The sequence below is a fragment of the Epinephelus moara genome, chromosome 1 (genome assembly GCF_006386435.1).
Source record: "Epinephelus moara isolate mb chromosome 1, YSFRI_EMoa_1.0, whole genome shotgun sequence".
Taxonomy (NCBI): Eukaryota; Metazoa; Chordata; class Actinopteri; order Perciformes; family Serranidae; genus Epinephelus; species Epinephelus moara.
In genome coordinates, this window is record NC_065506.1 from 37,039,522 (window position 1) to 37,109,680 (window position 70,159).

A 70,159-nucleotide genomic window follows, 5' to 3' on the forward strand; every position below is an offset into this window, starting at 1 on the left:
CAAGATTAACTTTATTGTCCCACAGCCTGGGAATTTGTCTTGGGCCCTACAACCATTCTGCAGTCACAGAAATACAACATACAACATAGTACATAGACCAATCAACATTATACCCAACGTAGCAATAAGAAACACAAAAAGATAAATAAATAGCATCATACGCTAAAAATACCTCCACAAAAATGCAAATCAGCATATGGTCATAATGCAATGCCAGAAACCTTGGTTAACCACAGCTGTTAAATAAAAGTAGTCCTGTAAAAAGTACAATATTTCACTCTGAAATGAAGCGGGCTGTCATAGTTTAAGGTGGCAAAGTATGAAAATACCTACAAACAGTATTAAAGTAAATGTACTTGGTGACTTGAAGAACAAAACTGGAATAAAAAAGGTCTTAAAATGTGATTTTGCTCCTCACAAGGAAAACTTTGAGTTTGTTTAATATGCTTTAGTGTATTTATTTGTACAATCCCAAAATAGACATTAAATTGTAATAAAGCAGGCGCCACATTAAAGCCCTTATCATGTCAGTTCATATTAGGCTTTAGTGATGCAAACACATTTTAAATTAAATCAGTACAAACCTGTTGACACAGTGAGCCTGGAGCTTCCGGAGCTGATGGAATTTTAAATTGTTTTTTATATGTTAATGGATCAGTAGTATGTAAACATGCAAACACTATGTGTACTCCTAACACTTCAGTACACTGACCTTATAATACTTATGTAACTTTATTTCAGTCAAATGCACTGTGACCCATAACTAAATGTTTTCATCCACCACCCATGTGCTGCAGCAACAGCAGTGCAGTGTGTACAATTTAAGTGTCTAATGCCCTGTGTGTGTCTTGTTGTGTCTGCACTGTGGTCAGGCCAGTTCCACTCAGCGTAAACACAGACGGAGCTGGTGAACCACAGTAGGTGAAAGGCTGTCCTCACGTCAGCCCCACAGGTGCAGTGTTAACCCTGAGGAGCACGCTGCTGTGCCAGCTTTAGAGGGTCACATTTTCAAAATAAGTCCCCTCACAACATCCCCCAGGGTCACAAAAGCTTTTATGGCACCAATGGCTGGTTTCATGGGCTCCTCTTAGACTGTAATAAAAGCAGTAAATATAGAAATAGGCTGAAAAAGGAGGCTTTGAAGAGCTGCGTGGTTCCATAGTGGTTGAGGGAAAGCATGATTTGATTAAGTGAATGCGCCCTGTTCTTGTTTTCCTTGGTTGTGTAACAGAAGAAAACAGGGAATATGTTAAAGGACGCACTGCAAAGCCATGAGTGAGACAAAGAAATTGTTTTCAGACAAGACGGCCACAGAGATGCAGTCACCTCTGCCGCCAGGATGGTTAGTGGTTGCAATGCCGTGTCCCGTCTGACCTGCGTGAGGTGGATATGTGATAATCCAAACCTTAACTGTATGGAGTTAGAGGTCTGAAGGGAGGATTTATAGTGTTGTTTATATGGTCTATTTGAGTCGACCACAGCAGACTGTTGCTTCCTCTGCTTTTTGGATGCACTGTGGAGAGGTGTGTAGGGGGGGAGAGACGTGAGCGATGCAGACAGACGTACACTCACTCATGCAGACAGTAAGACAGGCAGACACTTGCTCACATACACAAACAAGACCCATACTGCGGCTCTCATGCCAGTGTGGTGGCTGGTGTGGTTTAGAAAACTGCAGGGTTTGTTGTAGTCCATAAAGCACGGGTGTCAGAAAACGATGTCCTCTATCACCACAGTGCTATTCATCTATGAATTATTGTATCTGCATGAGGACAGTGAGTTAATTGTAACCTAGTTTCTGCAAGCAACCACTCACTTTACTGGAAGAAACATTGTTTTGACTCACTGTTTGTATCTTTGACATTCTAGCCGCCCCTGTCCATCATATTGCTGTGTAGAGTAAGACACAGAGAGGTAAAGTATAACTGAAGTTGAAGTCAATAAAGCCTGCAGCCATGCTTCAGTGCAATGTTTTCTTTTTTTCCAAGGAAGGCCGTGCCCGCAGCAGTCAAGCTTACATAACTGTTTATCTCTCACATTCAAGTCCAGACTGACCAGCTTGCACATGTTGTGAAGTAACACCCATTTTAAAATGAGTTAGCTACCCTTTGAGGGAATTAACACCGTCTCCAAATGATTTCAGGCGTCGAAGTTAAGTACATTATGAGTCACTGTTAAAATGCTGAGCCACGTGGGGACGTCAGCACACAGATCGCCTGGTTTTTGAGCATAAAAAATCATATGTCATGCAAAATAAACACCACAAAGTGAAAGTTTCTGCCTTGAAAAGTTTGATCCAAGCTAAATAATCACACTGACAAACGGGATGAAATATTTTGGTGTTTGTGCTGCTCCGAACTAAAGTAGGCTGCAGGAAATTCTCAAGACGGATAGCACTGTAACAGGATCTCCCACTCAGTATCTCTCTCCCCCAGTACATTTGAATGCACTGGTGGTCTGAACTATTCAAACTCAATCCACACAACGGCCCATGAAGTAAAGTTACATAACTTAAACTTGAGCAGCAGCCAACAGTGAATACTTTGCAGTTACAATTACATATACATTACTCAGCCTGTGGTTGTGTTTCAGAGCAGATGAATGAATATGTGAAGCCTCTGGTTAAGTGATCACAACAATTAGCTGGAAGGTCATGGCAGATGTGAACCTTTATGTGTGTGACAACACATGCAGCAGGTATGTTGAAATGTATCAGAGGAGAAATGGGTGGAGGAGGACTTGAGAAGTCGTTTGAGGGCATAAAAATGACAATGAAACCTCAATAATAAACTGTAACTTAACAACTCAAACGTGCATTGAAAAAACATGCTTTTAAGACAGATGTTCACTGTCTACCCATGTGTGTGTGTGTGTGTGTGTGTGTGTGCAGATGCTGTAGAAACACTGATGTGTCAATACTCATGCCGTCTGTCTGGAGCTAGAGAAACCCATAAGAGCTGCTTTGTGCTCTGTGAATAATGCAACACATGCTCTCTGTGTCAGACCGCCATTTGTCCGTGTAATATCAACATTTTAGGATTGTTTTATTCCAGAATGACACATCAGCGGGAAAACAGTGACTGTTTAATGGAAAAAGATTTCAGGCAATAGATCTGAAAACATTATGTGGTTTGTTTTCAAAGGCAGGTTAGTTGAATAAAAAAAACAGCACGGTTGGATCTTTTAATACTATAATGAATACATAACTCGGGGAAAGCTGTAACTATCCTTGATTATACACACAACAGTCGCATGCAGAACTACAAAGAGGGAAAAAACGACTTCTCGTATGTAGGCCAAGAGTTTTCTTCCTCAACTTACAGCGCTGACCTACTTCCTTTTCCATCCATACATGTCCATAGTAAGATTACATAACGTGTGCTTTCACGGCAGAGTGAAAAAAAGGCCAGTGTGAAACATATTTCACTCCCTCGGAGGGGTGTGACACACCCATGACTTTTGTGGATGTTTTAATTTAGATTTCATCGCAGTATTTTTCCAGTGAGGAAAAATAAATGCTTTACTGACGCACATGCATGTATTTTTAGTACTTTTCATCATTTTACTGCTTTATTTAACTTTAATATCATGCATGCTTTGTCTTTTGTTGATAGCCTACACATTTAATGTATCCTTTTTCAATTAAGTATTAATACACTGGCCTAATGCTTTATTATAGCATTGCATTAATGCACTAGCTTACATGTGGTGTGTTGGTTAAAAACCTTCTTTACTTATGCAGATGAAAATGAAGTCTTTAGCTTTTTATTACATTAACATATTGTATTACATTGACCACACATATATACATAAAACAGCAGCAATATATAAACATTATGTGTCCCTGCAGTAAAAACACATCAGCTATAGATGAACATTTCAGGCAGGATGCAGGGGACACGTCCCTGTCAATATTTAATACATGTACATTTGTCCCCACCAATAAAAACATGAAAGTAGCAGAGGACTTTTGTTTGGACAAATTACACTGACGCCATAAAGTGGTGCACAAAAGGCACAAATTGGTTCATAAAAACTCACCAGAATGCAGGAAATTAAGTGTTTGATGCTTTAAATTTTATGTCTCCATTGTTGAAACCTACGCCCATGCATTAGGCAGTGTTTGCAGCCAGGCTTACCGCAGCTTCATGGAGAATCTGACAAAATGGTGGAGCTTATTTATTGCAACTGGAGGAAAGCATCTTTTGAAATAAATGTCTTTGCATATGGGATTAAACCACACCTCATAAGACATTAAAAAAGGATTGGTGTGGGAGTGAAATCAGGTTGTCCATCACGTTTCTTTCCACTTTCTCCAAGTGATGGTCTGTTTGTATCCAGTGATGTTATTTTCCTGCTTAGAAATCTGCTGAACTTGACCTTGTTTACACCAATCAGGCTTTTACTACGTTTGTGGAATACTTAAATACATCATGTGCTGCATGTACTTTATCATCTTGGTCCAGTAACACACTGTTGTTATGCAAGTCATGCATTTACTTCAACTGATGATGAGTACTATTGCACAATGTTATCGCTCTGTAAAACCAATGAAGGTGCCTCTGAAGTAGCTTTGTCTGAAGGGTAAACTTCTAGCGAAAGTGTGTCTGCCTTTAGATAAGGGCTGTGTTCTAAACCTGAGGTCACGAGGTTACCTTGTGACTCCACTTATCACTCGCAACAACTGCTGCCTAGGAACAAGATAAGTGAGAACAGTCTGCTCACGGTGCTTAACTTAGCGGCCACCCAGGGCTGCAAGTGCTGAAAAGGGGAACTATATTTATAAACTTCAATTCACAAATGTGGGCTTCACACACGTGAACACTTCACAATATCTTAGGTATATTTTGTAGGGTTTCAACTTTGTTCAACCTTCAGTGGAAGAGCTGATCCTTTTAAAAATAATCAGAAGAGCACAGAGTTGACAGGAGGATCATTTATTGACATAAGTGCAACTATCCTCTGAACATATCCATCAACTCTCTCTGGAGTGTGGGCTGTAACAAAGCAATAAATATGGTAGATATAAAAACATGCCAGCATTTTGATGCCATCAGTTAAACATTTACAAAAAATCGTAGCAGTCAGCTAAATGAGCTGCCAGGTAGAAACTTAAGGCAAGGCGGTGTTCTGCTTGCAGGCTGAGTACATGCTCCTTTTAGCCGATCGTATGACCTGGAACACAGAAAAACACAATCAGAAACTCACACTTGGACACAAAGATTTTTGTGACATGACAGCTGGATGATTTGTGTACCTTTGTTTGTTAGAGAGACTTCTGGATTTTATTCAGGATGTCACCGTAGACAAAGTTGAACAGCTGTTCCTTTGACTTGGTTCCATCTAGCTGCACTGTAATAGCAAACATACAGTTAAATTAATAAGATGTTAAACTTCAAAATATGAAAAAGTGATGATACAAAAGAACCCGTAAAAACACACTTACAGACGTCAACATCTGAAGCCTCCATGATGTTCTTGTGTTTCAAATACATGGGCCAGACGTGGCCGTCAAAGAGGCCGGGGGGGTCTGGCACCGTGTAGTTCCTAGAGCTGCAGAGAGACACACCAATTATAAAAAAGGTAATAAAACAGCAGACTAGACTGTAACAACCGGTTAAGAACAGTGTCTGAACACTGAGGTACGTACCACCTCCTCTTTTTGCATTCTTGGTATGGGATGGAAATAAAGTAGCGTTGGTTGAGCACGTCGATCAAAGGTCTGCAAGGGAAGAGAAATTAATTTCAACGTTTACTGGTCCCCATTTCTTTTACAGTGAGAAACAACCCCAACAGAAACACAATGAACACATGTGCTTACCCGTAGGTGTAAAGCAGAAAGCCCTCCACAATAAGGATGTGAGTCTCCTCCTCCTCCTTGTGTTCAGACTTTGGGACGATCTCAGTATCCAGGGTGTTATTGACGCCATGAGACTTCTCGAACTTCACTGGGTTGTCCAACCATGCATAGATCGTACTCATCATGGCGTCCATGTCCAGGGCAGTGATGACTGGAGAGCAAAGCAAAGAGGGAGGATGGAAGGAAAAGGAGAAGCGTATAGAAAATTGCAGAAAAGCATGTTAGGAAACACATGATCTGGGATAAAGTTTGTCTATATTGCATGCAGGTAACAAATGAAGCAACACCACAGCTGGAGCAAACACACAACACACAAACACATACACGCACTCAAATCCTTTCATTAAAAACCCAGGCTTACCATCGTACTGCTTAAAGCCATCTTCACCAACTTCAATCTGATCTTGGGGCTGAAACATACATTGATAAGATGTACCAAGGTACATTCCACTACACTCTGCTATATGGAAGGCTCTGATAGTGTGTTTTTAGTCACTAGGTCAAACTGTATCTAGCAACACAGGCAGCAAAGTGTTAACACCCCACCAACTTGTGTTACACAGAGCAATCCCTTTGGTTAACTATATCCAAAATTCAATGAGAGATGTGTGTACGTGGCTCACCTTGAAGAAGTCATCCTGGTGAACCACACAACAGTTGGGCAGGTTCTTGATCAGTCGGTTGGTGAGGGTGGTTTTCCCTCCGTTGGTTACGCTGAATGGAACAAAGCAATAAAAAGGGCAATGAATGGAGGACAAGGACACCAACTTGAAAAGTTGTAAAGCTGGCAACCTTAAAGACTGGACAGTCACATTGAATATAGTGTCTAACATGCCCAAATAATACAGCAGTTATACATTATCAGTTTTCAGGTAATGCATTATTAAATATAAGTAATTACCCTTTACATGCCATTCATTTTCACTTCATTTTATAACAAAATTACCAATTAAAAACCGTTAACAGACACTGCTATGATAGTCTCTCAAGCTAACTCAAATTTTACATATTTAGTGGCATTTTAGGCATGTGTTAATTCATTGTGAAAAAAGGGTGGGTCAGCTAACACATTGCAGGTTTACTTGTCTCTATCACATGCCAGTAACCGTTAGCTTTAGCTTTGTTTAGCTACTGTATTATTACACAAACTATAAATGAAAACAGATATATTTGGAAAGTGAACAGCTCTACGACAAAGAAAAAGAAGCGACGTTTTGTCGCGTGTCATTATGACCACCCTCTCCTCCACGTGTACCGGCCTTTCAAGGCCTAGCAGCATCGGTTAGCTAGCTTAGCTTAGCATAGCTTAGCCGCCGTTCATTCATCCGTTGGAACTCACCCGCCGATGCCGATGATGTACTTCATGATGTCGGATGGTCAAAGCTCGTGGTGGGAAAAGTCGCTGAGAAGTCAAAACGTCAGTTAACCGGTGTCAGGATCGCGATGATCAGACGGGAAGAAAGCTTAAAAAGAGAAGGTTGCAACAGGAAACGTCAACTACTCGATTCCTCCATGGCACTTGTGTTGAGTGAGAGAGCAGAGACGATGGTGTCGCTCGGACGCGGTCTTCCACCGACAGAGGACCGAATGTTCGCTGTAGCTGCTACACATACTGAACACAGACGACGTGATTGGCTATTTAAACACCTCGAGCCGCACGAGAAACCTACAGCAACCAATCAGGAGCGGCTGTTACCGCAGCTCCCTCCCGCCTCCTCCCTCCGCCCACCCTTCACCTTCTAACCATAACCCATGATGTAATCTTAATTTTTAATGCAAAAAAATAGAAAAGACGCACAAGTTAAGTTCTATTTTTTTTACCCAAACCTTCATTTTCTATCAGAACAGAAAGTGGGGGTGTGTTTTTTCCCGCGTGCCAGTTTACAATTGCATTATCAATAGTCACTTTATTGTCACTTTACCATTAAGATAAGATACACCTTTATTGAACCCCAGTGGGGGAAATTTGGCTGTTGCAGCAGTGCAAGGACAGAAATACACAGGTAGATAAGTATATCTATATCTAAAATAGATAAGTATACAAACTATACAAAAAGAAATGAGCTGATAAGAGGTAGACCTACATAAACTATTTCACTTATACTAGTAATATACTTTTAATTTACTAAGCTCTTGAATGCACATCTTTTACAAGTAATTAATTGTTTTACAGTGGTATTGATGAATACTTCTTCCACCACCAGTGGCGTAAGGTAGTTACCACACACACACACACACACACACACACCACTGCCAACTGTTTATAAAAATGCCACAGAAATCTAATTTAGGATTCTTTACTACTTTCCCCCTGTTTGTTTCTCTCTTGTCCTTTAAACTGCTGCTTTTATGTTTAAAAGTCATGACTGCTTGCTGGGCTTGCAGATGTACTCAGCTTGAATATGTTATATACTAGCTGTAAGGATGAATACATATATAGTTTTTTTGTTAGTTTTCAATTTTTTTAGTTTATGTAGAATAAGTGTTTAACTTCATAATAGACTGCTACTATTTTACTCAGTAAAGAAGAGAAAAGAAATGGAAAGAATAGAAATGAAAATCATGACAGAGATGGGTTTGCATTTTATAGCAAATGGCATCATATTTAATTTAATGTGAGTTTTCCTAACTCATTTGGTGCCCTATGCAAGCATACCATGCCTCCCTACCCCCCATTTTTATTATTATTAAAAGCCTCCGTATTAGATTTATTACAAATGTGAAAACGGGCTAATAAGAAATCAACACAAATAAACAACTTAGCTAAAAAAAACATTATAAATAACCAATAATAAAGTGCTAATTTCTTCTTCTTCTTCCTCCTTTTTCCTTTCCTCCTCTTCCTCCTTCACCATACCCAACAATACTCTTGCATGTTCTGACTGTGATCATCACTCACTAATAAAAACATTAAGGTGAACTGCGTTGCCACGACGACCACACCCCAAACCTCAGCATGCTCTATATTCTTTTTTTTTTTTTCTAAATGCACTTTTTTTGGGGGGTGGGGTCAGGATGGGGGCTTTTGGTGCCCCACAGCCTCTGGGTGGCCCCCTAGGACACTGCTTATGTCATCTAAAGGAAGATATGCCATCATTTTTAAGACTTACATAATCTCAGCAAGACAAAAGTAGGCCAACTAAATACATCCCTTTAATCAGTAAGTTACCATTTTGAGCCACAGGGCATTAACCAAAGTATTTTCATTATGCAAAACTATACTTTTATTACACCTTTAATACTGTATTTAAGACAGAAATGTTGTTCTTAAATGGCTGAATGGTTTATAAGAAATTATGTAGCCCATTGCTGTAGTTAAATCACCCACCATACATCATTTAAAGCTGTGACAGGGACCACTCCTCAAAGCTACTCTCAATTTTCATACTCAATACTGTGGCAAAAGATCTTAACCTTACGTATTTTGAATATATAGTATTTCTGGTGTTTTAAATTGTGTTGGTTTCACTTTTACTTGAGTTTTACCCAGCACTGCACCTTTGAGAAATGATCTAGGAAAAGACTACAATAGACAAGACCTCCATCCTCTCGATGCAGAATATTGTCTCTCTGTCCACATAGAAGGAACATTCTGTGAAAACATACGAGACAGTGAGACAGAGGAAGTTGCAAAAACCAAAAAGGGAGTATATATGCAGATCATTGTTGGTGGTGTTTCAGTTATGTAATCTATAGGAAGACAGGGCCTCTTTTTACCACTGAGACCTTAACAGCCACATGTTAATTATAGGTCAACTTAGCATTGTGTGCATGGTGCAGATGACCTGTCAGTACATCCCCCCCTTTATTCATTTTCCATTTTAGCCTCATTGCATTCAGCAGTGTTATCAGCTGCTCACCTAACCACAATGCAATGCACACATAACATACAATGATAAGGCTGCCAGTGCTGTCACAGAGAACAGATCATAAGCCCAGTGTCTGAATCAGAGAGACAAAAGACAAAGGATAACATCTCTTGACTCACTCACATTGCTGTGGTGTTTATTTCACCAGCCTGCTGCTGACCTCTCTCTGTTTTGTTTAGAAACTTCCCAACCAACTCCATGACACAGTTTCCTGAGGTTGCACCAAAATATTACTTATGTTGGGGTTTGCACCCTCGAGAACCTCAGCTATGAAGAAGAAGTCGCCAAGTCAAGTGGAATTCAGTTTGTAAGATTTCTATTCATAGTTTGACGTTCATTCTGCCAATTTGGAGGAGATTTTCTTGGATTTATTCAACTTTAGAACAATATAAAAACTTCCATATTCATGGACTGAATCCAGTAAATGTTTCGAGGGGGGCCAAGCTGAGATTAATAATTAATTCAAAATAAAACCGTTAATATCATCTTGGTTCAGAGGCCAGATGGACATTTTCCACCATTTTCCGCCTTCTCATTTGACTTATATGTGATACAGTGACAGTTCTGTCACCTTCTACATGTGACTGAGAGATACTTGGAAATGGAAGTGTGACACCTCAGGCCTGATCATGTTTTCCATGCAATTACTACATTTTGGTGATAAAGCTCTTTTCTGTGAAACCTCGTTTTTGTTCACTCCCATGATGCGATCATTAATTTACCACGCATGCACTGTCGGCTTTACACTTGCAACCATGGGCGGATTATAAGAGAGAGAAAGGGGCAACTGGGCCAGATATGCAAAAGGCCCCACCACCTGTCCTACACAGACACACAGATTTTGGATGTTTTGTGTCTCCTTGGAGTTGTTTTGCCCATTTTTGTAGTTATTTTGTGTCTCTTTGCCCTGTGATAGTGGCAACTTGTTTAGGGTGAACCCTGCCCCTTGCTCAGGGTCAGCACCCCCGTGACCTTGAAGATGATGAGCAGTTACTGAATGAATACCCCTAACACTTTGGGCCCTTGGCTCTGTGCCCAGTAGACCTGTTCAATAACCCATTCATGCTTGCAGGTCTATTACCCTCTATTTCAGCTACAGCATGCAGCGTATCAGATGTGTCCTTTAAGTTTGAACCAAACAGTGTTAGGTAGCACATTTATAGCTTAGCAGTGCCTGATGGTTTGTAATGAACATCTTGAATATCACAAAAGGAAGTTTTAATGTTGTGTTATTCTGCAGCTTCATTACGGAGCAATGCAGTCCTCTGTTGTATCAAGTTAAAAAGGCAACACATTTTTGATGTATCACATGTGCTAGTCAGTGGTGGAAGGAGTACTCCTTTACCTCATGCATTCAGAATGTACGTCAGAAAATCTAAGTTATCAAAGTACATAAACATATCAAAAGTAAAAGGATGAATGCAAAGAAATGGCTTCTGTCAGGTTTATTTTATATTTTATAGTTATAATATTCTGTTAGTTCTCATGGATCACTGTAGAAACAGTGTTTCAGTGCTTTAGCTGTCAACCTAAAGAGTAACTATAGCTATCAGATAAATATAGTGCATTCATTCTTTCTGAAATATAGTGGAATGTAAAAACAGTAATAAGACGAGCTTTATGTTCTAAAACTGACTAGATATTAACATTTATTTCATATATTTGGCAGTGAAATGATCACATCTCATCACAGGCTTTTATTTGGTTCCCGTCTTGTGAGATTTGGTGTCATTTAAACACGTGTATATGTAGCTATAAAATGACGCAGTCTGCTCCTTTCTTTTTCCATGTAACTTTTTTCCCCCGTGATAAGTTGCAGTGACTTCAGTAAGCCTTAAATAAACCTTATTAGTGTTTCCACTCACACAAATATTGTGTCACACACTTTCAGTCATGGGTGTGGAGGTCGGAGGATGAATCTGCTTCCTTTTCCAGTTGTTGTGGCTCCATTGTACAGTCTTATTCATGTGTATAATGACTCAATGTTGCATCGACACTTCACATGACACTCGCTCACTGCTAATGCAGCTGTTCAGTCTGTCTATATGGCCATTTTGTGTAATCTGCTTATCGTAATAGCCCACATGAACTTAAATTGCCCGTACTGAAATTCAGTGACCGTTCAGCTGTGACTGGTTTTATAAGTGGAGCTTTTCTCGCTGTTTTTCCTGACATGAAGACCTGAGATGCTGAATCAGCTGCAGAGCAAATATTACACTGTCCCACATATGAATGTCTCATAAACCTGAGAGATACTGCGGGGTCTGTGAACATACTGCAGTGACTGTACACTCTGTTCTCCTCTGCTTTTTCCCCCCTCAGTGTTTAAACATCACATTTCAGCTCAGATTTTTTGGCAGTCACATTTCCATCATCCTACATTCTTCACATTTAATCTGATTGTCTTTCCATAAAGGCAAAATTTTCTGCATGACTGTAACTTACTCACACTAAACTTGTGAAAATTGAGGACATATACTGTCCAATTTGGCTGTGTTATACAGTTGGTGGATTGTGTCAAATCAAGTTGTTGATTAGGACATAAAACCTCAAGTCACTCTAGGGTGTTGTGATATAACAGAGTGAGTTAGTAGAGTTTAATAGTTACTGCACATTTTGTTCTACTCTCATTGTTGACTTGAAGCATCCAAACATCTGACTGCCATCTGCTGGCTGTGATGAAACCTCAGTTTGAGAAGTTAAGGTCATGTACAGTACGTCCTCTCGGCCAGGTCTCCATTTAGATCCAAGGACAGTTGGACTCATGTGCCTTCATGCTATGTTGCTTATGTCTTTTTTCTGTCCTGAGCTTGAAATCTCATTAGAACATGATTAAAAACTTAGGAAATTCCCTAATAATGTTATCAGAACTTTCAATAACTTTGTAAGGACATTTCACTTTTCAGTAACTTGTATGTATGAACATGCTTGATGGCAATGACATTTAAAGGAATAATGAAAAGAGAAAGAAAAAGAAAAGAATATTGTGTGTGTAAAAAATGTTCAGACTTCATTTCAACCTTGCTTTTATTGTGTGTAGCTTTGCCAACATATTGGCTTGGCATGACAATGATGTATTTTAATGTGTATTTCCATTTACATGTATGAAAAAGTCAGGATTTGAATGGCATAATGATGTTCACAGTATCAAGATATTTTATTTGATATTCTTTAGTTTTGGTTTATGTTCTGTATTTTTCCTTTGTCAGAGTCTGGGTGCTGCTTTCATTCCAATTCAGATTTTAAGATGGAGAGAGCAGCTTTGCACATGGAAAAAACACAGGAATTAAATAATGAAAGTCTCTGAAACCTCTTCCCTCTCTGAGTCACTGCATTAGGAACAGAAGCATTCCCAAAGTCTTTTTTTGTTACATGCATTAACAAAGAGCAGCACGTGAGTGTATGACAATAAAGAACAAGAACGTTTTGAAGTGCAGTAAATAGCATACAAACATACATTTAGGACTAACGTTACAAAGAGGAAAAACATAAGATAAATGAGAGTAGTGAGGGTATTATATAACATACATTTGGAGGCGTAACTGCTTTTCCATTGAAAGTTTTAGCAATTAACAGTTTATTTCCCTAGCTGTACAGTTGGCGGCGGTAATGCGCCTGTATGCTAACTGTGCACCCGCCAACAAGGAAGAAGAAGAAGAAGAAGAAGAAGAAGAAGAAGACAGCAACAGAACTTGGTAGATGCTTTGAACTTTTCTGCGCGAAAGATGAACAAGGATCTACACCTTAAAGTAAGCTAAAACATGAATAAACGACAACTATTATGAACTATTTGCAATCATATTAAATCACATAATTTGTGAGCGCTGTGTTATTTAATTTTACAGCCATGTAGTAGACTAATTACCTCAGAGAAGTAGTCTTACTGTTAGCTAATTGTCTAGCTAGCTTTATCTTGTATGTAGCAAACTAACTAGTGCTAACGTTAATCATAATAACGTCTGTTAACTTTGTGTTAAAGCAGAAATGTTACTCTAAACTGAAGAGTCATTTTTGGAGATCCGGAGAGATAACTTTACCCTTCAGAGGTATCAAAGTGAAATACTTTTTACGGCTAACGTTAAGCATTTAAAGTTAGCACGGCTAACCGAGCTGACAAATGGCCATTTAAAAATTAAATCCGTGCATTAGTTTGTTTGCGCTGACTGTGTTAATGAATACTGTTTAAAATAGTAACTAGCTCATATTGTTCTTTTGCAGACGTTTACATCATCCCAAATTAATATCATCATATGTCAGTGTATTTCTGCGATAACGATATTCTTGACTATATGACAAATTAGTAAAAAAAAAAAAAAAAAAGTATTATTAATTTAAGAACATACACTTGCAACAAAATAATTGATATAGTTTTATATGTCAGCCTAACAGAATGTCTTCTAATATTTAGTAAGAACTAAACAGAAATTATTTCTAATTTCTTTAGTTTGTAAACAACAACAGTAACTCAGAGTGATATTCAGATTCTGTATACAATATTAATAGGTTAAAAAAAACGACCTCAAATTACACATTTAAACAGCTCCCAAATACTAAAAATGTACCCTGGGATCTATATTTATAAATCAACAGGTGGTTTCTTTCTTTTAGTAAAATCCTACATGATTGAGTTGGTTGTTTTTTCCACCTGGACCTTTATGCTCTGCCATTTCTCCTCTAATCATCACGCTGTAACCTGTGACAGGCTGCTATGCTGCTATGTCATGTTAGTTGATCTTGAAGAAGGCCCAAAGGCTGAAACGTCATCAAAATAGAAAAAAAGAAAATGCATATGGAGCCAGAGTGTGCAACACTTGTTTTCTACAATTAAGTCTATTGCCAGTAATCAGCACCCCAGTATAATTCTTGGTGTGCGTTACTTTTATATTTACCTTCACATATATGTAGTTTTTTTCATGTAGGTTTACATCACCAAAGGTTTATGACAAAATCACCTGAGACACCGACTCCTATGTGTGCGCGGTGAGAGAGGAGAGGGGGAGATGCTGTGTTGTTGCCGGGAGAGCTGCTTTGAGCAGTAACTCGCTGAAAGAGTCTGAGAAGTCCGGGGCTGTTCATAAAACACTCAGGACTCTACAGTTTATTCCACACTACTGAAGCTGCTCCTCTTTTTGAAACCACCGCAGAGTCAGTAATACATTCACTTTCAGCCGTGCTGGTTGTTGCCATGGGTAACAGTATGACGTCTATATGCCAACAAGTCTAACTATCATGAGTATCACGATATGAGTTTTTCATATCGTATCAAAAATATACTGGTATTATCGTGAACTAGATGATATGGCACACTCCTAGTTTCCAGTTTAAATTACTTGCATTTTAACTGTGCTGTATTTCACTCCTAAGAAAAGCAGACAACAAGACTCTTATTTGTCATTCCTCATAAGTAGTTAATGGACAGTGAATGCCTCTGAGGCGGTTTTGTTTCTAATGACTTACTTATCTGTTCCAGGTTCATGTGTCTATCCAGAAAGGATGCTCCCTGCCAGCTCTGCAACGATGCAACAATTGCTGCTTTCCTGCCAAATATCATTGTCCGTTTTGTTTACCATCCTTTTTCAAACCCACCAAACCCTCCAGAGCTAGGATTCATCTGACCAAGCATCTGAAGAGAGCCATTACTGTTGGAGGTAAAGTTTTTCTATTTTCTATTTCAGCAAAATGATTCATCGCCTGTTCATTCATAATTAGATATGTTATTCATATTTCAGAGTACACAATCCACAAATGTGCACTGGGGTGCAGAAACCAGCCACATTACCACTGTTTGTACTGCACAGCCACGCTGATAAGGACAAGTGATTTCACTCGTCATCTATCATTCTGCGGCAAGCGGAGAGCTGAAAAATTACCTCAACTAGTACAGACGGCCACGACACAAAGAGTTGAAACTGAAGGAATGATTGCCCCATTGCTGACCCCTGGACGGGATGACATCCCTTCATTTGTCATAGTAAGGCTGTTATCATGTATAATGCACTGTTAACACCTTAAGTGATTTGTGTTGTCTTCTGGTAAAAGTTTCAAAGTAAAATGTTTCAATGCTTCAATTCAGTGGTGTTTAAATGTCAATATAACATATTCAGTGGCTACTAAAATTACATTACTTATGTATCTTATTTGCCTGTAAAACATAATCTTTGAATGTTAGTGTGGATGGACGAAATCTAGGAAAATATCTGTAACCACATTTAGTCAGTATTTGAAGTGTTATCAGTCACAAACTGCATTATCTTTGAAGCCCCCCAGATTTTATTTTGCTGTTAAGAGAATCTGTCTTGTCCTCACAGAAGAGCAATGATGACAGTAGCGATGGAAGCGACGACAGTGAAGACATAGCCATCATCTTGGATTCAGATGACCCAAACAGCCAAGGAGCGAGCAGCAGCAGCAGCAGCCGGTTAGCGACTCCCATCGTCGACTCTTCTAAATGTGACCGAACTGTACAGACAAACATTGAAAAACCACAGGACTGTGATGAGTACTACTTCATGAGCCTTGTGAAACTGTTTAAAAAGTTGTCCCCTCAGAAAAAGTCAGAGGTCAGGATGAAAATTGAGAGGCTCCTCTTTGAAGCTGAGTTTGAGTAGGAAAAGGTTTACACACTCACACTCACACTGTTACTGCTTATTACATGTTTTATTCAAAGAATTGTAAGGAGCAGAGTTTTGGTATCTTTACTTTAATATGCCTTTTTTAGGGGGGGGGTCAAACCATGGAATATTTTTGATGATATCTTTGTACTAGCCCTCTACATCTTAGGGAACATGGTGACTACTCACTCAGTTGAGACAATCCGTTGCCTTCTGGGACCTGTTTCACCAAATTTGCAGCATGCAAGAGGTGATTTGCAACATGACTGAATATTTTATTATTAAAAAAAAAAAAGTATGACCCATACTCAGGAGGACTTGCAAGTTTATCTGCAGTCTGTTGGCACCCATCAGTTCTGAAATGTCTCGCCCATAAGCAGTGCTCACAAATCGCCTCTGTGACAGGGGCCTCTGGTTTATTTGATACATATATAGATTTTATATACATGTTAGAAGTGTCTTTAAAGTAACTATGCAGTACAAGTTCCCAAGAAACAGCAATATATAGACTCACACAAAAGTAATCCCTCGCAAGCATCACTTTTGACCCACCGGCAGTGTATGGTGGTGTCTGTATCTGCAGAGAAGCTGCCCTCTGCCTGTATATTCTTATTTTCTTCTTATTTTGGTTTGTTTGGGAAGTTTCTGGGTGTCAGCGTTTGGGTAGTAGTGTGTAGCTCCCAGACATGGTTTGGAATTCTGTAAAGGAGAAGCAGCCAGGTGACACTGCTGTCTTCATCTCCTCTGCTCTGTGGATGCGAGCTGCACCTCTGTTTGTCTGTTTAATCAAGGGTGAAGTTTAGACGCACACACAGCTGGGATGGCCAAGTGGACAGGATGAAGCATGTGCTTCAGGTGAATTCACACACAATGCAGCACCTTTCTGCAGGGTTGTGCAGAGGTGATGGTGTGTCAATTTGTATTTTAGAATCTGTGAAACAATCAGAAAATGTTTCATTTCTCTGATTCACTGCTTTGTTCTCGTTATGCCTTTCTCTTTCTTCATTCATGATCACTGCTGCTGTCTCAGTCACATTCATACAGTCTATGGTCTCATTGAGCCGAGGAAATTGAATGATGTGTTAACAAACAGTAAGTGACAAATCCTGCATAGTATGCCTTTAAATGTGACAGTGTGAAGGTTGGACTGGACTAAAGGACAACAGTTTACACTGGATGAATATTTAGTCCACTCTGCTGCCAACAGGTGCTTTCTGTGATTTGTTATTTCTTTTTTCTTTTTATGGAGAATTAATCTGTATGAAAACACTTATTATGCTTTAAAGTAGTTATGAACAGAAGAGTTATATATGAAAATGTTTTGTATAAAAGGGAATAGTTAACACATTTTGTTAAGACTTAAGACACTGTAACTGACACTGTAAGACATAAATATGTACTGTATGGTTAATAAAGAATAACCAAAACCTACCTCAGACAGATGCATAGCAGAAGTCCTGAGTATTAATAATACTCGGGCCAGTTTATCCGAATGCACAAAATAAACCAAGCTGCCGTTGTTCATGTTATAATATGAATTGTTCCTGTTATGCAAATAAAGTTCCTGCAAGTCGTGTAAATGTGGGTGTTCAATTTTTGTTAGTAGAGACAGAAACATGAATCTTCTGTACAAAGGTTTTAATGTTCAGGAAAAGCTTTGTTATACAAGTTAGATTTCTAATTATGTAAAAATTGAGTGATGTGAAAATCACCTGAGGTACATGGTTATACAGTAGATTTTTTTGAGAAACAGAATTATCTCAACTCAAGTCTGCAGAGTAATTTCAATAGCTTATAGCATCAACAGTGAGTCAACATTGTAATAACGGCATTACACATGTCCAACAAGAGAATTTCACACAGAACATATTAATAGAAAAATAGGGAATAAAACCACAAGAAAAAAATGGGGCATGTCTGAAGAAGTAGCCTGAATATAACTTTGTGCTGTGTTTTCCTGCTTTCCTCTTGTGTTCTTCATCTTCAGTTTCCATATTAACACATGAAGCAGCTCATGAGGAAACATTTTTGACGGTTATCTAGATTCATTCATCAGCCGACTTGTAGCAGTAGACTCCATGCTTGTGCTGAGGAGGTGGGAAACCAAAGCTGCGCACCCCCGGCTCAGAGGGACCACAGTTTCTTCTTGGTCTGGTGATGGGGTACCGAACACTTCCATCTGCCAGCCAGCCGGCGTCACAGCGGTCCAGGCCTGTGAGTCTCCAGGCGGCATAGAGCTGCCCGACTTTGGCGACCTCGGCTCCGTCCTCCTGACACGCCTGCTGAGCCTCAGTCAGGTTCATCTTGTGAGAGGGTTGAAGATAGTAGACTTTACCTTTAACAAAACATATTTATTGTGATATTTAGAGAACTTTCTGCAGGTTCTGAAACATTTTAGTGTTTCAGACCAACAACATTAGACAACACTGTGTACACTGTCACACCGTCAGGGCCCACTGAGACACTCAAACAGAGCCCTCGTTAATGTTATTGTTAACACCTGTGCTCTCCCTGCTATTGGAAGTCAAACTCTGCTGTGAAAAACCCCTCCTCCAGGACCAGATTTTGAACCTGTGACATTGTTGGTCTCACACTACCTCACCTCTCAGCGAAGAGGAGAAGCAGAAGACATCATAGTGATGAAGCTGCAGGTGCCGCCTGCCGTAGCTCCGGACACCTGGGGCGAGGCCATGCCCCCCACAGGGCACTCTGGGCCGGGTGATGGGGTACTGGACTGTCCCGTCAGCCAGCCAGCCTGCACTGCACCAGTTAAGACCCTCTTTCCAGGACTGGAAGAGCTGTGTGAAGGTGGCCAGCGTGGAGCCCTGCTCCTCACAGGCCTGCTGGGCTGCCAGAAAGCTGAGCTGATAATGACCACGAGGGTGCTGGTAGGGAAACACTACACCTGGGTGGATGAATTAATTAGACAGTGTTACACAAAGGTATGTGGGCTTCAAAGGTTACTCACTGGGACACTTGAACACAGCAGGGACATTGTTAATGCTATAAGTAACACCTGTGCTTTGTCTATGATGAGCCAAAATGTCTGCTGTGAAAAAAGCCTTATTATAATGAAATAAAAGAGCCCCTACTTTTTACAAAATTTTATACTCAAGTACTTCTGCTTCTACTATTACTACACACACTCTCAGTGATAAGAATAATACTTCTAATAATGCAAGACATGAACACATCTCTATGTCAGAGAAGAATGGAATATGTTAGCTGCATGGATGGATTACTGAACAGGCCTAGTGTGCACAGGTCCAGCCCAGGGGCCCAAAGTGTGAGGACCCTCTTGGCCTTCACCTGCAAAATGTCACTTAAATTACCATGTACCAACCAGGAAGAGACACAGGAAGACCACAAAGGATTACCAAGGAAGTTCAAAGAGACACATCAAACAACCACTAAAAGACATAATCAACTAGAAAGAGACACAAAACGACCAAAAAAGATACAAAATTACATAAAAGAGACTCAATAACACACAAAATGACCTTAAAGAGGCACAAAGGAGACATGAAATGACTGCAAATAGAAAACTTGTCTCAAAATTACGGACAAAAAATGACCTTCAAGGGACTCAAAATAACTACAAAGAGGTGCAAAACAACCACAGGGAGACACAAAATGCACTCAAAGTGAAATAACTTCATCCATCCATCCATGAAATGTGAAAAGTTTGGACCCTTGTCTCTGAGAATAGAAGTCATGGTATCAGTGTAGGCGGACATATTGTACCTCGTAACTCCAGATAAACTGAAGAGCTCCTGTCCTCCAGTCCGTCCACCACCTCACAGCGGTAACGGCCTGTGTCATTCAGCTGGAGGTCAGTCATCACAAGTGCAGCATCTCCTGGGAAATCCTGTCTGAGCTGCACACGACCACTGAACAACAGATAACAGACATACTGGCATTTAATAAAAGACAAACAAATTCATACAAACATCAAAAACATTGTATATAATCCGTTACAACCTGAAGGCCCCAAAACTGTGACAGCGAGAGCCCAAAGCCACCAGCACGTCTGTCTCATGTCCCCCAGCAGCAGGCAGCCAGGACCACTTGACCCGCACATCTCTTTGCGAGCTCAACTCAGGCTCATACCAAAACCTGCATGGCATGGTGGCACTGCCCCCTCTGACTGCAGACACTGAGGGCTGAGTAGAGTCCACATGGAGCTCCACGCCACTGAAATGAACTGTAGATAATACACACCTTACATCAGTGACCTGAAGCCAGATAAATACACCTGGGTTATATCGGACATTATTTTATTTATCATGTGCATACGTTCTTTGTTGCCATTTCCACTGAGGAAGTCATGGTAGAAGAAGATGTTCTGTGTTGTAGGGGCAGTCAGGGCCAAACCCGAGAGCCTCAGCAACAGCAGCAGCAGAGTTTGTAGACAACACATCATCATCCTGGCTGTGAGGATGAATCCTGATCCTTAAATGCTCTCTGTGCAATCCCCAAAGCCTGTGGAGAGAAATCTGGTTGGCTCATTAGTGCCTCAAAGCACAGTGGAATAATTACTTTTGTATGACTGCATTATTTTTGCAAGAGTTTTCAATTAACACACAACCCTGTGAATTTGTACCTTTGGGAGTTATGGCAGGACAGGGCCAGTAGAGGGCAGTATGACACCATGTTAATGAGCTCTGTCTATTGAACAGGACTGACAACTATGGTGCGCTTTTAAGACAGTGAAATAAAGGTACAGATTTATCAGGTTATAGATTGTTTTTAGGCTGCAGCCATTTCAGTAACTGGTATATTTTGTATCTTTAGCATATTGTATACGTGCAACACCCGTGACAATGGATAAATATCTTTTTTTAGTTTGTCATGCAAACAATTATGCCTGGCCCATGGGCTTGCAAAACACCATGAAAATCAAACAAGCCGAACTAGAATCCAACGTTGGCCTAGCAAAGCCACAAACGCATCCTAAATAACTAGATCATCATTGTGTAAGACAGCTGGATCACTCACAGAGACATTTACTGTGCAGCACTGAAACATCAAAATATAGGCTATTCGAGCCCAATTAAACATGTATCTTGCCTTCCTTTCTAGGCTTTTGCCACAAAAGTATTCCAGCGTTTGCTAATCTGAGCACCAGAATATTGTCGAGCCATTTCATGACACATGAATCCTCTTAAATCATATTTTGTACAGTATCAAACAACATGGGGCTCATTTTCCACTTCACCAAAATCACACACATCACACACTTTGCTCCAATATGTCGAATTACCCAGCCTCAAGAAAAATATGGCAGTTGTTGATTAAATTTAAGGAACATATCTGACTTTGACGCCAGGTGAGAACAAAGAACTTAAAAAAATCAATTTAAAAATCGTACAGTGAATTCAGATGCTCTTTAGACTAATAAGGTGATTATTATAAAGATTACAGACCTTATTTGACGCCCAGTCATTTTTTAGATACGTATTTTCTTCACTTACCGTTAACACTTCGATATTCTGCCTGCGTAATTTAAAACCCCTCGAAGGGAAATCTTTGATGCTGTTGGAAAGAAATCATCTGTGTGTCCAGGAGCTCTGATGCACTCAGTGGGATCCTTGTCAAAGAACATGAAGCATCAGTAACAGATTTGGTCTCCTCTTTGTCGATAATCAATCAGGTGCAGCTATATGGTCACAGTTAATAACTTTTCACTGAGGAGTAGCAGAGCTGCTGCTGTCAGGCTACCTGCATGCAGCCAGTGAGTGAAGGGAGGACGGAGGTGCCAAGTAGAGAAGTTCCCACTTCAGTTTATCAGTATTGTACATTTATAGTTTAAGTCGACCAATGCAAATTAAAAATAAAAAACTTCTGGTGTAGCTTTGTTTGATTGGATTTTTTTGTATTTTTTTTTTCTTTTAATTTTTCTTTCAATGTTAATTTTAGCAGTTTCCCAGATTGTTTTTTTTGCAAAATTACCAAAAATTCACAGATTTAAAAGGCAAATTATTTAACTGAAATGCTGAATCTCAAACTCAACACCATGTTATTTATTCTACCAACCATTGATTTTTTAAAAACTTTATTTTAGGGTTTTCAATATCAAACAAAGGCTCAGAACATCATTTTAACAATTCAGTCACAAATATCTTCACAGGTAGAAAAACAGAAAACAAGTCATAGGAATTCAACATTACTATTAAAATAAAATACATATACACAATGATAGAAGGTACACTGCTACTCAGTTACCCTAAATTGTCACAGCCCAACATTTGATAGGATTTTGCTTCAGGGACCTTAGTCTGAAAAGATTACGATTGTTAGATATAATTAAGACTTACATCTTAATAGTATAAATATTATTTTATCAAATGATGTTATACATAGAAAAGCTGCTGCCTCTACACTGAAATCACAGCACGTTGTCCACCACTCAGCTCTTATGTTCATAACAGGAGATTCTTACAGCACCCATCACTGCCACCTTTACTGAAAGGTTGGCAGGCCACATTTGGCTGTGAGGCGGGAACAGCATTGGTATTTGTTCATTTATAAAGCTCAGACCTCACATAATCTTGGTACTCGCTCACAGAACAGGCTTCACATTCCCTTCATCAGAAGTGAACTAGGAAGAATGTCATTCTCTTACAGTGCTCCTTATACATGGGATAATCTGCAAAAGACCTTGAACTTAGACACTCTGCCACTCTTATGGCTCTTTGAATGACTTATTTCTGATCTTGGACCAATATCTTGGGAGAAAACTTTGCCTCCCTCCTTAACTCTCAGAAAGCAGATGTTTGTTGCAGAGCATCTGCACTCTATCACTCCATCACTCCATCACTCCAGCTGGTAGATGTGTTTTCCTGTGAGCACTGTGATCTTTTACAATGCTCCGGTAAAACATACATGAAACACACATCCACATACAAAATGCACAGACATACACAGTGAGGACAGACGTGTTAGAGACACTCCATAGTCCACTGTATTCATCTCATAGACATGAAAGCAGTCGCCAGGGGCCAAACATACCAGGACTGTGAGCTTAGCAGGGAGATGAGTATCTAAAAAGGTGCAATTACTCTTGTAAACAGCAGGCCTGGAAGTCCAGCATGGAGAAGACTCACAACATCTCGGTGTGGGTGGGGCGGTTTGTTCTTCATGTAAGAAAGCAGAAGATAACTTACAGCAGGTTCTTCTTCGAAACATTTGAGTTTAATTCTCTTTTATTCAGAGAGCTATAAGTTAAATATACAGATCCTTCCTTTGATGTTAGCTTGTGGCAGCAATATGCTCCTGAAGAAGATCTACTTTGTGGACCAGTGTGTTCATGCAGAAACCAAACACCAGCAGCCACTCCTACAGGGACAGTGCCTGATCAGATAAGACTATTGTGGGATATAGACTGTTATCAGCTCATAGTAAAGCACAACAAAGACATGTTTTCTATCTCTTAACTGGTAAGAAACACACACAAAGATTTCTTTTTTAACATTTAATAAATGATCTCAGTTCAAGACCAACAATGAATAACAATAATAAAAAAGAATGTAAAACAATGCTTATTTTCTACACATCTTTCTTTTCACATTTGTTGTAAAAAGGATTAAATTACAATGAAATTAATTGTAAGAATGACGTGGAAGAAACTGCTAAAATGTGTAAACATCCAATGTCACATGAATCTCTTCGTGCAATAAGCTCTACAGTTTGTAAGTCCGTCATTTAACAGATCAGTGTGCTGCAGTTTAAAGCTACTTATTATCTCTTCCAGGATAGTTTGAGATGTCAAAATATGCTAAATATTGCGCAGGCCCTGCGTCATAATGCTAGTTTGTGCTCCAGTAACAGTTGGGTGTTTGTCATCTGTCGTCTGCAGACTGTTAAAACCACAAAAAATAGCAGGGCTGTTGACCTGTGTGGGATTGCAAAGAAAGGACTGAAAAAGTTGTATACCTGCAATTTAGCTTGAGCACAACTGGAGGAGGCGAAGAGCACTGTTATCAAGTGTCCAGACTTTAATTTGAATTCTTAGACGGAGCAAATATGGACTATAATACGGGCTAAAAGCAAATCTAAACAACTTTTGTTTATATCCGAAGCTATTAAAATTCAAATCATTGATACTTCATAGAAGATTCTTTATGAGCAATGTAAAACAATGTTATTAACATAAACATAAAAAAGTCAGAAAGTGCTACAAGTGTTACAGTCCAAGCAGCCGACAGGATCTTCATCCAGAGGAACATACAGACGTGCAGAACAGATGATTCTGTTCCAGATCCGTTGCTCTGCTGCGGTTTGGGGAGATGGAGCGATCAGATGAGGATGGAGCACTGTTAGATGAGTGAGTGATGAGTTTATTAGTCATCGCAGCCCAGCAGCTCCATGCGTAGAGTGATGCGCTCGTGCCACTCCCAGGGGACGACTCGGACGTATCGGGCGTAGAATGGAGGCTCGAACACATTCTTCTTGTGGGTGTTGTTGTCCACGTTGCCTTGGAAAAGCTGCAAATAAATGTTAAAGTTGTGTTAATTATTTTTTGAGCAGAAGCTGCTGTGTATAAGCACGTTCAAAGGTGATACAGGTAATTGATAAATACATTCGCCACATGTTACTGACCAGTTGCCATCAGGGGCTTCTGACAACCTTACAACCCAGATCCTAACAGCCCCACCCAGATGCTCAGAGCATAAAGACAAAGCCTGGCTAACATGCATTATGTCAAGACACCACGTGAGCCCTGTGCTCAGTAAAAACATCAAAGCTTGTTTTCCAGTTTTATTGGATCATCTGAGTGCAGCCAGACATGTCCGAGTGCTCTCAGAGAAAGAGGCTGTGATGAGGAAAACATGAAGAGAAAGAGAGAACAGGAAGGGAAGCTAGCATTTTAAACTTCTTTTTCAAAAACTTTAGACTTTGTGTGTTGCTTTTTAAAGAGTAAATCAGTAAAGAAGAATTAAATTATTTTAAATTATTGCAGAAGTCCTGAGAGGCAAGTCAGGAAAAAAGGTGATCCATTTTCTGAGTCTGATCTTAATAGTTTCTTTCTCTCCTGTGTTGATGAGGGCGGCAGCAGCTCAATTTTGGGGTGGCAGTAGCTCAAACCATAGGGACTTGAGTTGGGGACTGGAGGGACGCTGGTTCAAGTCCCATCCAGACCAAATATGGAGTGGGGAATGGTAGCTGGAAAGGTGCCAGCGATATAGAATAATTTACATCAGCTTTAGAAAATGGATTTTTTTCTCTCACTTGCCTCACAGGGTTTCTGTATTATTCCACACTCTAAGGGCCTTTATAAAAGCTCTGCATTTAATTGAGACTCATTTACTCAGACATATACAGTATACTGTGTTAGAGAATGTATTCACATAAGTCTGACCTTATCATTGCCAGTGTTCTCCTCCTTCACCATACTCCACGTCTCTCCATCGTTACTGTAAGCAACTTTAAACACGGACACAAACTGCACCACCCCGAAGTCCTTGGCCCCCTGAGTGATGATGCCTGTGAGGCGCTTTGTCTTCTCCAGATCAACCTGGTGAAGAAACAAAGAGTCACACTGTTAAACACAGCTTTCTACAACAGACATATTTACCAATAAAAACATGTTACAGCTGAGGGTGGCCCCTCACCTGGATCCACTCTGAGCGGTTGCTGTGTGCAGGAGACCAGGCGTTTGTCTTTCCCTGCTTATCCAGTCGGGCGAACTGAGGGTGCCACGTGAAGGTATCGATGCCCCACGTGCGGAAAGAGCTGGAGGCTGAAAGCTGCCCATCTGAGATGAGGCGAGACTTCATTCCTAGAGGCTCTGAGCAACCTGCCGTGTTTGAATAAACTGTGAATCGAAAGCAGACAGGAGGACGGAGGGAGGGGAGACCAAAGCGACAGAAAGGGAAGAGGAAAGAAGAGAAGAATACACCCAAAGAAATTAACTTCACCCATCATCCATTTAAAGATCATTAGAAATATTTGAAAGGCTGATTTAAAAGATTTTCACACCCATGAATGACCAAGAGGAAGGAACAGAAAGAGGCGCACAGAGCAGAAGAATGCATGCAATAAAGTGTATAAAGCTAAATACGCAGTGTGTAAACATTCACCGTGTTTCTGTGCAAACGTTTTAGCTGTTATGTTCAAAGAAGACAAAGGAAAAACACCCACAAATTTGTGTTTCTGTCTTTGCATGATTGCTATAAATCGCTGCTTTTATTGCTGCACGTTGAGGTCTAACCACAGAATGCTGTTTATGCTATGCATTTTCTATCTAACCACGGCTGGATGGAGGCCATGTTATGCAGTTGAAATAAACCCGGTAACCACAGCAAGAAGAAATCAACACAGTAAAACAGGAGACAGAAGGAAAGCTAAACAAAAGACTTTCCTCACTTTTCCCCGCTTCAGGAATTTGTACATATTTATAAATTTTTTTCTGCCTGAGTTCACAGAGGCTATGGCTTGCTTGACTTGAACTTACTGTAGGTCATCCATCCTTTTGTATTGACTTTAAATTTGTTTTTCTATCCACCATCATTATCTGCCAAGCTTCTGAGCTTGCTGTGTGCGTTAAAATTTGTGTTTTCTGTGTGTTTACCATTGAGTTCACAGCCCACCAGCTCCATGCGCAGTGTGCAGGCCCTGCGACAGATCACAGGGATGATACGGATGTACTGGGCCACAATGGGAGGGTCAAAGAGATTGGTCTTTGTGCTGTCGTTATCTGTGTTGCCCACGAAAACCTGCAGCACATAGACATGAAAAAAACAGGTGAGTTATGTGAAGGAAAAGACGCTCGCTGCTAGTACATAAATAAGTAATATATATATTTAAAAGTCCAGTGTTTAAGATTTAGGAGGATGCATTGGCAGAAATTGAAAATTATATAATAAGTGTGTTTTCTTTAGTGTATAATCAGCTGGAAATAAGAATCATTGTGTTTTCGTTTCCTCAGAATGAGCACTTTATATCTACACAGGGAGCGGATCCTTGTCAATAGAGATCGGCATGTTGCACTGCCATGTTTCTACAGTAGCCAAGAATGAACAAACCAAACACTGGCTCTAGATAGGGCCATTCATGTTTTTGTGGCAACCACCGTAGCTAGAGGTCCATCCACGACGAGAACATCGAAAAATTCAGGTTTTTTCAGTGTTTTTACCGGTTTAAATCACCAGGTTTGTTTGTTTTGAAGAGAAGGAGACCTCTGCAGATAATTCTGCTCCCAGTTAAAAACCCCTGAACAATGAACATAGAAAGAATTCCAACCAGGAGAAGTTTCAGCTGGTTGTAATCTGCAGTCCTCACCACTAGATGCCACTAAATCCCCCTAAATCTTACACACTGTTCCTTTAAGTTCACTTACCATGTCTCTTCGTTGTCCATCCGCTCTGTAAGTGGTATAAAGGGTTCCATCAAAGCTGCTCGCCACCTTGAAGGCCTTGATGTACTCAGACGTGCCCATGCGACTGGCCCCCTGAGTGATGATTCCCGTCAGACGCATCTTCTTCTGCATGTTAATCTGTTGTTAACCAGTTAACAAGTCATTAGTTGGCTTCACAGTTGTTATTCATCAGCTCTCAGGATTTGAAAGTGTTCACTTCTCTCTTACCTCGATCCAGGGGTTCCTGTCGTGGACGGCTGATGTCCAGGCGTTGACGATGCCTTGGTTGTTGAGTCGAGCCAACTCCGGACCCCAGCGCTGAAGGCCCAGAATGCCGTAGTGCACAGAGGAAGCTGAAATCTGGGAGTCTACGATTGCTCCTCCCTCCATCCCCAGCAGAGAAATGCAACCTGGGACACACAGCCATTCAGATGTTATCAAGGGTGAAAGCACTTTAATGGTGAGTCTCTACAGTTTAAACAACAAAAATTACAGCTATTTTTTTGTTGACCATCCACTGAAAAACCAAAGATTTATTGTGGTGCTAAATCTTGTTTCAGTTTAGGTGTTTTATTTTGTATTTTCCAAGTCTTTCACTTAAAAGAACAACCACTCTTTGAAATAGTAATTATTACATTTTATACACACATAATATTTTGTCTTTTGGCCAATTCCAGAAACACAATATTTGATGTTGTTTACAATTTTTGCACAAACTTATTGAAAAAGGTTTTTGAGGAAGAGCAAAATACATAAGCGTATACATATCTGAGACAGCTGTGTGAAATATGACATGGTGGTTGGTGAACGTACGTAGCTGGCACTGCTTTCCCACATATGGCGAGGGGCACTGGCAGGTGTAGTCTCCATCGAGATCTCGGCACATCCCTCCATTCTTACAGGGCTGGTTGGCACAATCGTTCACATCTGAAAAAGATAACCACTCTCTGAATTATTTTCAACTCCTCAGACTAACTTTAATAAGGAATCACAAAAAAGCTGATTGTTAGAGACGTGGTGCACACCTGCCCACAGCGAGGCTGCGGCAGGTGGAGGGCCACAATAGCCTCACTGTGTCTCCAACATACAGTTGTTGACAAGTAGTTTCTCTTAAATCAAACATGATGACAGAAATGCCCCTGAGGGCGACACTGTAGAGATGGGAAACTCTTGGCAGCCAGTTTACAGGGCACAGCAGGTTAGAGGTGAATGGTCATAGTTGATAATTGTATTTTGTGTCATTACTTGATAAATGTGAACAGTTACATGAGATTTTGGGAGGCTATATCCATGGAGTTTGACCAGTAGTTAGCCCACAAACTAACTGTGTATTGTGGGAACTGAATAATAATAATAGCTCTAATATCCACAAAGGACAATCGCACAAACCGGGCTATTGAGAATTCAATTTATATTTCAGCTGATAGTGAGATTTGACAATGAATGTAATATGTGAGGTATTCCAGCCTTCTCTCCTGCTATTAAAAATCCAGTTTTACAGATAAAAGCCTTCCTTTCCTTCACAATAGCCATGGCAACAATGCCAGTCTGGATAATTTCCTGTATCCCCCTCTGAATGCTGCAGATGTAATGCTCACCGACCTCCACAAGGTGGCATGCTCACACTGCCTGTTGAGCTATGATTTAAGATGTTTAGCTAGGTTAGTGGGATGTATGCATGTTATTTTCTTTTCATTCATCTTAAAAAGGACTGAAATATTTTCACAGAGGGATGCTGAATCAAATGGTTAGAGAAACTCATACAATCAGATTCACATAAGAAAAATAATACCTAAACCATAATAAGTCTTTGCTATTGAAGCAGGTACCGAAAAAGTGCAGGCTGTAGCTTTATTGCACATACCTTGCCCTAATTCAAACACTATTTAGACATTAGACCCAAAAACATAACAGACCTCACGGTCACTGTGGTTTTCTATAAATAGCTGGGGTCTTTCAAGGACACGGGGTGACTGCAGGTAACTAATAAGACAGAAAACCAGCAGTGCTGTTACTGGAGGAGCTCTATTAATGTGTATCTTGGTATATATACATGATGGTCTGGTCAAAGATAGTAGTTCTCTCTGGGAAAATTTGTGATTTTAACTGGATCTTAATGTATGCTTATGAAGTTAACCTGAATCTACTGTATGTATTGTGTGTATGTATCTCCGCTCCCTGCTGATTCCTCCAAGTCAGTCCACTTGAAACCCACAGCTGAACACAACAAGCCAACTAAATCTACCAATGTATGTATGTACATATTGGCTGTAACACAGAGCTTCAATCTGTATCTGTTTACATCACAAAAGTCTGCTGATACTGGAAGTTGTTATCTAATCTGCTACTTTTTATTCATTTATTTGCATTAATATGTTTTCTATATCTAATATATACACAAAATCTTAGCTGACAAAAATATATTTTTTTAACCATGTACCTGAATTAATCTAATGATAAAATATATTTGGACCCCACTTAAATTAAAAAAAAAGTAATCCTAAACTCCTGAACTGAGTCTAAATATGTAACGGTTAATTGTCATTGGAAAATAAAAGTAGAAATAGAGCTGGACTTTTGTGAAAAAGTACAAGTCATAATTTCATTGGCCCATATTACATGATTTTGTTTTTAACTGGAGGTGTAGGTTGTGTTTATAATGGCTGGAGACCAAAGAAAAAGAAGATATTGACAAAACAAACAAAGTCATAACAGCTCATGCGGCCTTCAGAACTAAAGCAGATGACAGGTTGACGTAATGCCACATGGTTCGCTTTAATTCTTGTTCCCGTTAACACTAAGAGGATTGGTCACATCTTAGAAACAAATGCCTGTTTGGCTGTGACAACAGGGGCACGACGCAGCTAATAACACTGAGAAACAGGTGATCCTACCGAGAGGAGGGGCTCACTGATTTGATCTGAGACAACTGCAGAGTAACTTTACCTTATTAACCTCTGCAATACTGTTAAACCACTATCACTGCATTAGTTCTAACTGTGATGTTATGTCTGGATTTACTGTACACAGTGGTGGAAGAAGTGACTAAAATACGTTTTGCTGTTAACCCTCATCCACAGCAATGCAGAGGTGAGCTTCATGGGTGATAGTCCTGTCTGTTTCTGCAAACAGGGAGTACGCTGACCGCCATCTACTGTGTGAAATACACTGACTATAGATAAGTACCTCATACAGCCCTACTTCAAAGGTCCTGAACTATCCCTTTAATGCTGCAATTAACTGCTCATTTTAGCTCTTTATATACTCAAGTTGTTTCAGCAATGCATCATATTTTATGAGATCATCATATGTTTATAGCATGGCTGTCCTCTGAAAACCATGTATCTCTTAAAAGTCAGCTTTTCATGGTATCAGAGAAACAACACCAGTTTTCAGCTTTGTACATTTTCAAGCTGATCCAAGAGGGTTTTTAAAAAGTTTATTTAGCTTCAGAAGTGGGAGAATTTTCTCAACACACAAAGGAACATGCCATCCTTCAGTTGATCAAGAAAATCAATAATGGCCAATCCAGAGGCCTGTAAGCTAGCTCATCTTACCCAGGATATCGTTTGGTTATATAATAAAGGGAGCCAGTTAACAGTGTGTGAAGTATTTGTCAGATAAAATATTGTTTTTTTCCCCTTGTTCTCATCACACAGTTGTCTCATGTTATTTTGAGCTGCAGCCATGGAATCAGAGTGTAAGCAACACTGTCAGCGATCACTGCAGACCAAAATAAACTCTACATAAGTTAAAATACAGCTACAATCATGCGTTTATTGTTGTTAACAAACTCTCTGTTTGTTGGAAGCTTTGTTTTAAAACTAGTGGAAATAGTGCTCTGAAACAATGAAATGATCTACAATTACTACTGACATGTAACAATATATAGGTGTTTTTTTTTTACCTAAGACTCTGGACTTACATCCATGGGTACTTTTTCTTCAGTGATCTGACTGCTTGTAATCTGAAAAGTAACTAAAGCTGTCAGACAAATGTAGTGGGGTAAAAGGAACAATATCTGTCTCCGAGATGTGGTGTAGCAAAAGTTAAAAGTTGCATAAAATGGAAATACACAAGTAAAGTACAAGTGCGTCAGGTTTGTACTTCAATAATTGAGTATATGTACTTAGTTACATTCCACCACTGACAGTACATGATATATGCGACAGGTTCCACCCGATTTCTGCACCTCGACACCACGTCTGACTGACTCAAAATTAGAAAATGTTTTGGGAGTAGACGACCAGACTGCATGAAGACTGCAATTGGTGGTCAGGCTGTGGGCTTTGAGTGGGAGAGCTGTTCATTCACAAAAAATGCCTCTTCAGTAATAGTATGAATTAAGTTTAGCTTACAGTAGTCATATACACAAAGCTTATAGTTATTTTAGTTCCATATTATGGGTGTCAGTCAGAGTTCAGAGGATTATGATAATCAGATTCACACTTGGGGAAAAAAATCCTCCATTTGCTCCCTTTTCTAAGTCTTTCCTCCGCAGATAAACATGAACTTTAGCAAAAATTCCTAGTCATTACATTAAGAGGATATGATGGAAATCACTCTTATCAAATTCTTCATCTGATTTGTTGGAGCCCGAGCACAAACAGATGCAGTGTTGAACCTGCGTGGAGGGCGTCTGCATGCTAAGAGACTTGGAGTGGTCTTTCACTAATTAGCCAAACAGAATGACCGCAGAGCCCGCTGAATGAGGCCCTTTCATGGAACTGCTGAGCTGACTACACATCTCCTCTAGCGCCGGGGCTATGACAGGATGGAAAAACCTCATGTGTTCACACTTACAGAGAAATCTGCTGAACGTGGAGCCTACTCTGCTACTTGTATTACACTGCCTGTCAGACAAAATTTGACTTGACTTTCCCATTTTCTCGCTTTTTCATTCATTTTTTTTGTTATATCTAGATGCTGTGCCTTTTATCTAGGCCATACAACCTTCCCTGAATGATGGACCCTTCATGTCAACACTAAATAAGTAGCACAATATCAGTGTACAAGTATGCACTCGACTGATGGTAAAATTCTGATATATTTATGTTGTCTAGCTCTTCAAGTGTTCAAGGTAAGAGAAGCAGCTCATGTAACTTACTGATCTGGCAGTGCACTCCCTCGAAGCCGGGCTGGCACTTGCAGACGTACTCATTGAAAACATCTCCCCGTCTGGTTGGAGCGATGATCTCGCATGACCCATCGTTCTTGCAGGGGTTAGGACTGCAGGGTCCTGAGAGAAGGAGGAAAAAAAGAGATGAGTTTGAAGTGTATGATTAACTGTGCCTATCCTCCAATATGTTGCACTTTTCCGTACCTATCTCTGTCAGGTTGCAGGTGTCTCCACCGAAACCATCCACACAGATGCAGATGAATGGATCCTCTCCTATCCCTGTCACACATGTTCCTCCGTTAAGGCAAACGTTCACTTCACAGTAGTCACCTGAGGAAATGAGAAAAACAGGAAGTGGAAATTATAAAATCAATCCAACAGCTATGAAAAATCAATCTTACAACACCTTAACACAGTGAAAAAAATTGCTCTGCCAATGGAATTCACATTTAACCCATTTTGTTGTCCAATGGTGGTGAATGTAACCTGTTACCATGGATACCAGACATCAGTTTCTTCACTGCCAACAGTACAGTGCAGCTACAACACATGTTTTGAGTATTATGCTGTTTCTTGAATGGGTAAACTAATAGCCTCCTGATCTTGTTATGTTATCACTGTCAACCCATCTAAGGTCTAAGCCTCAGCTGAACAGAACAAGCTCCCACTCCTTCTCTGGACGTTGTCACAAGTAATTCTGGTTTTGCAAATCAATTCAGTATGTGTAGTAGAGGAAAATAAAGTTGGATTGGGCCGAAAACAAAGAGTATCATAAGAAAATTATTCAGGAAAAACATTTAAAGTAGCTGTAAGAGCATATCTGTGATTCAGAGTCTGAGCTGGGAATGTCTGCACACAGCTCTCAACATGGAGATGGCTGCACCGGCAGCTAGCAGCTAACGGTGCTAACAATGGCAACAGTGCTGACGGAGCTATTAGTGGCCCCTTTACACTGCCTGTACAAGGCAGAAATGTTGCACTGTTAGCTGGCTCACTATTCTGCATAAAAGGTGCAATCGCAGAATAGGGGGAACAGAGTTGTCTTGCCTTTAAGCCAGCAACAGAGGTAGCAACAGTGACCTCTTTTTAAAAGGGACAACCAGCAGGACTGGATTTGTGTGACATCTTGACAACAAGTTCTGTGTGCAACACAACACAAGGAGATTTAAAAAGCAGCTGTTAACAATTAGCAACTAACTCAAAGAAGGAAAGCAACTGTCTGGAAACTGTGGAGACAATGAGGTCTGGCAACCCCTTGGACTAAAAAATGAAGCCAACACAGAAGCGCCAAAAGCTGCAGTTCTCTGGACAGCCATTCAAGGCTGGCTCCAGAAGTCAGTTCAAGACCATAGACAGTCATTTCAATATGCCCAACTTTACAGCAGAAATAAACATATTTAAAGCTGGAACTTTTATTAAGGCTTGAAGTTACACATGATAAAGGCTGGCTGGTATTAGTGACAGGCTGTCTGCCAATAGTGTTCTCTGCTTCTTAGTCAGATCCACCTCTCGCTCCACCACAGTGCCAGCCTCTCAAATATGGTCACTTCTGGCTCTAAAAAAACAAAATGGCGACGGCAGATGCCAAACTCGATGCTTCACAACTGGAGTCCACAAACCAACAGGTGATGTCATGATAGATACGTCCATTATTTTTACAGTCTACACACACAGGGACTCACATGCACTAACATGCATGCAGAGCTTACCACAACAAAGAACAATCAAATAGTGCTTTGCTGCAATGTTAATGCTCTGGATGTCATATACAGCTCCTTTAGAAGGTGCCGTCTTGCAATTTAGAATTGCGTTCCCATCAAGTTGGGGTATTTACAAGAGACTGATTTAAAAAAAAAGCTTCTCATAATTCAATTCAACCCTGGTTAATAGCCATGTCTGTCAAACTCCACATCTCCAGTTTGTTTTCTACTAAAAAATTTCAGTCTCCAAGCCCAAGCCAAAATGATCCTGATGACATTAACAGGCGTCTCACAGGCTGAACAGTACACTCTGTGACAAAAACAAAGGAATGTCGTGTAAAATTGGTTGGGTGACTCTTTAATATCACAATGATATTGTTAAAATAAAGTGCTGAGTGTGGGGTACATTTGTGCCACTGTTTGATCTCTTAGAGCTCAACCAACACACTGAGTTTTAATCAGAATCTCTACTGAACAGAGAAAAGGAGAGATCTGTGTTTCCTCTTTGTCACTGGAGCATCTGAAACACCAGTGGTGCCGCGGCTTCAGCTGTGGGGCCCAAAGTGCTGAGTCACAGATTCTGGCTGGATAAGGAAAATGATGGCATTGCCCTCAAGTGGGAGCGGCAGGACACCGATTTATGAGTCACACTGGAACTGTCAAAACTACAAAACCTTAATTTATAATCTTTGTGTTTTTATGTTTTTGACCAGCCAGTTGAGTCACTAGATGCCACGTCAGAGTCATCATTAAAGCTCTGGGCAGTGCCAGGTGGAACTACTGGACTTTGATGCCTCATCAGTGAGGCTCAGATTTATGACATTGAGTCTATACTCAAACAGTTTCATACCAAAACTCATCTGACAGTCACACCTTGAGGAACTTGGCAGACTGGCTTTGCTATGGAAGTGACATGTTTAAGCTTGAGAACAAATCTGAGTGTTTTGGCAGATGACTCAATTCACCAGAGGGAACAATTTATGCAGAAGAATGTGTTTTATATGGTTTCATAAAATTGGTGTGGAGACAAAATCCTTGTAGGCTAAGTGTCCTACAAATAAGTGTTGGAATGTAATTAGTTTGTCTTTTACAGCTCTGTATTTAAGGAATGGTGTCTTTATGAGCAAGAAAGGAAGCCACAAGAACAGTTAGTGTTTCCTACTGCATAGATACTGAAAATAATATTTGGTAACAGGTATATTCTAATGGAAAATCTGCTTTCATACAGCCGGCATTGACAACAGAATGTCTCTACGTGCAGGATTAAGAGCTTGCAGGATTAGCCAGGTTGCACAGATGCATGCAGCTCTCTCAGGAATGAGCAGTTACACAACATGACAGTGCAGCAGCTCCCGAGAAGCTCAGGACACGCAGCACACCTGACTGACAGGTGGGTAACAACGAGCAAACCAAAATAGACCCTGATGAACATCATGGCAGCAGACGAATGACCCTCACATACTGTCATAAAACACATCTGAATCGAGGCATTTTAAGTGCTCCCAAATGGGGGCACATTTCCAGGTTGCATTAAAGTTAGGTGAGTGGACAGCTGGTTCAGGTTGGCTCCAGACAGGAGCACATATGGTGTTATTCTCCTCCCCATCTGCACTTCCTCTTGGTGTGACCACAGAGCCGTCCTCAGGGACAGTAATATATTAAAATATAAGCACAAATAAAATGTGTACAAATCTATTGTTTACAGGAAATCCCCCCTGGAGATAAATCATTACATTTCACTACTGCAAGTGACACTTCTTTGTCAAACCTGTCTCTTACAGTATAATCAGTGTGTAAAATAGTAATGATAGAGTCTCATGTGTAATAACAGGGTGGTCTCACATTTAATTACCTGTTCTACCATGACAATAAAAAATTGCCATGTTGGAATAAAGGATTTACAAATTACATACTGACTTTTTGCAGGGGAAAACATATTTTCATGACTGAACACTGAAGTCAGTTCAAAGATGATTTAGTGATGAGAAATGATAGAGAATATTATAATTATTATCTTAAACAGCTCCCCTTTTTGTCATTCATTAAAGCCCACTCTTTTCCCACCACCAAGAGACATTGACACATAGTAGGAAAAACAAAACCAGACTTCAAGACTCAATAAAGCCAATAGCCCCGGGTAAACTGACAGCGTAGGAAGAAAGTGGTACGGAAAATAAGACTATGTGGCATATTTCTGTGTCAAAGTCGTTTTATGGACTGTATGGAAAGAAAATGAATGAAGTCTGTTGCTAGAAGTAGAAACCTGTGAGGATCTATACAAGTCAACAACACAAACAAACAAGAGGAGCTCTGTATGAAAGCGATTAACCAGATTTATGTAGGTGGTTTAAAAAGAAAAACACTTACCTCTGACTGAACACACGCAAAGTAGAAGAATACATGTTGTTAAAGTCGCTGTTAATACATTTCCGGGGCGTTTCATATTTGTTTACCCTCACTTTTTTTGTTTGTTCCGCACTAAGTTGTTTGTTCGGAGCGACGCGGCGTCTCTAAACTTCTCACCAATGCTGCCTTTATGTGCTGTGGGAAATATCGGAATCCCTACTGGGATTTAAAGGAAGGACGAGGTGATGAATGAGGGAGCTGGATTTTTCGATAATACCCGAGTTAAGGACATGTGACGTTGTAGGGGCGGAGAGCTCGAGGCCAGGTCAGTAAACAGACTGAGACAGTAAGATGTTTCCCAGCATCTTAATTCATGGTATTGTTTGATCTTTGTGCATTTCTTTATTTTTACTCTTTAATTTAGCCTAAAGGTGCCTTGCATTTTTTTGGTCATTCTTACAACTTGAAACAAAACCTTCAAATTCAGTTTAGCTTGGATGTTTATTTTTGGCCTTATTTTATTTTATTTTCCATATTTTTTTACTTGTATAAGTTTAAATATCTTAACCTAATCAAACACCACTTACAGTCTTCATGCACTAAGTTATTTCTCTTTAATATAACTAAGATCTAGTAACTGGGGATCAAAAATTAAAGTCATTGCAATCGATCACACAGTCTAATTAGACTAGTTGTCATTACCCATCTTAACGCACGATAAACAATTGAGTTATTAAATTGGCTGTTTTATCATAAGCATTTGAAGGCACCACTTCTCCCCTATACTGCAGGGTATAAGGAATTTGAATGAGCCCCTGTCTATCTATATTTTGCGCACTGATTCAAAGAGAATATGAAAATACCTGCATCTCATAATGACATTTAAACTCACATTCATTGAATTATTGTCATGTTTCACCTACAGCTTTATCGGTGAGATCCCACCCACTCCCAACATCCAATCTGGAAGAGAAGCGTGAAAATTTGGGGGATTTAACAGTTTGGTACTTTGCATTAATCCCCGTGGGAAAACTCTGCATTTTACCCTTGCCAACTATTTAGAAACACAGCAGGCAGGCACAGCTCTGGGGCCACTAATTCCTTTGGTTAGGGAAGGATTACTAATGCCACACATTAGGATATAATAACTTTGGATTAAATGGAAAGAAATATAATTTGAAAGTTTATAACTGTTAGACTAGTTATTATATTATAATGAAGCTGCACAGGTATGGTTCATCTTGTTGCCAGCTGGAGGAATTTAACTCTAATGTCACATTTTTTGGCAGAAGGGTTTATGACGGTTATAAATAGACATATTTAGGCCATATAGCCAACTGCAGGCTATATGGGTAGCATATAGACCTATGCTCTGAGAGTGTAGACATAAAGAAATTGCATTGTTTTTCTATTTTCTTAGGGAACCTATGCATGATTAAACTGGCCTGGGAACCACACGAATCTGCTGGCTCATTAATATTTGCTCTAGTAGATCCTAGATAATTGGCATTTGCGTATTGGTGTGGTGGTGTTAGGGTAAAACTTGAGGCTACATCACCCAGATCAAGAGCCTCATTAGAGAATCTGTTCAACTCTGTCGCCATCAGGTGGATATTATAGGGTAATGTGATGGCAACAGGGGCTGCATGTTCTCGAGTTTGTCCAAGTAGGACTTTACTTATGGCCATAGAGCGTTTAAGACTAATTGGTGTCTTTAAAGCTATGATGAATTAAATATCTAGCTAAACAGCAGTATACTTTACACACAGTCAGTAAAATACAAATGGATTTAAGGCTGTCTGAGTCACCAAGTCTCTCCTAAAAATGTACTTCTGTAGGAAAGCATGTCCTGATTTTATCTTGGGTGTCTATTTAATTGCTATCTCAGTGATTTCAATTCTCATATGGCCTTCTTTTATTTTATCTTTGACCTTGGTGACATTTCATGACATTTTAGTTTGTTTCAGTCTTGTGTTTTAAACGTGTTAAGTTTTATTGTAAAGTGCTTTGTAACTGTGTTTTGAAAGGTGCTATATCAATCGTTTTCTTTTTAAATCAAGAATATTTTATATTCAGTTTTAACAGGATTACACAAAGCATATTCACAACAGGTACTAAACGTAAAGCACATGTATGATGGGGAACAAAGCTTGAAATCAAATCACAATCCTCCCCATTACCTAATCCCAAACAGGCTCAATATTAAAAGAGAAGAGGAAGGATGTCTAAGTAAAAGGCCGGATCAGAGTGCTGGTTAAAGTTTTTTTTCCCAACCAAATTGCCATATCTTAAAATGTATGAGGAAGTGTGAATTAAACATCAGCTGTGTTTTTTTTTTTTTTTGATTAAAAAATTCTAAAGATATTTTGCAAGCCAACAAAATATGACATTACCTGCTGGCAGATGCCAGCACATGGAGGTCTGTGTTGTGTAACATGTTTCAGCTCACGTTTCTGTCACGTTCAGGAAAAGACTTTTGTTAAAAATGTGTTCAGTTTCCGGTAAAGCACTGCAACATTTATCTCTTAGACACTGTCATAAAAAAGGAAACACGTTTTAATACAAAAAGATATGATATGAACAAAGGATATATTAAAATACAAAAGAAATGTGAATATGTGAAAATGACATTCTCATATAAGAGGCGTGCCAGTTGAGCTATCTCGTTACGTCATAGTTATATTAACCAATGAGAGAGCCGGTATGCTAATTCCAGATTCTTCCAGGACATGTCAGTGCTGCTGTCGCTGGTTCAGCTAGTGTGGCTAGCTTCCGCTCTGTGAACCAGAGGGCGTCCCACACATCCAGCAGCTATGGTTTAAAGGCACACAAAGCAACACAAACACAACAAACAAACGACATGCCACGAATATAAAATAAGAGGTGTCGCTTTTGAGCAGCAAGAAGGCGATTCATCTCTTCTTTAGCCGAGGTAAGTGAGCTAAAGATGCTGCTGCTGTGTGGTGTGGTATCGCTGCTCGGAGGATGCTACCTCATTAGACCGATAATTAACGGCAGAGAAATGGACCGTTGGGCTCTCTCTGATGCTGTGCTTGTTGATACAGGCTACATAGCAGTATTTTTTAAGTAGAAAACAGGTCTAACTGTGCTGCCTTTTTGTCTGTATACTGATTTAACTTGAAGTTACTGCGCAAAAATATTCAGGGTGGCCAGCAAACTCGTCAAAAAGGCGACATGGTTTTCATTTTCTGGACCAGCAGGGTGAGCGAAGATGCGGCGGGGATTGTTGGCCTGCTCCCAGACAAACATAACACAGATGCACAGGGTAACTTCTTATTTTTTCGCGTTTAGAAATGCGCCTATTTATAACCATTTTCTCGCCATGTTAGCTAGCTATTGGGAACTAACGTCAGTGTGCGCCCTTGTGTCTGTAAACTCCTCTCTGGCTTGTTGTGAGTCGTGACAAAGAAGGAAGAGCTAATGTTAGCAGCTGCTCTGATGCCAGAGAGGATCGTTTTATTAAGTGACACGGCGTGGCTTTCAAATACACACACTTTCTCCAGGCATTAGCTAACACAACTGCCAGATATAGTTACCTTACACACTGGATGTGTTTACAGTGGATGACACGGGTATTAGCTGTGTGTGGATGGTTATTTAATTAACCCTAATTGTATGTATGATCATTGTGGCACCATGGTTGCATGGAGCTGAGTTGTGTTTACAGGTGGTGTTTGTATAAATCCATTACTTATAGAAGACAGAGGCTAAATTTGGCAGATAATTATCTTGAAATCAAATTGTATGAGAGCAGTGGTAGCTTCCTCTCTGTGGTAAATGGAGCAGACACTATCAAGTACTCTGACATGTGTATTATGTGTATTATTAACATGATATATGTGATTATTTACAAGACTGGCAGAATCCAACAAACACTTTATGGCTTTATAGGAACAGAAACATGTTGGCAGATAGATATACCTGCCTGTGATACCACATCAGTTGATATGAGGTTAATGACACTGGTGTTAAGAGATAATACAATCAGACAGACTGAATGTCTTGGAGTTTTATGATTGAGCTGAACAAGTTATTAAAATTAGAATGACCTGGATGGAGAAAAGCAAATAACTGATCACATTTGAAACTTAAAATAGTGTTTTACCTGATGACTAAAAATGAATCCATTTGCAATGCCAGTGATGTGAAATATCTTTCTGAATGGCCTGCGGGTGGAGTTTAAATTCTTGTATTTACTATACTTATTGTACTTTGTATACCTATTTGTGTACAGTTTATCTTTTACTATTTGTCACCTGTGTATTTCTGACTTGACTCTGAGTGTTTGAGTGCAGGTGTACAAATGGCAAATAAAGTTTTCTGATCTGATCTTATCCAATACCAGAATCCATAATCAAGTGAATTACTGTGGTGATGTGTGGATGAAAAAGTAATTCAGGTCGAATTCTTTGGCTGGTTCAGATGAGTTTATTCAGTGGAGGTTCACAGCAAAGGATGTAGACTTCTCTCTGAAGATTAACATCAGAACAAGTTTTTATAACATTACATCAAGGCTATCTTAAAACAATGGGTTGTGGGCTTTGCTAATCAAGAGGTCTGTGTGACTACAAAGGTGTATAGAACTCAGGAAACCATGGACGGGCGTATTAAGAATACAATCTGATATAATCTGCCCTAATCTCTCCAAAACTTCAGTGACAGTCTTCCTGGATCGGAAGTTAAAGAAACACACACACAGGTATCTGTTGATCAATGTTAAATAGTTTCTCTCAGCACAGAGCAATTGTCATACAGAACAGCCGGAAGTTTATCAGTGAATGAGAATGCCGTGAAGACATGATAACACTGAAACAAGATAGATAATACTTTTCCTTCTACGCATGCTAAATGGTGCGTTTTATCGAGAGTCAGATTGTGACAAGACACTGAAAAGGCATCATAACAATGCGGGTGTGGATGATACTTTTAAGTGGAAAATAATGCTGGTCGTTTACTATTAATCATGGGCTAAATGCATTTTCTGTTTCTCTCTTCAGGTTTGACCACATCACTGTGACTTTGCCTCTTCACGTTTTCAGACGTTAGGAACAAGAAGGCCTACTTCAGGATAAATAGTAAGTTAAAGACACATACAATTACGGCATTTTTTATGGCAACTACCTGATCATAACAATGGAAACACTGTCATCTATTTTTGTGAAATCCTGTATGGCAACTTCTCCTTTTTGTGGTCTCTGACCTTTTTGATTCTTTACAGTTCCTGTTTTTTTCTGTTATTTCACAGCTCAGATGACTTTGTTTTGAACATATGTAAATTTTAAGTAAATATGTCAAGGTACAGCTGCATTGGTGCATTGCTTTAGAAGCAATGTGCGCAGCGTTTCTGCTAAATGTAATGACTTATTTAAAGTAATGTCAGCACCTCTTTCTTCTCCGTCGTGAGACTTTCTATTGGCACTTCATAAGCTGTAATGTAATTAAAGTGAGTGTATTAAATAAGTTATTGCTTTATCTGACCGAGTTGCCCTCACTCTATATTCCCACAGATCTGTCGCTGCAGCGCCTTGGGCACCAAGAGGAATATTTAGGTCAGTCTGACATCATCAGATATGTCTCTTCTCCATGTCTGTGCTTTATTCCATCTTTGACCTAATCCCAGTTACCAGAAACTCAGAAAAAAATTATTATGTACAAGTCAGGGATGCTTTTTATTAAATTAATACTTAAGGGGCACAAGTTTCTTTTAAGAATGCAGTTCTTAACTTATTGGTTGTGTATTTGTAAACATAATTATTACTGAAATTTGAAATTTAGGTTCATTTGTGTTTCACAAGGGAAAACATTCAAACAAGCGTGGGCCATTGTTTTTGCTTTTCAGAATAATCATGAACTCCCACGAGTCAGACGTGCACACCATCTCTCCGGAGCTGCCAGCAATGTTCGACGGCATGAAGCTGGCGGCGGTGGCCACGGTGCTCTACATCATTGTCCGCTGCTTGAACCTCAAGAGCCCCACCGCACCCCCAGACATTACCTACCAGGACACGCCTCTCAACCGCTTCCTTCTCAAGTCCTGTCCTCAGCTGACCAAAGAGTGAGTTGCCGTTCTCAGCTCTGTGTCTGTCACTCAAGGCATTGCCATGGAAATGGCGCTGCTTGTTGGCCATCTGGGGCTGGGAGTGAAGGTAGCAGTTTGTCTGGCGGGGGTCCCATCTGTCATCAGTGTTCCTGAGTGTGTCTGTACCAGAGATGTCTGGCTTCACCGTCAGCTCTAGCATGAATTAAACACCAGGCTGTGTTTTCGGGATTATCCCAAAGGTAGACTGAGTTTGTCACACTTGCATTACAAATATAGACTCGTTCACCGCAGGGCAGAAACATTTGCATATATGATGATCCAAGTCTCCCTCTCAGGCCAACTCTGATGTCAATTATAATTTGAGTCTTCCATCTGGGGTAACGATAAGCGATGCAAACCAGTGGTTGTTGGTGTGGGTCACTGGGAGGCAGGTCCTCGCTGTGGAGGCTAAACCAGGTTAGCAGCTGGGCTCTAATGTCCTGTAGGCTGTGGAAAACCCTCGACCTGCCTTTTAAACAAATTACAAACTTAATTGTTCTTCCTGAATGAGTGTCTCTGTCCATGTCCTGTGGTCTGCTGGTGTTGCAACACTTTCAGCTCTGTAGGGTGTTTTTCTTTAAGCCTTCATCACGAGTGTCTGCTTATATAACCGATTGTTACCAAGCCCTTTGCCTTTCAGCTGCAGTGTCAGTGAATCATAAGGCCACACTGATGTTTACATTTGTGTCTGGCTTGTTACCACTCCCTCCTGAACGACCGCATTTTGCTCACAGACATGTATGCCCCTCTGTGAAGTTTAACTGAGATAATTCAAGTCCTGGGCCCTGTTTTTCTTACGTGGCTAATGAAGTTATCTAGTTTAGAATGTTGACTTGATGATTTGACATGAGTATGGATTTTTTTGTTCTTTGAAGCTGGCTTAATTTTTATCTAAGACTGTCATAATCACAACAAGTCCTTGAATCCAAACCTGCAAAAGGGCAGGCTTATTGACAGTTTTCTGGATCATCATGACCCAGACAGTGAACTATGAACCACATGAAGTCATTTTCAGATATGAATGACTTCCTTTCTTAGATTCATAATGAAAAAGTGTTGATATAATGATTTTTGATGAGAACATACAGGTCATTGTAAAATCACAGTGATATAAAATAGAAAGAAAAAAAGAACGAAACAGAAATTTAGATAAAAAAAAATACCAATAGAGTGGTATCTAATTTGACATTAAAATAGGAATTTGTCATATGATAACTTAAATGTATTGAACTTAAAATACCCTTATTTTGCCTTTATTTCGAAATAAGAGCACACTGTCACCCAAGATGACTTCATCCAGCAATTACAAATAAACCCTCAATCTGCTTTCAAAGAACCAGATTAACTGGATGAGAATAAACAGGATTAGTTTACCTGATATCAGCTTGTTAGCCTGAATTAGTTAAGCTACATTTGAAGAACATGGCCCTGGATCCTGTCAGCATTGTTGATATTGGCATTATCTGTGTTGCTGAGAAGTCACGTTCGTGACCCTGCAGTGGTGTTGTATAACAGAGATCAATTACACAACACATAACATAGGAGGGGTGGTGTGAGGTTAACAGAGTCAACAGCGATTTTGTTCAACTGTGTTTGGGAACATGCACACAGGGGTGTTGGCTCACAGAGAGGACAATACAGAACAAATAACTTTTTCTTGACGTACATCTTGGTGTTAGCTTAATTTTTATTTTCTACAGGAACTTATTTTGCCTTCATCAGTTGGATCTGACAAAGAGATAAGCCTCAGCAGATTGAAATAGAGTCCAACAAAAACAAGAGTCAAGAGGGAAATGAAAAGATAAATGAGAACAATAAAGGTTGCCTGTGACTTTACTTCAGGACTTTGATCTGGACTTCACATATTTGCTTCATCAAACCACACTGACACATCTGTTTCCTTTTCCCGTTACCTAATAGTTATGAGGGACAGCAGCTCACATCTCTGTGTTTACCACTTTCTAAAAACAGATTCTGAGATTCAAAGGCAAACAAAAGACTCTTGCTGTCACTCCCAAGAAACAAAGACTCAATAACAAATTAATTATTTAATCACGCAAGTTTAATACAAGGTTTGCTTACATCAGTGATATTTGTAAATTGCACGTGATCAGTAGAGGGACACAAATGCTCCTCAGTTAAGATAAGATAAGATACACCTTTATTGATCCCACAATTGAGAAATTCCAGTGTTACAGCAGTCAAGGGTAAAGAGTCAAATTAAAGATTTCAATATTTAAAAACTTAAAAAACTAGGCATGCAGAAAAAGTACAAAAAAATACAAGAAACAGCAATAAATAATAATAATAATAATAATGAGCAGTGGATAAAAAGTGAGCAATGGATTTAGTTATATGTACAGTACACACGTAGGTGTAGATTTTGGGGGGGCAGGGGAAATGTCCCCCTCAGTATTTAGCACATGTGCATTTGTCCACCCTATTAAGAAATTAAAGTAGCAGAAGACTTTTATTTTGACGAAATTAAAGACATTTACACCATAAATTGATGCAGAAAACTCTCAAAATGGTGAATAAAGTTCACCAGAATGGAAGAAATGAACCCTTTTGCGGCTCGGCTTTCTTGGGAGAGAACCTCCAAACCCCTGTTGCATATTTGTCCTCCACAGTGTGGAAACAAAACCAAAGCCCTTGCATATACATTGCTGTAATATGCATTGTCAAAAAGTTAGTAATTGGGCCTGTTAATGGGGATTTTTTTTAAAACCGTATCGTTTAGAAAGAAAAAACACCATCAGAGAAGCTGTTTGTGTTTTAAGTTGTGTGTTGCCTCCCGTTGATGAACTGGATTAACCTGGTAGCATGCTTATCCTCCTATCCACATTACAACAACGAGGTTATCCTCTTCCAGTAGTCATTGATTAAGCCTGTAGAGTACCTTCTAGAAAACTGTGGTTAAGCTTCACCTTACAGTGCGTGCTGGAAGTGATTACATTATCACCAAATGGAAGTACTACTGCTTTCTGATTGACAGGTGTCTTATGTAAGAGTGTGTTTTGCAGTAATTATTAGGAGGCACAGTAAGAGATGAGGCAACGCATGTGTGAAGGGCTTGTGTATCTGTTGATGTAATTGAAGCTTCCTGCTCTCTGCTGCTACTTATTGTCCATGTTTTTTGGTCTATGCACTGTATATATAACTAGTGTCCAAGTTGCATCTGTGCTTTAGTTCATAGTCATGCTGATGTTGTTTGTCTTACCTCTGCGCCTCCAAGATGGCCCACTCCTCATCTTATTGTTGACAAGATTTCAGATGTTATATAATGTAAGAAAAGTGAGAAAGAGGCACTGAAATATTTGCTAACGTGTCATTTCTTGCAAATACCGGACAAGTCGGATTTGTACTGGTAAAAGTTTGTGTCTGTAGATGGAGCCTGATTTGTCTTTAACTAAAGTTGTGAACTAAAATGATCCTAAATCCCTATTTAATAGTGTCTTTCTATATGAATGACAGTGTTACATGAACTGAACATTAATTAATGGTGGCGACATTTCATGAAAAGCAGACAAATGGTCGTTTGGGCTGTAATTCCTTCAGTTCTCATCAGCCATGGTGACAATATTGCATTGACATGGCTTTCCTTTACATGATTGGATAGACAGCTAATAACAAAAGCACCATAAAGGGGTTTTTCCTGTCAAGTTGTTCACATGCTTTTTGTCTCAGCATGTAAAAAAGATGGTGATTCATGATAGTGCCCAACATAAGGCACAATATTTGAAAGAAATATTACATAATCCAAAGACTTGACTCCTACAGCTAACTCCTACAGAGTTGTAACTGGAGCTCAAGTAGAAGCTCAGCATAACTTAACAAAACATTAAACAACCTGACGTTAAACATTGATGTCTGTCAGGGGTATGGAGCAATCTTGCTGCAGCAGTATGTATGCAAACCATGTGCCAGTATGTTCATGTCTGTGTCATAAACCACGCATGCAAATGTGTCTGTCTGCTGAGGACAGCATTGTCTTACTGTCTTTCTGGACACTAACCTTGTGCTGTGTTTGAGTGCCTCTGTAGAACGAGCTCATGTTTCCAGATCAAATTTAATAGCAAAGTTCAATATTTGTGTTTTCCAGGTACATTCCTCCCTTACTGTGGGGCAAGAGCGGTCACCTCCAGACAGCGCTGTACGGTAAGCTTGGCAGGGTGAGCTCACCTCATCCCAGTGGAGTCAGGAAGTACTTACCCATGCAGGACGGGGCCACTGCGACCTTTGACCTCTTTGAGCCAGTGGGAGACCATCGAACAGGAGGTGATGCATTTTATTAAGTGTTTATTTAATTATGTTTTGTTGGTTGCTGCTATTTGGATGATACATATTAGATGATGGCCAGGTGGCTTTTTACAGCCATGCCAAACATAGTTGTGTTATATTGTGTATTTCTTAGTTGTATATTATAAATCTATTTCTTTATATTGTTGTGATTCTACTACAGCTGCTTTTCTGTAACCTGTCCTGGAGGAGGGATCCAACCTCTGCTGATCCTCCTAAGGGTTCTCACATTTTGTTGTTTCTGATAGAGGGTGTTGACTTGAGAAATATTGAAAACAGGCAGCTGATGTAAATTTATTAGCGGTATTACATCGATCTTTAAATATTAAAGTTTTCCAGTTAAGTTTACAGTAAATCAAATGGCTGAGCGGTAGTGAAATGGAAGTCAGAGCGTCTTTAGCTCCTGTACTGTGATGTATTTTCCAGTGAATTGGAATATTTGATCCATGTACAGTCACAAGAGGGATTATAATCAAATTCTTAGCATTTGATTTGACCACTGAAAATGGGCAGGTTTAGAGTTTAGCAGAGCTACAGCCATATGTATAATAAAACGTAGATACAGGATCCCAAAATGGTGGCTATTCATTCCAACAGAATTGCTTGCCTGGTGCATCTAAAAAATGTCTCTAGCTTCTGGGTTTACTTCCGCAGTATGCAGCCCATGAAATATACGCAGTACTGTTTCTACTGTTGGCCTCGCCTGTGAGTTACTGCTCGGCTCATTGGCTTTGCATTGTAATGACTTCATTGGTTTTTACAACGCTTTTCTCTGCTTGAGGGAAGTTTTACAATTAATAAACCTCCATGGATCAAAAATTCATAATAGAAAGAGTCAAAATTGACCTTGTTCGCAGTTCGAGGTGTCCTGTCAACAGTTTTACAGACTTCTCTTCTGTAAGTGTGGTCTATGGGAAAAATGCTCTTTGGGCCGCCAGGGATTTTTACACTGCAACATAGGGAAAAACTGGCTGCAAGGCTGAGCAGTGTTCCTTGGGGCCTGGCTACAGTGGACTGAAAATCAGACCTCAGTCACATTGTTTTGGAAATGAAAACAAGTCTGATCGTTGAAAAGTTGGAGTGGCATAACAGCGAGGCCCCGACAGTGTAACCCTGACAGTACAGTAGTATCTATCAGGGAGACTAACAAAGTCTGTATGCTTCATGTTGCGTTAACGTTACTTGCTGAAGCAGTCCACTGTAAAATCCCTTGCACATAATCTGCAGCTGTCACAGATGCCCCTTTTCCTTAAGTGAATAAACTCCCGCTAGCAGGATAGTATTCACTGTATTTTGGGGGAATGAAGACGCACTGACGTTGCTAGCTAGCTAAGTAGCAAACTAGCTCTGTGCAGCTAAAAGTTTCTGATTGATTTATAAGTGATAGTCATAATATTATAGGTTGAAATTGGTTTGTACTCGCTTATATAAGCACACACCATATTTTGTTTTACAGGAAGAAAACATGGTTGAATTTTGATATCAGAATATAAAGAAACTGATTTCTTTTTTTGTAATTTCTTGGCATATATTGTTCAGTAGGTGCACAAAATGTCACGGGATGTGATCTCAAAGGGTTTAAAAGGCACTTCTCATTTCTTCTTGACTTGAGGTGATTTGATCTTTAAATGAGGCATAACATGTTTGCAATGCAGTTGTGTGAGGACGGTTTTAAAGGTGGATTCCTTTCTTTGAATATCTCAGCTGAACCCTGACCCCACCCTCTTAACTCTGGTCTTGTGATCCTATCAGAAAGCTTAAGACTCACATGACATTTGATTCCTTTAAAAAAAAAAAAAAAAAAAGCGTTGCTATGTCTGTCTGTTCTGTTTTGCTAAGGCTATATATGACAGACAAAAACCCTTATCTTTTATATTAAATCAACTGCAGTGCTTTGCCTTGCTCCTTTCTAATCTAATGGCGTGTTGTTCAGGAGAATGACTGTGCTAATATCTTCTTGATCCTTCTGCCTGTTTCACCAGATGACATCACCATGGTGATATGCCCTGGTATTGGTAACCATAGTGAGAAGCATTACATCCGAACCTTTGTGGATCATGCCCAGAAGGAAGGTTATCGCTGTGCCGTGCTGAACCACCTGGGAGCTCTTCCCAACATCGAGCTCACCTCTCCACGCATGTTTACCTATGGTGAGGCCAGGGAGCGGACTTAAGTTTCACTCTGCTGTCACATCAGTATCACCTTTTCATAATCAGAGTAGCTAGAAATGATGAGTCAGTTTCTGAAGATGGTAAACAGGATTTGATTTGGTCTGATGATTGGAAATACTGCATCATTATCTTTGGCTCAGTCTGCTGCTCTCATCCAATTGTCTGGTTTGAGGTTGAGGCTTAAGAAGCTCTGGTCAGAAGCCGTTCTCACAGCAGTGAATGCATCTGAAACATTAATTCAAAGCAGTTCACAAAATATCCTTTGGTTCCACCTTAAGTTCACTTGGATGTAATCTGGTTTAGTTAAAGGTGTTTTATAGTGTTTAATGTAGGCAAATCTTTATAAATCATTTCAAGGTAAAAGCTAAAAGGCTATAAGAGCTGGTGGGTGAACCTAAAGCTCCCAGAATTAGAGAGAAAAAGACATTTAAGACCTGAGCTTATTTAAAGAGTCTGAAAGAGACACGAATTTAATGCCCCGAGCCAAAGGCACCTTCAGCTGGAGCTGCTGAGCAGAGAATAGACACCCCGTCCTACAGAGGTGTTGCGTATTGATTGGTAACTCAAGCACTGTTTCCCTCACAGGTTGCACATGGGAGTTTGCAGCCATGGTCGGCTACATCAAGCGGACGTATCCTCAGACCCAGCTGATCGTGGTGGGATTCAGCCTGGGCGGAAACATCGTCTGTAAGTTCCTGGGCGAGAACAGGACAAACCAGGAGCGAGTGCTGTGTTGTGTCAGCGTCTGTCAGGGGTACAGCGCTCTCAGGTGGGTCGTCATCCTCTCATCTCTTAATTAAAATGCGTTGTATCATCAAAGCCCCTTAATAACACTGGTACTTGATGTTCACATGTTTCTAAATATAAATGAAGCTCAGCATAATGCTACAAAATGATGAGTGCTTGCATTATATAATCACATGTTGAGCCTCAAGACTACCAAGCATCTATTGTCAGCTGTTTAATCAGTCAGCTAGTCTGTTTACTATGGACCGTATCACAGTGTTTGCTTACAATAACTTCCAGGTTGAAAACCCCCATGTCATGTGCATAAAATGAAATGGCGCTGCTTGAGAATTGGTGAGTTTTAGCCACCTAAAAATACCCACCAAAAAATGTCAATAGCAGTTAAAGTGTATGCTAAGCCATTACCTCAAAGCCACCAGACTCCACTGACAAAAACAGCAATTTTACTTTGCCGAACATAAGAGATATGGGTCTGCTGCCTTGATTGGTTAGTGTGTAAGGTGAAGTGGAGAATATATTCCAAATACAGTGGACAGTGAAACTGATATTGATTTTTAGATGGCTAAAATACGTTTTGCTGCGACTCCTGTCCACAACAGTACATTGTTTAACTTCCATGTCTGTAGATGTGGTTTATCAAAGATGCTAGCAAAGCAACATGATGCATAAAATGAGCACAGCAGAAATATCAGATAGGTCGGACCACTTTGTTTAACTATATATCTTAAAAAGTTACAGTTACACCTGAAAATGACGACAGAAAAAAACAAGTTTGCCGATTTTTACATATCACTGCAGTTGAAATAAATTGTTTTATTTCTGCCCGTCAGTGATTGTTGTTGTTAGTGCAATGTCATGATGATTAGGTTTGTCTTTATGTTAACTGGTAGATAGCAGCCATGTGATAGTCTGGCAACTGTCCAGTGTGTACCCCACCTCTTGCCCAGTGTCAGTTTGGATAGGCTCCAGCCCCCCATGCCCCCTAACTGGATAAGCAGTTACGAAAAGTGAATGAATTAATAAATGATAGATCTGTATTTATACACAAGCAACAAGACAGACATGTTTTCAAATTTTGTCCCGAGGGGCATTCTCAAAGTGTTTGTTTCTGCTCAGTCATGGTTCATCCACTCATTTTTCCACAGTTTGCTTTAACTTTGCAGTGTGGCTGGCTTGTGTGTGTTCTGGCTGTTTACTTCTATAATATGCATCTTTGTTTGAATCCCTTTCATTTGATCAGAAGGGCATAAAGAGTAGCAAGTGTCTGCCAGTGAAATGCAACAAACTGAACCAGCTGTCTGACAACATGTTTAGAATAAACATTTTGTGTACATAGTCTGACATTTTTGAATCACCCAGGACAAACAAATGTATTAAGGTAGTGTTTCTACACCAGCAGTACATGTGGGTGTAGAGCAGACTCTGTCGCCTGTGCTCATGTTGGACCGAGCCACACCTTCTGTGCTTTAGATGCAGCCAGCGTCTGTTGGCAGAGATGACAGGCTGGGTCTGTTAAAGTTTGGATGAAGGCAGTGGAGAAGGATGTGTGTTGTAGAGACTGGCCTTTTGTGAAATTGGATGCAGTTCTTTCCCTGCGTTCCTTTAGAGCTGTGGCTCTCCCTCGTTTTTAAATTCAAAATCATACTTTGAATTATTTTTATAGATGAAATTTACTTCAAATGGCACTGAGATGCCAAAAAGCAAAAGAAATGCATTCTATCTAATGGTCAGTTATTTGTTAAATGTCTTTAGTTGTTGTGTTGGTTTAGTCTGTCTCTGTCAGTGAGCTGCATGCTAATGCCTGACACCATTGCTGCTCTCCACCAGCGTGACTCTTTGTCCAGAGGATTACACAGGACATTTAGTGTGTTGTTGGAATGCAGACAGGCTGCACAAAGCTAACTTCCTGTGTGTTTATCTTTTTCTCTCAGGGCACAGGAAACATTCCTACAGTGGGACCAGTTCAGACGCTTCTATAACTTTCTCATGGCCGACAACATGAAGAAAATCATCCTCTCACACAGGTGTCACTGTCAAACAAGTTTTAGTTTCCCCTCCAGTAAAGTTCTGTCCACATGTTGTTTGTTAGTGTTTGCCAAAAAGCAGTACTCTAACTTCACACCTTAAGTTATGTAACAGACAACATGGTTTGTCATTTCTCCAAATGTTCCCTGAGCTTCTCCATAAAACTGTCTCACCTTGTATATACAGCAAAGAGTTTTCTGTGACACTCATTTTGAGATTGTACAGGACTCTAAAGGCAGACCACGGATACATAAAAAAAATCTGTGCAGGTTCAGACAGTCACTTAAGTTCTGCTCTAAAATAATATGGTTTAGGTCTTAATAAGTGTTGCACTTAAAAGTAAGGGACTGTATGAAAATAATGAGAAAGGGAGGGTTTCAGAAAAGGTTGAGGATTATGTATGTTTTCTCTCTTGCTGAAGGGAGGCTAGTCTGACTTTTTTGGGAGAGTAGGAGAGGGCCTTTTAACTTATTTTTCTTACCCCATTGTTGTAAAAAAAAAAAAAAAAAAGAACCTAAAATAATGAAAAGTGTTATGTTGACATGTTAAAGTTAAATGATCAGGTTAAGTTTGCACAAGGTACACCATCTGAAGGAAGCTGTGTGCAACATTCAGAGCATATCTAAGATTTAGATGGAGTGGAATAGTCTGCACACAGCTCACTATGGATGTGGCTGGCCGGTGGCTAATAGCAAACAGTGCTTACTCAATAAATAGAGCTAACATTGGGAAGAGTGCTGACGGCATTACCTGGTGGGTGCTATGTCTAGCAAGGGTGCCATCCTGATATTAGCTGTAACTGTCATCTGAGAGCAGTGCAGTGGGGCAGCGATTAGCTAGCCAATGGGACACACAAACAGGGACTCACATACAGGCACACGCGACTGGACTGGCTTACCACAACAAAGAAAAGAGAAGCTTGGATTACAGCACACACAGAGGGAGCATGACTTCACTCAGGATGCCATTGTTCCACTGTGTCTTTACGTAGCAAATAGTGGTTTGCTGATCTATCAGTGCTCTGAATGTTGCAGACAGAACTTTTAACCTGTCATATTTATTTGAGATAATGGTCAGAGGCTATTGTAGCTTTTTTCTAAGTTGAAGAAAGGTTCAAAATAAAATATTAATAAACACTGAGGAGGGTCTTGCTTTTTAAAACGAGTTAAACACATGATTCAGCCGCCTCCATACCCTAGTAATTTAAATGCAGCCCCTTACTACATCGCATTAGTGGTCGAGTAATTTACTGCACACTGACCAGTCATTGATTTCAGCATGTTTTATGAATAGTGTTTGTGTGTGTGTGTGTGTGTGTGTGTGTGTGTGTGTGTGTGTGTGTATATATATCTGTGTGTGTGTGTGTGTGTGTGTGTGTGTGTGTGTGTGTGTGTATATATATCAATATATTTTTTGTATATTACAGGCACAGTCTGTTTGGGGGAAGCCCATTTAAAAGGATAGATCTAGATCTTGGTCGGCTGTACACAGCGACGTCCCTCATGCAGATCGACGACAACATCATGAGGTATGTGGAGAGACGATTTTAGATTGCTCCCAGTGAAAGTCACAGCTCTCTGATGTTTTGACGTTGTAGATTGCAGAGTTGTGTTTTTTTTATTTTACAGTAGTGTTCATCCCCTGAGAATATGAAATACCTGTAATGTATTCGTTACGTGGGATTATTTGACAACACTTCCTGTTTTTGGGTTTCAACAGAAAATTCCACGGCCACAGCTCTTTGAAAGAGTACTATGAGAAGGAGAGTTGTGTACATTATATTCACAATGTAAGAACTGCTTGCACACACCCATCATCATCTCATCTCATGTTTCTCTTTTGTGTGTTTTCTCTTGTTTGCTGAATGGATTTATGTTGTTTATGTTGCAGGTAAATGTGCCACTGCTGCTAGTGAACTCTGCAGATGATCCTCTGGTTCATGACTCACTGCTCACCATCCCTCGCACACTAGCAGGTAACTAACAGCATGCGTCATAGCAACAGCAGCAGTACTAAACCCTGGTGTTAAAAAAAACAGCTATTTTAACCATGCTCACTGCAGCAACTAGAAACTACACTCTTATTGGCCATTTACATGTTAATATAAACACTGAATTTTTGCATATTTGATGTGATTCTGCTCTCATGTCAATGACATGGGCGAGCGAGGTGGTGGGCTTGCTGTAACAATGCTGTAGCTGCAGTAGATCCCATAGTCAAACTAGTAACTCATAGGGTGCTTTCACACCTGCCCTGTTTGGTTGGTTCAATGGAACTCAAGTTTGTTTCCTCTCTAAGTGCGATTTGTTTGGGCAGGTGTGAACACAGCAATTGCACTTGGATGTGCACCAAAATAACCGGACAGAGACCTTCTTGAAGAAGTGGTCTTGGTCCAGTTACAACTGCGAACTCTGGTGCGGTTTGTTTGTGGTGAGAACGTGTTCTGACCTGGNTGTACTCTTCTTCAATGTTTTGTTTACTTCCTGGATTTTTCCCACATGGAAATTCTGACCAATCAAGAGCAGCTTTCTCGCACAAAGCATTTTATCTGGTCGGCTTGTAAATGCTGCCGTGAGAACACGAACCAACTCTAGGCAATTTTACAACTTTGTATTATTCCCTGATTCGGACCAAAGCAAGACAACTCTAGGTCTGAAAGCACCCTTAGTGACATAGCTCAATATGGGTCTTAGTTTGAAACAGGATAAAAATAACTATACCCATATTAGTTTGTTTTAAAAAGATTTCCGCTAAAAGAAAAAGTACTTCTGTTGCCTGTGGCAAGAAAATGCTATTCAAGCAGTTCAGAGTAAACTCGGTCCTCTTTTGGCAGCATGAAAGCTCAGAATGTGCTTCCACATGTAAAATGTGAAGTAAAAAGAGAGAATATGCTGCACATGAGAGTTACTGAAGTTATTCTAAACAAAAAAAGTTGTACATAACTTTACACTGAACTGACTCATATCGTCACAACACTATGAACATCTTCACATCTGTCAGTATGTGCTTCACAAATGCACATCCTTTAGACTGATTTCTCTGTACATTAATTTGCACATTTTCTATATATACTATATACTGTGAACTTTTGCACATGTCTGCACAAAACTACTCCTTCTGTTGTAAAACTGCTCTGCTCTTTCATTTTAAAGCAGATATAGGGTTCATATTTTTAGCTGCGACCAGCAGTTGTCGGTCCACAAAATTTCCCCACCCTTTTGCGGCAACAGTTTTTGCCCTAGGAGGATTAAATTTGGCATGGAGGTCAAGTGTGTGTGATGGCGTGCATTTTGCTACATCCCCTTTTATAACTCATAAAGTGGTTGTCGTAGGGTGGCATCACTGGACTAGTGACAAGTATTTGTGAGGCTGGGTTTGTTCGTTAGTATTTTGTCAAATTTCTATCTAATTTTTCTATTCTATATTTATATTTCTTGACTTTTCTCCTACTGTGTTTATTGTTATGCACCAATACATCAAAGTCAATTCCTTGTATGTTAAAAACCCACTTCGCAATAAACAGACATCTTTGAAGATTGCTATGATTTGATTTTGATTAACACTGGCAATCTGAAAAATGACAACTGCTCCATTATATGGAGTATATATTATGTCAGATTTCCCAGACTTAGAAAAAATATTTACTTACAGAATAATATAATGTCCGTATTTCGCTTTGTACAGTGCAGCTCTGTATTGTTTGTCAGGTACCTGCAGGCAGATCATATTTGCAGTTGATCCTCTATTGACTCAACTGGTTTTTAAATACAGGCTCGTCCTCCTTGACTAATGGCTGCAGTTGACACCCCTGATTTAGTTTTCAGAAAACATGTCTGCAGTCTCAGAAGGCCCTCTGATGAGTTGGCTCTGCACCTTGAACAGGACAGGGTGTGGCACAGAGGTCACGTTCATGAGTAATGTCTTTTGGTGTGTTACAGCAGCTGCAACACTCCCTCACCCATACAGCTGAGTGTCAGTGTAACTCCTTCACAGGTTCTAAACACCAAAGATTTTATTCTTGAGTAGACTGTGCAGTGTTTGAGCCTCATTTTATAAACAAGAAGAAGCAGTCTACACTTTGCTTCTCCTCAGCGTGTGCTATATTTAAACTCACTGACCACTTACACTATTTTGGAAAAAGAAACCCCCTCATTTAAGGGTGTGTGTGCGTAGTTGGGTGGGTGGATGAGTCCTGACTGTAAGTATATGCGACTCTATCCTTCATGTGTCTCTTGAGTGCAACACTTACTGAAATGAAGATCAGCTGCCCTTTGCCCTAAAATGTGATACAGTGACTCAGACACTAGGGACTCAACAGAAATACGCCCACTGCGTTGGTGCTGTAATTAGCTTGGATTAAATATGTTTGCTGATATGAGTTTACGGCTTACTATTTGGTCAGTTCATATCTTGTTGTTTCTTCATTGCTTTTATATATTGAATGTGGCTGTCGTACAGTATTAGATAACTTTTAAAAACTATTACTGCTGCACAGGTTTTATGCAGTGATACAGATAAGAAGCTTAAAACAATAATGTTGCACAGTGACATGCCCATGGATTTGTCCTCAAAGTTTAAAGGTCTTTTTTTAGTACGAGCCGTTCTCCAGCCCGTTCTGTTCACACCTGTCACTCTGTGCCTGGTGAGACGGTGGCTCCGGGTCCTGACGAGCACTCCCAGCAGCTGTCATGAACAATGCACATTGGTGAAAGCCCTGCGGGATCTTAATCACTAGTCAACCGCATCAGGCTACCCCACTAACCCAGATAAGAGCAGAGGAATAAAGCAATCCAGGCCAATCCTTTTCAGGAGACCACTCTGCGTGGTCATCCAGAGCTATAACACTCTGCGTAGGTTTATACAGCGATCAGAAAGAGATTAATGGTTTGTCTGCAGTGTGATGGAGGTGACCTACTTTGAGCTCAGGGTTTATTTGTTTCAAATCAAATAACATCAGTATGATTCGCTGCATTTTGCCATATTTATAGACAGTGGAAATGCACAGGTGTTGAGTCAGTCAACACCTAGCGAGTTTTAAGATCTGGTGTGTAGGTGTAGCCCTCAGTCCTCTCTTGTCTGTTGTTTATACTTACATGGTCAAAAATATGTGGACACCTGAACATTACACCCATATGTAAATGTTGAATATCTTGTTTCCGAACTAGACGCATTGCCGTGCTGCTACAACAGCCTCCACTCTTCTGGGATCCTCTCAGCAACATTTCGGATGCAGTGATTTTGTCCCAGTCAGCCACAAGAGTGTTAGAGATGATGTTGGGTGACACAGCATATCTGTGCTCCAGTTCACCCTAAAAATAGTTTTATGGAGTTGAGGGTCAGGGCTCTTTGCAGACTAATCAAGTTCTTCCACTGCAAACTTGAAAAAAAGCATTTCCATATTGACTTGTCTTTTACACAGAGGCATGAACAGGTGTGTTCACATACTTCTGGTTATATTGTGGAATTCAAGTAGGCAAAAGGCTGAGTGTGACAGCCTGATCGACCTGTCAGTCAGGACGAACCTGACTCAAATGTTTATATCCTATAGATCATGGAAGAACTGCATTAACTGTTCAGAACCTAATTGTTGGAAATCGTTAATTTTTTATTTTTTTATTTAACAGTGAAGTTGTGTTTTTGTTTTTCCCTGACCTAAGCCTCAGTGCTCGCACTTACAGGGCTTGCACCTGCTATTAAAGTCATACTGTTCAGGATTTTCCTTAACAATGTATAGACTTAAGTGATCCCTCTCAATCATCATTTATGACCCAGTAGAAGTATGTGGTGGTGTATTTTTCTGCAGAGACTCTGCCTGTATTTTCTAATTCTCTGTGTTCGGGATGCTCATGGGTGTGTACCCCCACAGCGCTCAGGTGAGCTCAGGACTTCATAATGAAGTCGTGACCAGGTGCCAGACTGTAAGCAGCAGGCATCCAAGAGGCACAGCGCCATAAGACACAAAGACAGCGTGGAGAAACGCCAAACGAGTGAATCTGGGGTTGGCTTTTACTTCCACTTTAGCTGATGAACATGTCCACAAACAGTAACTGACAGTCCTGCATAATGTACCTTTAAGCTAAGTCAGTCGTGACTTGGCAGTCTAAGTCGGACCTGATAGTTACAGTGGGTGCACCATCAAGGGTTGTGCCTGCTTCTTGCTCAGACCAGGTGTAAATCTGATGCCTCATCAGGAGCATCTTGGCCATTTTGTTTGTATCAGCAGCCTGATGCACAACACAAGAGCCACAAACTCAAAACAACAACCCACATTAGCTTTCTTGCAAAAGTTTCCTTTTTATCTCACTAATTTAAAAACATAAACACATGTTTCATCCTTCACCTGAGCTTGTTAAAGGAGCGACCAAAAAAACGCTCACCAGTGAAAAGTGCACTGATAATGTCAGTTACCAAGCTAGATAGCTAGCTGATTAACTGCATTTACACTTAGCTGCAAATGTCACTTAGGTCCGCTGTTTGTGATCCTTACTCTTCAATACCACTGCTAACAATGCTCTGTCTGTCTATGAGCTGTGAGCCACAGCCAGGTTTGTTTACTTTTTCTCTCCTTTCACATGACCTGTCGAGCTCCACCTGCCAACTGCTGTCACTTAAATACAGACACAGCTCTTGTGTACAACTCTATCAATTTTTGCATCCCAGTGTTTGTAAAATTTCCTTTCCTTTTCTCTGATGCTCCGTAATGATGATGATGATGCTGCTGCAAATGATAAACGATAAGCTACACGTTAGCAAGACAGTGGGAGATTATTAATCGTGTATCCTAGCACCAAACTGGTAGAAATATAATACTAAGCAGGGGAATTACATCTCCTCTGTTCAAGGACCCTGAGACCTCTGCATACGTGATACCCAGTGCTTAATTTGAGCCGGAACGTACTGGAACGCATACCGGCCCCTGGTGCATTCTGGAACTAATTTGCATGGGTCTAGAACTTTTCACATCTAAAAACTACATACAGTATTGGCTGATGTCACTAGTGTTGCAGGGTGGAGTACCGTAGTGCTACGGTGCCTCACGTACCACTACTGTGGGATAAGTTCAAAGTCCAATCGCAAGAGGGTGAGTGTCCATGCGCTGTCCAATAACGGCGCGCGCTGGCCACGTTGGCACTCAATATGCTGCTGTAGTGGTTTGTTTTCCAGACGTGTGAGTATCTTTGAGCAGTGAATGATTTGTTTTCCACAGAGCTTTACATGCGAGCATTTTACTCACATTTGCTACGAAAAATAGTTTTGTGCGAGCAAAATAAATCATTCAGCACGCTGTGCGAGTACAGATTTCAACCAGCAGCAGAAACGAAAGGCGAATCCTGCCGGTTGTGGGTTGAATGGGGGTCACAGACAGGAATACGGCGGTCAAATAGCCTACAGCGGCTCCGCGGCGCAAGATAACGGCTTACCGGCAACAGAGAAGTCCGACTCCAGGTCCAGTAGCCTAATTTCCTCTTTCGTTGGCGTCATGACTGCCCAGTAGTACCTGGACAACCGAGCCGTGGCGGCACACAGGTATGTGGCGTGTCAGAGGAGAAACGAGCCGTTCACATTTCTCTCTTTGTGGCAGGTAACGGTCCACAAACCTCACCGCACTTTAGGGACTGTTCTTTACTTATGAAGGGACTGTTCTTTACTTGTCAGGGGAGGAGGGTGGCTGGTTGATTTTTATTTTATTTTTTTATTTTATTTTGATCCCCCCTATGTTAATCACTCATTGATGCTGTTTTTGAAGTATGAATAAGTAAGTAAGTAATATATTCCATTGAAATATCATTGATGTATTATAGAAAAGTGATTTATCTTTTTATAAATGACAAAAGGCACATCTGCCTCATTTTTGCTGTGGTATCGTGATACTGCTCAGAACCGTGATACTTTCATTGGTATCGTACCGGGGGTCCCAATTTTGGTACCGTGACAACACTAGATGTCACAACCATTCCATTCAGAGTTGCGCAGTGAGGCGGCTCGGGTGCCGCTTAAAAAAGTGTTCCCCCACTTTTGGGAGTGGGGGAACACCGCACTCTCAGAGGCCCAAAGTGTTTCCCTACTTCTAGTTTTACAAATTAAGCACTGGTGATACCATAAAGGCTCACACCTCTAAGACTCATCTAGACCTGTGACATGTGACACTTAATAACCTACTCATCTGCCAGTAATGTTTTTTTCTATGTGCTGTGTTTGTTAACGTATTAATTAGATTTTTTTCTTTTGTGTTGTTTGTCAGTTTCGTCAACCGCTCAGCCATTTAATTGCGCAACCATGTCTGCACTCCATGTGTTCTGTCTCTCAGTGTTTACATTGGCATAGGATGTATCAGATGTGTTGTTTTGACTTGTTTGAGAAGAGAAAGGTGAACAGAAAAAGTACTGATGACAAAAAACAATGTATCCTAACAGTGCAGGCGCTGTTAGGCAATAGCCATACTGGCATGGGCATTTACATGAATATGCATGCCTTGACTGGGTGTAAGTAAGACTGGGGTACAGTTTAGTTGGGGCAGCCGATGTAAGAGCTACCCTAAAGACTGGTCTCAACGAAAATTGACTTAGCAGTTAGGACCAGGCTTTGTGAAGATTAGTTGTTGCAAATCGCTCCAGTTTTATTGATTGGCTCAAGCTCTCAGCTGTGGTAGTGTGAGCTTTAACACACCTTCCAGAAGTGGAGCCATGCTCTTATCTGTTTGACCATGCAAACACACCCTCACTATCTGTAACTGGCATGTTATAATCCCTGGCAAACCCAAATGTGGACATGTCCAGTGTTGGTTTCCAGATACTGATGATTTCACTTTGTCCAGAGTACAGAAGCCTAATTACTGTGTTTCTGTGTCATCCTCCAGCAAAGAAGCCAAATGTGATCTTTTCCCTGACTCTACACGGAGGCCACCTGGGCTTCTTCGAGGGTGCAGTGCTCTTCCCCCAGCCCCTCACCTGGATGGACAAAGTGATTGTGGGTTATGCCAATGCCATGTGCCAGTGGGAGAAACAGAAACCGCCATGCCAAAGTGGCCACCTGAGTGAGAGCTCCTGCGCTGAGGAGAAAGCGTAAACCTCTGACTTCTGTGTCTCTCTCACTCTCTCTCCTTTACCTTCTCACCTCCCACCCTCTCCAACACCACTGCCCCTGCACAGAGGAGACACCTGAATTAAACCTTAAACTGCTCTCTCTTCTCTGCCTTCTCCTCTGGTGCTACTCACCGCTCCCGCCCCACACATCCCGATCAAACACGTCTCGCCTTCACCACAGTTCCCTCTTTGTAATCACAATCACCTTACAGTATGTGAAGGAACAAAAACAACTAACTGCCTTTGTGCTCTTTTCCGTTGCGGAGACTTTGAATTCAGAGCAGGAACATTTTGTTTCTCTTCATGTACACAATGATCCTTGGTTCATGGAGGCGTTGACCAAATATGAGGAGAGATGAAGTCAAGCTGGCGTTTAAAGGAAAGTGAGAGCACCACTTTAGTGTAGTCCAAGCACACAAGAAGCCTCCTATTACAGTAATCAAGGACTGTGCTGCAGTCGGTGCCCATTTGCTGCACCTGTAAGAAGCTCACTGCTTATCACCGCCAAGGCCATATAGCCTAGTCTGCTGTCTTAACCAACACAGCGTCTTTGTAGTATGTATGTATGTAACTCACAGATGTAGTGTGTATGTTTGTGCGCGCCTGTGTAGACCGAGAGTTAAAGACCCGTGACAGAGCATGTGATCTTTGTGTTTGGTAGGTGTGATCCAGATCTCCGTTCATGGTCTGTCGACCCTTTTAATGTCTGTTCTTTTGGGTGAACCGTTGCTCTGTTGTTTGTAGAAAATGTACAGTAGAAAAAGTAAGTGTTACGGTGGGATTTTACACATTATTTCCAGCTGATAACATCCTCTTGGCACTTGCGTTTGACACTTCAGTGCTTACCAGACATGACCAGGGATCAGTCCCAGAGGGGATCCGTGCACATTCCCACGGTCGCATTTTATCACTTTGATTCAATGCACTTTACACCCTGGCACAATCTTTATTTTCCTTCTTTGTTTTCCCTCTTCATTAGTCAAAGCGCAGGTATGGAGATAATTGATGGTTTAGCTCTCCTTGTGACCGAGAGGATGAACTGGAGGGAGCGAGGATGATAACCAAAAGTTAGATGACTCAGATGTTCCCTGTGTTGTTTGTTGTCTTTGAGCCCTCTTACTCTTTCATCTGCCTGTGATCAGCTGCAGGTCCAGCCAAGACTTTGATATCCTTTTCTTACTGCACGGATGCTAGCTCCCCACCCTCTAAACACCTCATTTGGTGCAAACATCCGAGTATAATTATCCAGCAAATTTTAAAGATGCAGCTGACTGATTGGTCGACGTGGTCCTGTTAGAGTTTTCTTCTTTATAATCTGAGCTGTGAGGTGTGATGAGTAGGAGGGCTGAGGATACCAATGCTAAACCAAATGTTTATTATTTTAATGGGTTGTCGTACTACTAGTAATCATGCTGGTGATTGTTATATTGTGAAATTAGATGGAGAAGACTGCATGCACGAAAGAAGAGACGGATTCTAATACAAGGGAATATTTCTGTTGCGAAGACTACATTGAAAAGCTTTTCTTGTTTTCTTGACTGGGCTGGGCGTTAAAGCTGTTAAAGTCTATCTGAGATGTGTCTTGATGAAATCATACTGCAATAATGGGACCTGTGGACTTTTCAAAACCTGAATCTTAATTGAGAGCTTGTTGTGAACGTTGTTGTAAGGGCTTAGGAAGGTTCTTCCAAGGCATTTCCAGCCAAGTTATCTGAACACTGTGATGAGACAAATGGGTGGTTTGAAATGATGAAGGGGTACGCAGTGATGCACAGCAAAGCATCTTATTAAGCTGTTTTGGCCAGTTTTGTGTCTAATAAGACCTGGGTTTGATAGTGTTTGCAACTAATACAGTGCCGCGGGAATGAGTCTTAAACCTGGAAATGAGTTAGCATTTTAGCACTCACAGTTACCTCGTCTCAGAGTCAATGGGTTTTTGCTTACATACCTGAAATAAGCTTTTTGGTTAGCACAAGCTTAAGAGACGTTCATGTTTTTTTCTATGACATAAAATACGTCAGTAAATACCTTACTTGTAAAATTTAAGCCTTTATGTGGGGAAAAAAAAAAAGGTGGTTGCCAAGTAGTGGTTAAGACTAGAGAACATCATCATGCTGACCACGGCTTTAAAACCTCCTTGTGGTGGCGACATCAAGTCATGCGACAGTGGTGTGGTTCCTTTATAGCCTAACGTCAGCTTTTTACCTGTGGCGATTGCATTTATGCTTCAAAAACATAAAAGTGCTGTTCATCTGTGAAGAATATCAGGCTGAACAAACTTTTTTAGTGTCATAAATGTTTGTTTGCCACAGATTTTATTTTCTGCAGTACTCCAAAATCCACTGGGAAAGTCCCACTGGATTTTGGAGTATTGCAAGATCATTTGTCAGCCTACAAATAAACAACATCTCTACACCACTCTATAGCGTTTATAGAATAATTATCCTGAGCATTAGAGATCATTCTTTACATTGGAACTAGTAGTTTGAGTTATATAGTACTGTAAGTGTGATTCTCATCACCACTGAAGTTAAATAAGTTGTTCTTTGGCTCAAGGACAGTTTCACCCCCTCGGTTCACAGGGATCCATTGGTTTTTGAGATATAATTGTCTTAAATTTGACCTCCTTTTGTGGAGATTATTCCTTGCAAATACTATGAAATCCAGGTATTAATCTCACCCATGCTGGCTCGGCTCAGATTGAAAACAGGGATTCACTCCAATTTTATCCCTCTCAGCTCAGGGTATCTGCCAATACCAAGCACCAGTCCAATTCCAGTGCCCTCTTTTAAATCTGTACACCTCACTGTGTGTAACTCGATCATTTTTATGTACTGTAAGATAAAATGAGAGCAGGGATTGCGGTGGCAGTAAGTCAGCACTCTGCCATGACTGATTTTATTACATTGGAAGTGGCGATACAAAATTTTACAGTGACACTGACAGTGAAACTGTATTTAATGTGGTTCAGTGACATCATGGCGGATTCTAGATCCACTTCATAAAGTGTTTGGTGTTTGTTTCGGTGCATCCCAGACTGAAAAGTGTAGATATGTATGTCTGAGCCGCCACCTTCTTTCTTTGCAGTCATCATTCAAACCACAGATCACTGTCGCCATCTGTTGTCGAGGAGACCAAACTACAACTGCAGACATCCTGTCATTCACCTGCAGTGAGATTATATTCATGGTTCACGGTTCACTCTGTCCACAGCTCTCATTTCAACAAAATCTGCTGTGGTTTGGATTTATTCTGGTTCGTAAGATAAAAAAATCTGATGACTATTGATGACACCAGCACAACCCAGTATCTGCAGTAAGAGCCATTTGTGTTCTTTTTAAGATTTTTGCCTCTACCCCAACTTTGCACAAAAATGCAGGTTTGGATGTATTATTTTGGATGTATTTTTTTCTAGTCAGTTATTTGGGGTATTTTTTTGTATTTTGTATTGTTATTTCTTTTGTTATTTGCTTGTGCAAATGCATCAGAGCGTGTGTGTTGATGAGTACACATACTGTACCTGTGTCATATCACCACCTCTGATTGACAAAAACCAAAACTTCTTCACTTTAACAATGAAAAAGCTAAAGAAATATATAAAGATAGTGTATATTAGAATATTTGAGGGAACAGGTTTAAAAACAAATAAAGGCAATAACCAACCAGGAGGGATTCTCTTATCTTTTTAATGTGACAGGAAACAGTGTCAAAGTGTGTTAGACCAAAACATGTCATATACATTACGATAATTTTCTTCATGGAGTGTGGGATCTGAAATGTTGTTTTACTGTGTTGATATGAGAATGTGCTCCTGTGTATTTAACCTAACCCCAGTGACTCAAGCATCTCGTTTCTTTTAAGATTGTGGGCTCATGTTTAATTTGGAAACTGAAGAATTCAAATATACAAATCTCGAGTGACTTTAAATGTCGATGAAAAAGAAATACACATTGGATTGGGATGAACATTGCTCAGTGTTGTTTTTCCAAAAGTATTTTTATCAGCACAAGCAGGTGCCTGAGAGCCCGCAGTGAGTTAATCTACATTATACAGCTTTAATTTAATGTTTACAGACATTTTGATCCTTAAAGACGGTTAAGGGACACACAAGAAGGGGCACACATAGTCACACAACATGATGTACTCTGACATTGAACACTGGGTGTTTTTGTTGAAGAAAACCAGTGGTGTGTGTGATCTAATTATACGAGGAAATATGGTTATTGTGTTCCAAAATAAATTATTTTCTCAAAAGAAAAAATGTTTCCTGTTTTCTCTCCTTGACAGGTTGATTTTGAGCCTGAATGTTGTAGAACAGGCATGTCCGAGGTCCAGGCAAAGGGCCAATCGTGGCCTGTGGACTGATTTTAAGGAACTGCAGTTTGTTGTTCACATGACTGGTTAATCAAGATCACTTTGCATTTTTTCCGTTCATCTCACAATGGCAGGACTGTCATACAGTTTGTAGACATGCACCAAGCAGGAACTACGCAGGAGGAACTAATGTCTTTACATAATGGTACATAAGCAAAAAACCGGTTTGCTAACAGCAGACATTTCCTGCTAGGTAGCAGACATAACCACAGCAAAGTAGGGGTGTGTGAAAATATCAGTACATTAAGTATCACGATTTTATGTTTTGTGATAGTGTTAATTTTTATTTGATAGTTTACATGTGTTGTGTAGTACTGTAATCTGTCTTCACTCATACAACTCTTCCACTCCCATGTAACAACATATCACGCATGATACAGGGCTGTGATTAATGCAGATCCTACTGCTCTGAATGCATGTCCTGCAGGGAGGGCACTGGCATGAGAGGGGGTACTTGGATTGCAACGGTGTTTGGGTGGGTGGTGTGTGTCAAGTGGCATCCACGAGAATACCACGACCAAATGACACCCATTGGAGCATTGCACAGTAACAAGGGCCCATTTGTTCAAAAATTTTAATTTCAAAATCCTGTGTTTTGCTGTCCAGGATCAGCTAATATATCTCGCTTTTGTACTGTTTTTTCAAAGCAGCACTGGACTGGATCACCCTGGACTGGATCAACCAGTGCTCTAAATGAGACTCCATATCATGATGTAAGCAGTCTGCCATCAAACACACTGCAGTTACCACTTGTTGCCATAGGTGCTGCCAAATACAACAAAACGGAGATCTTTGAGATCTTAATATTTGTTTGATTTTGACAGCTATTTGGGAGATTTCTGTATGGGGACAACATCCTTTTGTTTAAACTTCACTGTACGGAAAGGTTTAGGTGTTAAGTTTGTAAAAAACACACTTTTTTTTGAAGTACAATGAATTTACGGCACAAGCTCTATTTTAAAGTGTCATTTCCTGCTGTAGAGTGAGTGAATTACGGACAGCTACTTAACAGAGATGGCAAACTAGCTGGACAACATGACCGAACACAAGTATGATGTCGAATATATTAACCTGTGTGGACTTGAATTAATGATTAAGGAGAAACCTGGATCCCGTGGATGGACCAGTTGGGAACCACTGTGTTAATAGTTAGCTTAAAATCTATTTTATCACGGTAACTGTTAAACAAATCAAGTGCAAAATTTAAGTAAGTGTTTAAACATTTAACCAAATTAAAGGGTTTTTTTTTTCACATTTTGTTCCCGAAAAACCACCCTGAATCCAGCCTTCTGTGGGATCAGGATTTTTTGGATCAAAGGTAATACTGATCCTATTACAAAGTTTTGAACAACACATACTATTTGTTTGTTCCAGATAAAAAACCAAGACTGGGTTATGTGATCTAATTCAATTTCAGAATCCTTTTACTTTTGAACAATCTATTTTCAAGATCCGATTTAATCCAATATGCGAAATCTGATAAGATTACCTCTGAACAACTAAGCCAAGATCATCAGTTATTCATTTGTCAATGGTTTTAATGTTGTGGCTGGTTGGTGTATGCTCTCTTCGAAGCTAAACTCCAGTGCTAAGGTTTTTTTTAGTGAAAATGCCTGTTTGGGAAGTGCTGAGCATTGGACTGGATAAATGAGACTTGGATTATACTGCACGAGTTGCATGAGAGTTTTAAAGTAAACCAGACTTCATCAAGTAAGCCTGGTTTAACTGGTCATCTATCTTTATGAAACACCTGTCATGTTAGCTAAAATAACAGGAAAACAAATGACAATTTATATAAAACTACACACACACACACACACACACACACACACACACAACTATTTATTTAAACATTTCCCAATCCAATGCAACTTGCAGAGTGGATCTTTGTGGTACAGGAGGCATCTGAGAGTCACAACTCAAACAAGGCTGCTGAGACTCGTTCCATGGCACTGCATCAGGAGGCTCCTGCTCCTAAAACAATAATCAAATGCAGGCGTATCCATCGTCAGTTTTCCCTCTTCATATATTCCCAAACTCCTGAGACTGTGATACTCTTCTGTTCTCACTCAACTGACAGGATCGTAGGCACGAGACTGCTCTGTATGCTGTGAAATTCATCTTTAAGGCAAAGAACAAACCAAACTGAGTCACTCTGGATGTGAGCAACATCATCACATTATCAACTCTCTTGTTTTCCCTCTGCTTGTTATGTAACAATGAATATCAGTGCACATTACCCATCAATTATTCTCTCTGTAATATCTAAACATCCTTTTTCTTTCCATTTATATCACCATATATTAAGTTGTTTCCAAACCATCCCATGCTCCTAACTCTAGATACTTCTTTTTGCTCATAGGAACTGCCTGGATAATAATAAAAAACATCAACCTAGCTTCAGAATAGACCTGATCTGATCACAAAAGAAGCATCTAGGATAAGGACACTATAACTCTTGGGTCTGAGATGTGAGGACTGGTGTTTCAGAGAGCAGTGTCTTCAGAGCCAAAAAGCTTGGTGGCGATGGCCTGGCAGTCTGCGACAGAGGCTTTCCCATCAAAATCTGTCGGCAGGATGTCTGCGTCGAAATCTTTGAAGTAGTTGTCCAGCTCGTCGCCGTGGACGAAGACCTGAGGGGAGGTATGAAGAGAAGTCAGAGGGGATGACTGATGCAACTTGGACAAAACTGGATGTGTGGTTTAGATTAAAGGGTTGATAGTTCTCTGTCTGTACCCTCTCCAGCAGCTTGCTCTTCATAAAGGGTTTGACCACGTTGTATGTGGTGGTGAAGTACCAGGGCTGGTGGGTGACGTGGACCGCCTTGAAGCGGGCAGGGAAAGAGTCCTGCACACAAAGGATTTGGAAAAACAGTTTTGTAGTTGCACATCAAAACATTCTCAGCCTCTTGCATCTGTTCTCTATGGAGGAGTATTAGGGCCAAACATAAAGGAAAAAAATAATGAAGATTAGGAATAAGGCGATTTTTTTTTTTTTACTGGATTTCAAAAATGAAGTTAAAATGTTAATAAACTTGACATTTCAAGATTGAAAAGTCAGACTTTTGACAATAAATCAATCAGTGTTAGTGCATATGGCTGCCTCTAAAAAATGCCATGAAGTGGTGAAACTGTCCTTCAGAACTGGTTTCAGTAACAAGGAAATTATTTCTCTTTTAGCTCATAAACACAGTCTGATAATAAGTGAAGGGATTGTGCTGAAACCCCACAAAGTTAGAGGAGGTGGCTGCATTCATACACACCTTATTCTTGACATTTTAACTTATTTGCAAAATGTTTTAGACATTTTGACTTTATTCTTGACATTGGCCTTATTCTCAAATTATTGACTTTATTCTCGACATTTCGACTTTAGTTTGACATTTTGACGTCATTATCAACAGTTTGATATTACTGACATTTAATCTCAACATTTTTACTTTATTTTCAACATATTTGACTTTATTTTAGACGTTGCAACTTTATTTTTGACATTTCGACTTAATTTCCAACATTTGTACTTTTTTTTGGGGCATTTTGACTTTATTGTCAAAATTGTGACCTTAATGACATTTTGACCTTATTCTCAAAATGTAGACTTTATTTGCAACATTTCAGCCTTATTTTCAACAATTTGACTTTTGTGTATGGCCTGATCCGGCGGGGGAGACTTCAGTCCACACAGATGTCTCTCCTTGGCTCTGCCTTCCCTGTGCTCCTTACTTTTCTATCTGTATTAGCTCTTTCTTACTTTTCTATCCATCTAACCCTCTGGCTCCCACTCGGGCCCCCAGATGGCACTATTACTCCCACTCCCAGTCTTTAGTATGTGCATAGGGAATTGTAACATCTGGTCCTAAATTGAACTCAAGATTTTGACTAGTCTGGCATTTCTATCTTATTCACGACATTTCAACTTTATTCTTGTGATGCAGAAGTAAAAAACAAAACAAAAACAAAAACAAAACTTTTTTCTTATGTCTGACCCTACCACTCTTCCATAGTTCTGACCTGCAGCATGTCCACCATCTTCTTGAGCTCGGCCGGCTTTATTCCCGAGGCGTGCTGCATGGTGAAACCCTTGAAATTCTCAATCAGCACAAAGCCATTGATCTGGGTTTCTTCATTCTCCAGCAGCTTCTCCAGGATCACACAGTACGCTCTTAAGATCTGTTACACACACGCACACACACACACACGCACACACGTTCTTAACAAACACTTGAATTATTTCCTCTTGCAGTTGTGCTCTTTGAAGTCTTTTCACAGCTACCTCATCAAACGTGATCTCCTCCAGGTCCCAGTTCTCGATGTTGAAGAGCAGCACGACGCGGCCATATTTGTCCCTGCTGGGCAGAACCACAGGGTAACCTGCCTCGATGGTGCTGCGGACTGCCTCTGGGGTCAGGTTCTCAAACAGCTCGGGATACTCCTTCCTGAAGCGCACATAACCTAACACACACACACACACACACACACACACAACTGAGAGATCAG

General features: G+C 40.3%; 6 protein-coding genes across 9 annotated transcripts in view; 2 read left to right on the forward strand and 4 right to left on the reverse strand.

Moving 5' to 3' along the window:
- Nucleotides 1-4,921: 4,921 nt before the first annotated feature.
- On the reverse strand, nucleotides 4,922-7,479 carry mibp2 (muscle-specific beta 1 integrin binding protein 2). Of its 2 annotated transcripts, XM_050048354.1 has the most exons (8): nucleotides 7,200-7,478; nucleotides 6,484-6,574; nucleotides 6,222-6,270; nucleotides 5,822-6,011; nucleotides 5,651-5,722; nucleotides 5,447-5,553; nucleotides 5,258-5,352; nucleotides 4,922-5,175 (listed from the first exon to the last, which is right to left on the reverse strand). In XM_050048354.1, exons 1-7 carry the CDS (start codon nucleotides 7,223-7,225, stop codon nucleotides 5,267-5,269), a joined length of 621 nt encoding a protein of 206 aa, XP_049904311.1. In that variant the 5' UTR covers nucleotides 7,226-7,478; the 3' UTR covers nucleotides 4,922-5,175; nucleotides 5,258-5,266. The 2 variants fall into 2 exon arrangements, with proteins under 2 accessions (XP_049904311.1, XP_049904319.1); XM_050048362.1 differs by lacking the exon at nucleotides 6,222-6,270 and having other exon boundaries at nucleotides 7,200-7,479.
- Nucleotides 7,480-13,383: 5,904 nt separating this feature from the next.
- On the forward strand, nucleotides 13,384-17,914 carry LOC126394594 (uncharacterized). The gene is made up of 4 exons (XM_050051517.1): nucleotides 13,384-13,478; nucleotides 15,200-15,377; nucleotides 15,459-15,700; nucleotides 16,038-17,914. Exons 1-4 carry the CDS (start codon nucleotides 13,455-13,457, stop codon nucleotides 16,335-16,337), a joined length of 744 nt encoding a protein of 247 aa, XP_049907474.1. The 5' UTR covers nucleotides 13,384-13,454; the 3' UTR covers nucleotides 16,338-17,914.
- A 51-nt stretch (nucleotides 17,915-17,965) lies between these two features.
- On the reverse strand, nucleotides 17,966-22,061 carry LOC126394586 (hyaluronan and proteoglycan link protein 3-like). The gene is made up of 6 exons (XM_050051505.1): nucleotides 21,815-22,061; nucleotides 20,637-20,822; nucleotides 20,322-20,544; nucleotides 20,085-20,230; nucleotides 18,943-19,245; nucleotides 17,966-18,675 (listed from the first exon to the last, which is right to left on the reverse strand). Exons 2-6 carry the CDS (start codon nucleotides 20,764-20,766, stop codon nucleotides 18,386-18,388), a joined length of 1,092 nt encoding a protein of 363 aa, XP_049907462.1. The 5' UTR covers nucleotides 20,767-20,822; nucleotides 21,815-22,061; the 3' UTR covers nucleotides 17,966-18,385.
- Nucleotides 22,062-23,808: 1,747 nt separating this feature from the next.
- LOC126390317 (EGF-like repeat and discoidin I-like domain-containing protein 3) lies at nucleotides 23,809-37,100 on the reverse strand. Of its 2 annotated transcripts, none has more exons than XM_050044578.1 (10): nucleotides 36,886-37,100; nucleotides 33,023-33,148; nucleotides 32,807-32,938; nucleotides 28,513-28,626; nucleotides 27,928-28,109; nucleotides 27,682-27,837; nucleotides 26,914-27,058; nucleotides 25,955-26,139; nucleotides 25,702-25,857; nucleotides 23,809-24,826 (listed from the first exon to the last, which is right to left on the reverse strand). In XM_050044578.1, the coding sequence occupies exons 1-10, from the start codon at nucleotides 36,959-36,961 to the stop codon at nucleotides 24,683-24,685; spliced, it is 1,416 nt and encodes a 471-aa protein (XP_049900535.1). In that variant the 5' UTR covers nucleotides 36,962-37,100; the 3' UTR covers nucleotides 23,809-24,682. The 2 variants fall into 2 exon arrangements, with proteins under 2 accessions (XP_049900535.1, XP_049900526.1); XM_050044569.1 differs by having other exon boundaries at nucleotides 25,955-26,157.
- Nucleotides 37,101-39,627: 2,527 nt separating this feature from the next.
- Nucleotides 39,628-65,550, forward strand: LOC126397728 (monoacylglycerol lipase ABHD2). 2 transcript variants are annotated; one of them, XM_050056709.1, is made up of 12 exons: nucleotides 39,628-39,796; nucleotides 41,883-41,960; nucleotides 42,393-42,434; nucleotides 42,725-42,940; nucleotides 47,067-47,242; nucleotides 49,246-49,413; nucleotides 50,020-50,203; nucleotides 52,113-52,205; nucleotides 53,633-53,734; nucleotides 53,926-53,995; nucleotides 54,097-54,181; nucleotides 61,064-65,550. In XM_050056709.1, exons 4-12 carry the CDS (start codon nucleotides 42,732-42,734, stop codon nucleotides 61,270-61,272), a joined length of 1,296 nt encoding a protein of 431 aa, XP_049912666.1. In that variant the 5' UTR covers nucleotides 39,628-39,796; nucleotides 41,883-41,960; nucleotides 42,393-42,434; nucleotides 42,725-42,731; the 3' UTR covers nucleotides 61,273-65,550. The 2 variants fall into 2 exon arrangements, with proteins under 2 accessions (XP_049912666.1, XP_049912738.1); XM_050056781.1 differs by lacking the exon at nucleotides 39,628-39,796 and adding an exon at nucleotides 39,859-40,150.
- Nucleotides 65,551-67,494: 1,944 nt separating this feature from the next.
- Nucleotides 67,495-70,159, reverse strand: part of LOC126397860 (retinaldehyde-binding protein 1-like) — a 6,727-nt gene continuing 4,062 nt past the window's right edge. Inside the window, exons 5-8 of the mRNA XM_050056913.1 lie at nucleotides 69,936-70,114; nucleotides 69,674-69,832; nucleotides 68,400-68,510; nucleotides 67,495-68,296 (exon numbers count right to left, since the gene is read on the reverse strand). Coding sequence (XP_049912870.1) covers nucleotides 68,150-68,296; nucleotides 68,400-68,510; nucleotides 69,674-69,832; nucleotides 69,936-70,114 — 596 coding nt within the window. The 3' untranslated portion in view covers nucleotides 67,495-68,149. The remainder of the gene's footprint in view (nucleotides 68,297-68,399; nucleotides 68,511-69,673; nucleotides 69,833-69,935; nucleotides 70,115-70,159) is intronic.

Bases quoted from the DNA above. Each gene is read 5' to 3' on its own strand.
- mibp2 (XM_050048354.1), bottom strand. From the start codon at position 7,225: ATGAAGTACATCATCGGCATCGGCGG. The intron at 6,575-7,199 runs GTGAGTTCCAAC...TGTTCCATTCAG, and splicing joins TACATCATCGGCATCGGCGG to CGTAACCAACGGAGGGAAAA. The intron at 5,723-5,821 runs GTAAGCACATGT...CTTCCCTTGCAG, and splicing joins TTTCTGCTTTACACCTACGG to ACCTTTGATCGACGTGCTCA.
- LOC126394594 (XM_050051517.1), top strand. From the start codon at position 13,455: ATGAACAAGGATCTACACCTTAAA. The intron at 13,479-15,199 runs GTAAGCTAAAAC...TATCTGTTCCAG, and splicing joins ACAAGGATCTACACCTTAAA to GTTCATGTGTCTATCCAGAA. The intron at 15,378-15,458 runs GTAAAGTTTTTC...TTCATATTTCAG, and splicing joins GAGAGCCATTACTGTTGGAG to AGTACACAATCCACAAATGT.
- LOC126394586 (XM_050051505.1), bottom strand. From the start codon at position 20,766: ATGATGATGTGTTGTCTACAAACTCTGCTGCTGCTGTTGCTGAGGCTC. The intron at 20,231-20,321 runs GTTGTAACGGAT...TCTGTTGTTCAG, and splicing joins CACAGTTTTGGGGCCTTCAG to TGGTCGTGTGCAGCTCAGAC. The intron at 19,246-20,084 runs GTACAATATGTC...TCATCCACCCAG, and splicing joins AGTTTATCTGGAGTTACGAG to GTGTAGTGTTTCCCTACCAG.
- LOC126390317 (XM_050044569.1), bottom strand. From the start codon at position 36,961: ATGAAACGCCCCGGAAATGTATTAACAGCGACTTTAACAACATGTATT. The intron at 27,838-27,927 runs GTAAGAGAGAAG...GGTTAACAACAG, and splicing joins ACAGGAACCCCTGGATCGAG to ATTAACATGCAGAAGAAGAT. The intron at 26,158-26,913 runs GTAAACACACAG...TTCGATTCACAG, and splicing joins GGTGGGCTGTGAACTCAATG to TTTATTCAAACACGGCAGGT.
- LOC126397728 (XM_050056709.1), top strand. From the start codon at position 42,732: ATGAACTCCCACGAGTCAGACGTGCACACCATCTCTCCGGAGCTGCCA. The intron at 52,206-53,632 runs GTGTCACTGTCA...TGTATATTACAG, and splicing joins AAAATCATCCTCTCACACAG to GCACAGTCTGTTTGGGGGAA. The intron at 53,735-53,925 runs GTATGTGGAGAG...GGGTTTCAACAG, and splicing joins ATCGACGACAACATCATGAG to AAAATTCCACGGCCACAGCT.